General features: G+C 45.5%; 1 protein-coding gene across 5 annotated transcripts; it reads left to right on the forward strand.

Annotated features, from left to right (window-relative positions):
* The first annotated feature begins 12,849 nt into the window (after positions 1 to 12,849).
* Positions 12,850 to 51,651, forward strand: LOC137439017 (guanylate-binding protein 2). Of its 5 annotated transcripts, XR_013621236.1 has the most exons (13): positions 12,866 to 13,026; positions 13,187 to 13,262; positions 13,377 to 13,574; positions 22,962 to 23,089; positions 23,474 to 23,583; positions 28,147 to 28,402; positions 33,783 to 33,960; positions 37,647 to 37,927; positions 38,427 to 38,639; positions 45,051 to 45,153; positions 48,706 to 48,809; positions 49,834 to 50,471; positions 51,274 to 51,651. XR_013621236.1 is itself a non-coding variant. In XM_068134592.2 (12 exons), the coding sequence occupies exons 3-12, from the start codon at positions 13,400 to 13,402 to the stop codon at positions 50,002 to 50,004; spliced, it is 1,719 nt and encodes a 572-aa protein (XP_067990693.2). In that variant the 5' UTR covers positions 12,850 to 13,026; positions 13,187 to 13,262; positions 13,377 to 13,399; the 3' UTR covers positions 50,005 to 51,651. The 5 variants fall into 5 exon arrangements, 3 of the variants coding, with proteins under 3 accessions (XP_067990693.2, XP_067990694.2, XP_078623754.1); XM_068134592.2 differs by having other exon boundaries at positions 12,850 to 13,026; positions 49,834 to 51,651; XR_013621237.1 differs by lacking the exon at positions 13,187 to 13,262 and having other exon boundaries at positions 12,875 to 13,135.
* Positions 51,652 to 72,089: the final 20,438 nt, after the last annotated feature.

A 72,089-nucleotide genomic window follows, 5' to 3' on the forward strand; every position in this document is an offset into this window, starting at 1 on the left:
TGTTCGACCTGATGGTGGGACATCTCAGAGAGAAACGTTGTTGGTACCATCTAAGTATACCGGCAATGCTGTATCTGGACTGACGGATGAAGCAGACGAACAACTAACAATGCCTAGGTTCGGGCCTGAAGAGGACATCTTCCTGTCGCTGGTGCATGTTGCCCTAAAACTTCGAGGAGATTTGCTTGATAAGCCTGGCCACGTGGGATTTGAAGTGAGCATCGGAAACGCACTAAGTTGCGTACCAGAGACTGTCTACATGTTCCTCAAGCTCTTATATGGTGGTCCGTGTCAGCTTGAAATAGAACCATGCGTTGCCAAAGAAGATGATACGAAACTAGAACAACAAGTCCTCAGCAGTGCTCAGGACATGGTATATGGAGTGAGCGGAGGCAGTAAACTGACGCCGAAACATATAGGGCTCGGCAGCACCCTGCACCAAACTACACGATCTAAGGAGTTGGTGGAAATGTTCCATAAGGCAGGACACACCCTCAGTTACCATCAAGTGTTGCAGTTGGACACAACCTTAGCCAAGTCCACAATTAAGTCTATGAATCCAAACACCGGTGCCGTCATACCACCTAATCTAGTTCCTGACCGCTTTCTGTTCTACACTGCTGACAATAGTGCCTCAGCCTCAGCACTCATTGTATGACACCATCAAGAAGAACAATGCTCCAACATTCGACGATCTTTATAAGGTAGTACAACACAGTGCCGAAAAGAACAAACGCACTGTTCTGAAAGCTGATCAAAACTTCCTCCAACGTTTGGTAACGGCATATGCATCTGGCCGCACGATCAACTTGGACAACGTGTTAAACCACGAACTTCTTCGAGTACCAGTCTCGCTGGCAGAGCTCAATGGCAATTTAAGGACAGGAAACAAATCGTTGCTGGCTGATATGTTGACAGCAGATGTTCCATGTCCTGCTACGCTCGATCTGCACGGGAAATCAGCTTGTCTTGTTATAGATGGACAGGCTCAAGTCGTGGCCATTGGGAAACCGGTTGCTGCCAAGACATTTGGAGACTTGGCAGACGTTTTCACAAGATCAATCTTCCAGTCAGGAATGCAATATCTTCGCATAGACGTTGTATTTGACAGATACCGATATGAGTCGATCAAAGCAGGAACAAGAACCAAACGAACAAAGACAAGTCGTCCAATACGTCGTATTGTAGAAGGACGGGAGGTGCCACTGCCTAACTCCTGGATAAACTTCATTGCCCTTCCAGAAAACAAGGCAGCCCTTGCTCGCTTCCTCTCGGAAGAACTTCTGGCACATGCTCCTGGTGATACAGAGATTGTGGTTGCAGGGGGGTTTGACGATGAGCGTGAAATCAGGTCATCACGTGGCAATACTGACCTCACTCCACTAAAAGCAACACACGAAGAAGCGGACACACGCATAATTCTACATGTCATAGATAGTCGGCTGGACACTGTAGTTGTATGTGCGAGAGACACTGATGTCATGCTGTTGTTGGTGGCACATTTTCCGCGTGTCAGTTGCAGAAATCTATGGATGATGGCTGGTACTGCCCAGAAGAGAAAGTACATACCCATAGGTCCATTATATCACAACTTGCCATCAAATTCAGTCCAATCACTTCTGCCATTTCACGCTCTTACGGGATCGGACACGACATCGCACATCTGTGGACACACGAAACGTTCAGCATGGAAAGTCTTCCTTGAGTATCACCACCTTCTTGTGGGTTTGGGAGTAGGGAATTTGACCCCTGAAGTGTCAAAATCGACAGAAATATTTGTCTGCAAAATCTACGGGATGAACAATCTGGAGACAACAGATAGCGTTCGTCGGGTCATGTTTGAGAAGGCCTGCAAACCAGAAGCGATGCCACCCACGAGCGATGCTCTCAAATTCCACATCCAGCGTGTGCATTACCAATCTCTGATATGGAAGGAGGCACACTGCCCACTTCCGAACCTGCCGAATGTCACGGAGTTGGGATGGAAAAGGGTCGCTACCAATTTGCAACCAGTGCTGATGACACTCCATCCAATTCCTGAGTCGTGTCTTGAACTTGTTTCTTGCAGTTGCAGGTCACGGTGCCGTACCATGCGCTGTAGCTGCCGTAAAGCAAAACTTGGCGCACAGCTGCATGTGTATGTCGGCAAGAAACTGACCAGGACGGTTGCTTTAATGACAATGTGTAATGTGTTAACGACATTATTCAACTTACCGTCGAGCCTGCATATCGTAAAAGACGTCATGACTGTGCTACCTGTATATAGTTAAACGTTCATATGTGATTGTTCACTGCATGTAATCGTATTAATCAATGAAGATCAAAAGTAAAGTTGTATTGCCTTGTAATCGTGTTGTTTATTATATGAGCTGTGTGGCACAAGGGTCCATGTGTAAGTGTCTGTAGATATCATTTTAGCTGCAGTTAGCCGATATTTAGAGCTATTTTGTGAGCAACCACCTTGAATGTGTCCTGTTTCAGTATATAGCTTTGGTCCAACACTAATAATAGTGCGCTCATATGCTTCCTTGACCTCGATAACCTGGGGCTAGACATCAAAATAATGATTCTATGTTCACTAGAACTGGAGATATCGTCAATATAAGATTTGATGGCGGCCATCTTGGAAAATGGCCGAAACATCGATTTCTGCTAAAATAGTATATACAAATTTGATTGCCCGGAAATATTCATCTTGTTTCACGTAAAGTGTACTTGTTGAAATGTCTTCCTGTGTGATTCTGAGTTCAGCGGCTAAAAGTTAAATATTTTGGCGGCCATTTAGTTTTTTCCAGATTTGAGCATCAAATACCAAAAATTCAGCTTGGTATCCTATTTTTTCATGATCAGCACCCCCAAAATAGGTTAAAAACACTTGTTACCAACTTTTACTCAGAAATGCCCCTATAACTTGTATTAGATGCATTTCTGGAAATTTAGCCTAGTCTACGACGGCCGTTGATTTTTTGGGCCACCACATCACCAAGAACGGGGCCGTGCCACTGCCGTCTGCCAACCAAGGTCGAGGCCATCACCACGTTTCCGCGTCCCCGCTCCATAAAGGCCCTGCAGAAATTCCTGGGAATGGTGAATTTATATCACCGCTTCGTGCCCCGCACTGCTCAACTCATGCGGCCCCTCTACGAAGCCCTCCGGGGCAAGCCGGCCAAGCACGACGTCGTCTGGTCCGCAGCAATGGACGCGGCCTTTAAAAGCTCAAAGCGGGCCCTCGCCGACGCAACACTGCTCGCTCACCCGGTGCTCAACGCTCCCATCGCCCTCACCACGGATGCCTCCGACTACGCGGTGGGCGCCGTACATGAGCAATGGGTGAACGGGGTTTGGCAGCCACTCGCTTTTTTCAGCCGGCAACTCCGGCCGAACGAGCTCAAATATAGCACGTTTGACCGTGAGCTCCTCGGTCTACACCTGGCCGTTCGCCATTTCCGCCACCTCCTGGAGGGCCGACCCTTCACGGCGTTTGTCGACCACAATCCGTTGGTTTACGCAATGGCCAAGCTCATGGAGCCGTGGTCGGCCCGCCAACAGCGCCACCTCTCCGCCGTGTCGGAGTTTACCACGGACATCCGGCACGTCGCCGGCAAAGACAACGCCGTGGCCGACTGTCTTTCTCGGGCCAGCGCGAACGCGGTCCACCTCGGCGTGGACTTCGCGCTTATGGCGGCGGACCAAACCACCGACACCACGGTGCAAGCCCTCCGGGCGGCGGACATGGGCCTCCGCCTGGCCGACATCCCCTTCACGGACACTGTCCTGCTCTGCGACGTCTCCCAAGGCCAGCCTCGCCCCATCGTGCCCGTTACCTGGCAACGCCGCATCTTCGCCTCCCTCCACGGCCTTTCCCACCCGGGCCGGAAAGCTTCCCAGAAGCTGGTGTCGGCGCGATTCGTCTGGCACGGCCTTCGACGGGACGTCCGCGATTGGACCAGCACCTGCACAGCCTGCCAACAGGCCAAGGTCCACCGACACACCCACGCCCCGCTGGCACCTTTCACCGTGCCCGAACGACGTTTCGACCACGTCAACGTGGACCTGGTGGGCCCCCTCCCCCCATCATGGGGTTTCACACACCTGCTCATCATGGTGGACAGGACCACCAGGTGGCCGGAGGCCGTTCCCCTCGTCTCCACCACCACCGCCGACGTGGCGCAGGCTTTCATCGCCACCTGGGTCGCCCGCTTCGGCGCACCGGCGGACATCTCGTCGGACCGCGGACCGCAGTTCACCTCCGAGCTGTGGGGCGCGGTCGCCCGCAACCTGGGGTTCAAGCTCCACCGTACTACGGCCTACCACCCCCAAGCCAACGGGTTGTGCGAGCGATTCCACCGCTCCATGAAGGCCGCGCTCATGGCCGGCCTTCAGGACGGCGGTTGGGCCGACCGGCTGCCGTGGGTCCTTTTGGGCCTCCGCACGGCCCCCAAGGAGGACCTCCAGGCGTCCACCGCCGAACTTGTCTATGGCCAGGTGCTACGCGTCCCGGGCGAATTCATGCCCGACGCTACCAGTCCCTGGTCCGCAGCTCACCAGCGCTTGGACCTCCAGGAGACCGCCCGACGGTTTGCCCCTGTGCCAACGTCCCACCACGGTGACCCCCAGTCCTACGTATGAAACATTCCAATCCGGATTCCGCTCCAACCACAGTACTGAAACTGCTCTCCTCAAAATCACCAACGACCTACTCCTCTCCTCTGACGCTGGCAACCTCAACATTCTCATCCTCCTCGACCTCAGCGCCGCCTTTGACACCATCGATCACACCATCCTCCTCACCCGACTTGAAACCACCTTTAACATTACCGGCACTGCCCTCTCTTGGATTAAATCATACCTCTCTGACAGACGTCAGTTCATCTCCATCAATAACTGCAAATCCCCCACTGCTTCCCTCCCCCAAGGTGTCCCCCAATGTTCAGTTATTGGCCCCCTCCTCTTCATCCTTTACCTGTCCCCCCTCGGTCACTTAATCCGCCGTCATGGTCTCCAATTCCACTGCTTCGCCGATGACATCCAGCTTTTCATCTCCACGAAGTCCATCTCCACCGCCACCCACTCTATCCTGACAAACTGCATCACTGAAATAAAATCCTGGCTTCAAATCAACTTCCTCAAACTTAACTGTGATAAATCTGAAATAATCATCATTGGCCCAAAAACGCTCACCAAGTCCACCCATAACTTTGCCCTCAACATCGACGGTTTCCCAGTATCCACCTCCCCTCACATCCGGAATCTTGGCATCATCTTTGACCAAACCCTCTCCTTCGACAAATACACTAAACAGATCACAAAGACAGCCTTCTTTCACCTGAAAAACATCGCCCGTCTCCGTCCATCCCTCTCCTCCGTGGCTGCAGAAACCCTCATCCATGCCTTCATCACTTCCCGTCTGGACTACTGCAATAGCCTCCTTTATGGTTCACCCTCAACAATCACCAATAAACTCCAATACATTCAGAACTCCGCTGCCCGTCTACTCACCCATTCCCGGACCCGTGACCACATCACCCCCGTCCTTTACAAGCTTCACTGGCTCCCCATCTCCCAGAGAATCCAGTACAAAATCCTCCTCTTGACCTACAAAGCCCTCCATAACCTGGCCCCATCCTACCTGGCTGACCTCCTCTCCAGACACACTCCCACCCGCAACCTCCGCTCTGCTGGTACCAACCTCCTGACCCCCCCCCCCCCCCCATCCGGACCAAATTCAGATCCTGGGGGGACAGGGCCTTCTCCATCGCTGCTCCCACCCTCTGGAACTCACTACCTCACACCATCAGAGACTCCTCCTCACTCACCACATTCAAAACATCACTCAAGACCCACCTGTTCAACACTGCATTCAACATTTAACCCACAGCATCTAACCCCTGACTATCTCCTCTCCTTCTCCCTCCTTTGTGCTTTGAATATTTCCCTATTGATTCTTCTTTTTTTGCAATTGTTTTTATGTTTTGCTATGCATTATGTTTTGCACTCTGTCAAAGCGTCTTTGGGCTTCCTGAAAAGCGCTATATAAAATAAATGCATTATTATTATTATTATTACGTCCCCCCAGCGCTTCGCACAGCGGAGTACGTTTTTGTGCGTCATGACGCACATCGGGGGCCACTCCGGCCGCCGTACGACGGGCCCTTCCGGGTCCTGCGACGGGCGACAAGTCGTTCGTCATCGACATCGGCAGCAGGTCGGACCGGATTGCAGTGGACCGCCTCAAGCCGGCGCACTTGGACATCGAACAACCGCCACGGTTGGCCCTTCCGCCGTGGCGAGGCCGCCCCCCGTCTACGCTGCCCCCCACCACACCGCCCCCCCCCCCCCCACGACCCGCCAGGGGTCGCTTCGGCCGGGTCATCAGGACCCCCCTTAAATTGACCCTGCCGGTGCAAGTCGATTCTGGGGGGACGTGTGTAGCGGCTACCGCTGGGTATACACAATCACCTTGCACCTACCGAGGACGCGGAGCGATCACCATGCCGGGCTCGCCCAGGACGCCCGGGCACGCCCCCTCTCGCCTTTCCCGGGCAAACGCTCCGGGATAATGTGTATATATATTGCTGCCCGATAAACGGGCTTTTCAGAGTACCCGAGTTGATTTGACACAATAAAGAAACTCGGACGAATTCCAGCTTTTTGTCGCGTCCATTCTTCCGATTTACGTTGGAGCATAGCTCCTACAAGCTCAACTTTTTTTTTTGAAGTGACTGATGCCAATTTTGCTTCACAACCAGGATATGTTGCCCTCTTTTTCGACAAATCCAACCTCCTATGTTGCACTCGGGAGAGAACCCAAGAGTGCAACATAATTTAACTTTTTAAACTCCGTGATATTAAAGCGCGATGCTGCGCACGCTAATGCTTACGCAAAGAGCAAGCGGACAACGCGGTTCATAAAAGAGTCTTTATTCAAAGTACTCAAACTGCAGCACTAAGCTGCTCAGGGCTGCGCGCTCCGCGTATATCGTGAGGCCACGCCTCTCTCCCTGGCGTGGCCCATCCCCACTTGGTGTGCGGGGTGATGTCACCGCGTCAGTGCTTTCGTGTCCGCCACACGCGCCCCCCCAGAATCCCCGCGCACCTGAAGGGTCAGTTTGCGGGGCAAACGGATGACCCGGCCGAAGCGCCCCCTGGCGACTGGCGGCGTCTGGGATGCAGGGATGCCATCTAGGATGCCTCCGGCAGCAGGACCGGGGGGCGGCGGGGCTGGGCGGTGCCAGGGGTCCGCCCGCAGGGGGGCGGCCCCGACGCGGGGGTCGGGCCACTGGCGGTGAATGGTCCACGTCGAGGTGGGCCGGCTTGAGGCGGTCTACAGAAACGCGGTCAGGAGTACCGCCGATGTCCAGGGTGAAGTGCTTCGCCCCGGTCTCCAGCACGCGGAAAGGCCCGTCGTACGGGGGCCACATTGGTGTCCGGTGGGCATCGTGGCGGACAAAGACGTACTCCGCCGTGCGAAGCTCCGGGGCGACGTGCGTCGGTGGGTGCCCGTGGCATGCCGTTGGCACCGGGGCGAACCTCTGGGCGGTCCCTTGCAGAGCGGAGCGCTGCTGTGCCGCGGACCATGGTGCCGTGGAGTCGGGGAGGAACTCGCCCGGCACCTGCAATCGGTTGCCCGAAGACCAACTCCGCCGCGGATGCATGCAGGTCCTCCTTGGGCGCCGTCCAGAGGCCCAGCAGGACCCAGGGGAGCCTGTCGACACAGCCGCCGTCGCGGAGGGTGGCCCGGAGCGCGGCCTTCAATGAGCGGTGAAATCGCTCACACAGGCCGTTAGCCTGGGGGTGGTATGCCGTGGTTCGGTGCAGCCGGACCCCGAGCCCCTGCGCGACCGCCCCCCAGAGCTCCGAGGTGAACTGGGGGCCGTGGTCGGACGAGATGTCTGAGGGGGCGCCGAACCGGGCGCCCCAGGTGGCGATGAAAGCCTGCGCGACATCCGCCGCCGTCGTCGACGCCAAGGGCACGGCCTCCGGCCACCGGGTGGTGCGGTCCACCATGGTGAGGACATGGGTGAAACCCAGCGAGGGGGGCAGAGGTCCCACCAGGTCCACGTGGATGTGGTCAAACCGGCGTTCCGGCACCGTGAACGGGGCCAACGGGGCCTGGGTGTGCCGGTGCACCTTGGCGCGCTGGCACGCGAGGCACGTCCTGGCCCAGCCGCGGACGGCCTTCCGGAGGCCATGCCAGACGAACTTGGCGGCGATCAACCTTTGGGAGGCCCTCACGCCCGGGTGGGACAGGCCGTGGATGGCGTCAAACACCTGGCGCTGCCAGCCCGCGGGCACGATGGGGCGAGGACGCCCGAGGGAGACGTCGCACAAGAGGGCCGCGCCTGCGCCGTCAAACGGCACCTCGGTGACACGGAGGCCCGTGACGGCGGTCCGCAAGGCCTGGACGTCGGGGTCAGCGGCCTGGTCCGCTGCCATCCGGGCATAGTCGATGCCGAGGTGGACTGCGTGGGCGACGGCCCGGGAAAGGCAATCCGCCACCGGGTTGTCCTTCCCCGCGACGTGCCGGATGTCCGTCGTGTACTCGGACACGGCCGAGAGGTGACGCTGCTGCCGGGCCGACCACGGCTCGGTGACCTTGCCCATCGCGAAGATCAGTGGCTTGTGGTCGACGAAGGCCGTGAACGCACGGCCCTCGAGCAGATGGCGGAAGTGCCTGACCGCCAAGTGAAGCCCGAGCAACTCGCGGTCGAAGGTACTGTAACGGCGTTCGGGCGGGCGAAGCTGCCGGCTAAAGAACGCCAGCGGTTGCCAAGCTCCACGCACCCATTGCTCGTGCACCGCGCCCACCGCGTAGTCCGAGGCGTCGGTGGTGAGGGCGATCGGTGCATCGGGCGCCGGGTGCGCGAGCATGGTGGCGTTAGCCAAGGCGAGCTTCGCGCCCGTGAACGCCGTGTCCATCTGCTCGGTCCAGGTAACGTCGCCTTTGCCCGGCTTACCTCGGAGAGCTTCGTGCAGGGGGCGCAGGAGCTGGGCGATACGGGGCAGGAACCGATGGTAAAAGTTCACCATGCCCAGGAACTCCTGCAGCCCTCTGATCGTGCGGGGGCGCGGAAACCCCTTCACCGCCTCCACCTTGGCCGGCAGGGGGACGGCTCCGTGCCTGGTGACACGGTGCCCCAGAAAATCGATTATGGCGGCGCCGAACCGGCACTTTGCGGGGTTCACAATCAGGCCATGCTGGCCCAGGCGTTCGAAGAGCGTGCGGAGGTGGCGTAGGTGCTCTTCGCGGGACGCGCTGGCGACGAGGATATCGTCCAGGTAGATGTAGACAAAATCCAAGTCGCGCAGGACGCTGTCCATCAGTCGCTGGAACGCCTGAGCCGCATTCTTCAGACCGAAGGGCATCCGCAGGAACTCGAAGAGTCCGAATGGCGTGATGACCGCCGTCTTCGGGACGTCCTCCGGCCTGACGGGGACCTGATGGTAGCCGCGTATGAGGTCCACCTTCGAGAAGAAGGACATGCCCGCCAAACGGGCGGAAAAGTCCTGAATGTGGGGGACGGGGTAGCGGTCGGGGGTGGTGGCGTCATTGAGACGGCGATAGTCCCCGCACGGTCGCCATCCCCCGCCGGGCTTCGGCACGATGTGCAGCGGCGACGCCCAAGCGCTCTCTGAGCGCCGAACGATGCCGAGTCGCTCCAGGGTAGCGAACCCCGCTTTTGCCACCGCCAGCTTCGTCGGCTCGAGGCGGCGTGCCCGGGCGTAGACCGGTGGCCCGACGGTGGGGATGTGATGGGCCACCCCGTGCTTGACGGCCCCCGCCGAGAAGGTGGGCCGCGTGAGGGCCGGGAAGCCGGCGAGGAGGCGGGTGAATGCGTCCGCTGCCGGAAGCGTACAGACCAACGTGGCCGGAACCGAACCGTTCGGCAAACCGCTTGGCAAGCCGCTCGTTGAGCTGCTCGACGAGCTGGGCAGCGCACAAGCGAGCGAGCTGAACGTCTCGGCCTGGACAAGACGTCTGCGCTTTACGTCGAGCAGGAGCCCATTAGCGCACAGGAAGTCCGCGCCAAGCAGTGCCATGGGCATATCGGCGGTGACGAACGTCCATCGGAAAACCTGCCCTCCGAACCGCAGAGAGAGGCAGCGTTTTCCGTACGTACGGATGGGCGTCCCGTTCGCGGCAAGCAGCGCGGGGCCCCCGCCCGCGGCGTGCTTGTCTGACGTGCCGGCGGGAACGACACTCACCTGCGCTCCCGTGTCGCACAGGTAACGGCGCCCGGATAAGGTGTCCGTTATGAACAGCAGGCTGCTCGAACGGCCGGCGCTCATCGCCACTATTGAGCGCCGGCCCGGGCGTTTCCCGACCTGTTGAAGGAGCATGGCGGATGACATTGCCGAGCCTCGTGGCCAAACTTGGCGTGGAACCAGCACCAGGTGGTGGAGCTGGAGGAGCGCGGCTGGCTCCGCCAGGCCGGTGGAGTTGGCGGGTTTCCCCGCGGTGGCGGTTTTCGCCGCGGCGGTGGGCGGGGCGTGGCGGCGGTCACGAGGTGCGTATCAGCATGCTGCGTATGCTGTATAAGCTGATGCTGTGGAACAGCAGCATCAGCAGCATCAGCCACGAGGGCCGTGACGGCCACGCCGACTCTCGCCCGCGTGTCCAAAGCGGCGAAGTACTTGTCCGCCTCGGCCGCCAATGCTCGGGGTTCCGTTAGCCCGGTCCCGGCCAACGCGAGGCGAACCTGCGCTGGAAGTTTGCGACGGAAAAGCGCCCGGAATAGAGAACCGGGGGCTTCGTCGCCCAACAGTGACAGCATATGGTCCATTCTGACCGACGGGCGCGTGTCGCCGAGCTCGGGGAGATCCAGGAGGCGGTCGGCCCGTGCGTCGTCCGTGAGGCCGAACGTGGCTAGGAGTAGCCGCTTGAGTGCCTCGTACTTGTGGCCGTCCGGTGGGTGGCGAAGGACGGACACAACTCGAGCGGCCGTGCCGGGCCCGAGGGAGGCGACGACGTGGCAGTAGCGCATGTCGTCGTTGGTGAGGCGCCGAAGCTGAAATTGGGCTTCGGCTTGAACGAACCAGACTTCGGCCTGGGCCTCCCAAAATTCGGGAAGTTTAATCGCCATTGCCTTGTCGTTGGCCATTGCAATGGCGTCGTGTTCGGAAGGATCGCTACGGCAGATCCAACGTCGAGGTCACCATCTAAAGCGCGATGCTGCGCACGCTAATGCTTACGCAAAGAGCAAGCGGACAACGCGGTTCATAAAAGAGTCTTTATTCAAAGTACTCAAACTGCAGCACTAAGCTGCTCAGGGCTGCGCGCTCCGCGTATATCGTGAGGCCACGCCTCTCTCCCTGGCGTGGCCCATCCCCACTTGGTGTGCGGGGTGATATCACCGCGTCAGTGCTTTCGTGTCCGCCACAATATATTATATAAATTGATCGATTGATTTAAACCTATCCCGGCAATGGGAACGAATACTTTGGCTAGCTGTTCCCTTCACTTGGGATGGGTACTCTTCCTCGTGCTATATAAAAGAGGGAGTAATGAGCAGGAAGCTGAGAGTGCCCCATGAGTGCAGCAGAGGGATAGTGAGACCATGAACATGATAGCAGAGCTAGATAAGACTATGTTTAACCCTTTGAGTACGGGATTTTTTTTGATAAAAATATCCCCGTACGGGATTAATTTGGCATTACCGGAATGCAACCACGTACTCACGATCTATTTATAGGTATAGTCGATGACGTGTAGTAACGTCATCCGTACACAAAACTTTTTCACGGGTTGCGGCACTGGACGTCATCCGTACTCAAAGGGTTAAGGCACTGACGGTGGGGAGTTTGGTGTTCTGTTTTGCCTTCATTGGCCTCAAAACAGACTTGTTGATTCCCTGATATTACGTTGTTAAAGGTTATTAATGGTTGTGTCCTCTGTAACTATTATTTTTGTGCTACATCTTGCTGTTAAAATCAGACCTAGTGTTAGAAACCTCTTTTTCTGCCGATGCAACGAATTTGTGTACAAGAAACAACACGTGGGAAAATTTATTGTGCAATACCACCAGATAAAATGGCTCAGTGATCTCGGCCTTGGTCCTTGTCTACAGCGTTCCCAACCAGCATATCCAGCCTACTTCAACCCAACTTCATTATTGAGTTCCTATTATTCCTCTTTTGGAATAATTTTGTTATCTTGAAAAGGAAGAAATATATAATTTTATCTGCTCTTTGTGCACAGTGAGACAGCTCAACATTGACAAGTACGTGCTGCTCTGTCTCCATCTCGCAATTGCAGCTCAACATCAGCTCATACGTTAGAAAGGAGGAATGAAGGGTATCGACAAAACCTGGACGGGGCCATAGCCTGAGACTAAAGAAGAGAGTTAAGACGGCATGTCAGGCAAGGCAAGGGTCTTTCACTCAGAGAGTCAGGGGCGGATCCAGGGGGGGGGGGTGCAGGGGGTGCACACCTCTCCCCCCCCCCCCCCCCCCCACTTCGATCCAGGATGAGGGTGCAGGGAGTGCGAATCTGCTGAACTGTTGGACCAGGGAAGAACACAACGAACTGCAGAAACTTCCAAGAACGCACGAAATGCCGTTTCTGACGATCAATTTTTAAAAATTTCCTGGGGGGGGGGGGGGGAGGCCAGACCCCCTCTTCCCCCCCCCCCCCTCGTTTTTAAATGCCTGGATCCGAGTTAATGCATGGTATGGTCCCCCTGGAAAGTTAGTGGCAGCAGTTACAGTAGATAAGTTTAAATTGAAATTGGATTCTAGATGGTGTCCGTTTTCACAAGCGGTTTCATTAATCATTCATCCCAACATTCTGTTTCTCATCTGCGGCAATTTCCACTGTTATAATGCCAGCTTGTTGGTTGTTGGCTCGACAATAACCAACCATTGCATTGCAGGAAAGGCATTGCGCGACTCTGTAGGTTCGACCCGATCTGTAAACTTCCCAACCCGGATTTGTTCTACTGGCAAGTGTATACTCAATGGTGCAACATCTCACCTGCGAAGCACCAGCATGACGGTTTACAGCTGGGTTTGGAATCGAACTTAAAGGTGAATCTAATACCTTTAGGCTATCCTGTCGAGCAACCCATTCCAATAAATGTTTCAAATCATTGCCAACTGAAGCGGATTAGGGAATCAGCGAAACGTGGCATATCAAGTGAGTCTAATTGCAGTGTTTTATTTTATCTCTTATCCCATTCATGATCAGCACACTAACTATATTGTTTCCATATCCACCTGGACCTGATTATGTATTATCTGCGGAATTCCCCTGGAATGTTTCGGTGAGTTACATACGTATTATGAAAGCAATGTTGGTTTCACTTCCTCTTCTCTATTTATAAAAACCCTTCCTGTTCCCGAGCTCTCATTCTCTCTCTCTCCCTCCTTACAATCAGTTGTTCTGCTCCTCTCTCTCGCCATGGACTCGCCACTCATGCTCATCTCATCTGATACAAATGGTAAATTCGTGCTGAATGAGGACACTGCGGGGATACTGCGCGGCATCACCAAGCCCGTGGTGGTTGTGGCGATCGTGGGCAGGTACCGCACTGGGAAGTCGTACCTCATGAACCTCCTTGCTGGACACAAGACAGGTTAGTAAGCATAGGTGATTTACTGCAATTGGGAGAGGCAGTCTTAACTCCGAAAGATAAACCAAATCATAATAACTGATCATAACCCATACTGGTGAATTTAACCAAATAGGTGGCCATAACCTTAACAGGTAACCCCACATTAAACATTTAACAGCAACTTAAACAGGTAACACTAACCTAAAACAGGTAATCCTAAAACAAAAAGCGTCCATAACTACCGAGACTGGTAACCTTAAGTCATACACTTAACCCAAGAGGTAACTAAACCCAGGCAGCTAACCTCAGTTTTGCCGGAAAGACTAATCCAAGTGCCAAGGTTTTCTTATTTTGCATCATCAAAGTAAGAAGGTTTTTTTTTTTTTTTTTTCTTTGGCATGATGGCACATTGTATGAAACATTGCTACATATATCTCTATATATATATATATATATATATATATATATATATATACTAGCTTGGTGAGGCTCGCGAGCGTCGTTACAGAGGAACAGGCTTATTTTAGCTGTGGATAATGACTGTACCTGAGTTGCTGTGTTGTCATGATTTACACCAATCATAATACAAACAATTACTTTGCACAAATTTATTTGTAGTGTTTGTGATATTACATTTTTATAGGCAATTTAGGTTGAAGATTTAGGTTGAAAAAATATATAATATTCAAAAAAGAACTCCTCCGCACATACATACAGGAGGGGTGGGTGCAGACTGGAAGTTTGGGATGATTACACCTCACCACCACATAATTCAAAACATCTCACCACCACGTAATTCAAAACACCTCACCACAGCCTGGCGTTGGCTTAGCGGTTAGGGTGCCGGCTTGGGCTCCTAGGATCCTGGGTTCGAATCCCGGTCGATCGCTAAATTAACACCAGGGGGGTTGACTCAGCCTGTCATCCTTCGAGGTCGGCAAATTGAGTACCAGCTTGCTGGGATGAATGATCACGGTGTGTACCGCGGCTTAGAATAGGTACACCGTATCCCTGCGCATCGTAAGAGGCGACTAAGGGTTGGCGTCAGGGAGGGCATCTGGCCATAAAAACATTGCCTCAAACAGGGAATCATGATTGTCATGGGGCCCCCAAGGCTAACCCCCACTCTAGCGGGGAAAATGGCCTTAAAAACGATCATTCATTCATTCACCACACCTAATTTAAAACACATCACCACCACGTAATTCAAAACACCTCACCCCCACGTAATTCAAATACACCTCACCACCACATAATTAAAAACACCTCACCATCACGTAATTATAAATACCTCACCACCACGTAATTATATATACCTCACCACCACGTAATTCAAAACACCTCACCACCACGTAATTCAAAACACCTCACCACCATGTGATTTAAAAACACCTCACCACCACATAATTCAAAACACCTCACCACCACATCATTTAAAAACACATCACCACCACATAATTCAAAATACCTTACCACCACATGATTAAAAACCACCACCACGTTATTAAAAACACTTCACAACCACGGAAACAAAAGTTTGAGGGAGTCGTTAAGTGACAACAGACACTGCCCAGATGTGTAGATATCTATCTATAATTCCAGTAATCTCTGTGTGTATGTGTGTGTGTACGTGTGTATGTGTGTGTGTCTGTGACCGCTGTTTCTCGACAACCACGGGTCCGATATACTTGAAACTTGCCAGGTATATTGCTGGGGACCCGAGGATGTGCCTTTTCAAGGTTTCATATTAATCGGAGAAGTAGTTACCGAGCTATGGCGATTTATTTACCAAACTCCGCAAGCCGTTCGCTTTGGACCAAACCATTTCATGTAAATAGAGGGGGGGGATTGTCACCGTACTCGCAAGCCGTTCGCTTTGGCTTTGCGAATGGACCAAACCATTTCATGTAAATAGAGGGGGGGGATATAATTTTAGATATATATATAGTACGGGCATGCCCTAGTACATATAAATGACTGTACCATTTAATGATAAGATAATGATAAGTTGCTCTTTTGTCATGGTTTCAACCAAGCATAATTCAATTATTTAATTAAACCAAATGTTTTGCACAAATGTATTTGTAATATACGTGATATCACATTTTATAAACAATTGAAGTTGAAAACCTAAGTTGAAAAAAAAAAATTTCACAAAAAAAATCCAAAAGAAAATTTGAAAATTTTTCAAAAGAATAACCTTAGGACATACCGACGGGAGAGATATGTGCATGCCAGAAGTTTGGTACGATTTCACAAAAGTTTGAGGGAGTAGTTCAGTGACAACACAAGACAAGACAAGACAGAGGCTGCACATACATATATATATATATATATATATATATATATATATATATATATATATATATATATATATATATATATATATATATATATATATATATATATATAGATATATATAGATATATATATACGTATATATATCTCTCTCTTCTCTTCTCTCTTCCCTCTGCTCTTCTCTCTATATTATAAAAGAAAGTTTTTGTTTGTTTGTCTGCGCAAACTAATCTCCTGAATGGTGAAAGATAGGAGGAAACCTCTAAAACAAAAAATGTCGGTACGGGCCCCGGGAAGGTTTTAGGCTAGGTGGCGAGACCGGTCGAGGCCGCATCGGCCGGGCTGGGCCCATTTCGCAATTAAAAGCTTCGCTGAATTATAGTAGTCAATCTTTTACGGCCGTGGGTAAAAGCTGAATTATAGCAGTAAATTCATTCAAGAAGAACCATAAATGTCGGGACGGGCCCCGGGAAGATTCTAGGCTAGGTGGCGAGGCCGGTCGAGGCCGCATTGGCCGGGCTGGGCCCATTTCGCAATTAAAAGCTTCGCTGAATTATCGTAGTCAATCTTCTACGGCCGCGAGTAAAAGCTGAATTATAGTCGTAAATACATTCAAAAAGAACCGAAAATGTTGGGACGGGCCCCAGGAAGGTTATAGGCCAGGTGGCGAGGCCGCATCGGCCGGGTTGGGCCCATTTCGCAATTAAAAGCTGAGCTGAATTATAGCAGTCAATCTTCTACAGCCACGAGTAAAAGCTGAATTATAGTAGTAAATTCATTCAAAAATAACCCGGGCAACCCCGGGTGCTTTCAGCTGGTATATATATAAAATAAAGTTTTTGTTTGTTTGTTTGTTTGTTTGTCTGCGCAAGCTAACCTCCTGAACAGTGAAAGCTAAGAGGAAACCTCTGAAACAAAAAATGTTGGGACGGGCCCCGGGTAGGTTATAGGCTAGGTGGCACCTCACTTTTCGCAATAAATTTCGCAAAATCCTGGTCAAATTTCGCAATAAATCTTCTTGTTCTTTACATTTTTTCTTGAAGTACAACTTATGCACTTAATAGGAATATCTGACTGATTGCAACACAATCAACACATGCTTTCAAAATTCTCTCTCGTGGGGCCCGGCAAAAGAAAGAACAAGGAATCGTTGAGCACTAACTGATACTGGGCTCGCGTCAGACCTATGTACCAAAGATTCAATTCACTCAAAAATAACCCGGGCAACGCCGGGTGCATTCAGCTGGTATATACGTATATAACCGAAAAACACGGTCCGTCCATCAAGCCGTGAATCCATGTCACACCATATCTATTAATTACGTACTGTTTGAACATCGGTTTACTTGGAATTGGTTTTTTTTTTTTTGGGATGTAGATGGTGTCCATTTGTAGATGGATGTAGATGGTTACACTTTGACATCAAGCGCCGTGTATATTAATTACCTCCACCACCAAAGGTGAATGGAGGTTATGCTTTCACCCCTGTCTGTTTGTTTGTGAACAAGATATCTCAAAAGGTTGTGGACGGATTCGGACGAAACTTGCAGAAAGGTAGCGTATGTGACATCGAAGAAATGATTAGATTTTGGTGAGGATTCGGATTTGGATAGTCTAATTCTATGTGATTCTTCACCATTGGGAGATAGGGCCAAAAACGATACATAGCAGGATATCTTAAAAAGTTATGGATGGATTTGAACGAAATTTGGCAGAGAGGTAGCGTATGTGACAAGGCGAAATGATTAGATTTTGGTGAAGATCCGGATTCGGATCCGGCTACTAGAATTTTTAAAGTGATATTTCACCATTGGGTGATAGGGACAAAAACGATACATAGCAGGATATCTCAAAACTTTATTTACGTATTTGGACGAAACTTGGTGGGGAGGTTGGATATGTGAAAAGGAATAATCCTTTCGATTTTGGTGAAGATCTGAATATGGCTTCGGCGACAAGAATTATTTAATTTTTAAGTGATTCTTCACCATTGAGAGATCGGGTGAAAAGTGATATATAACATGATATTCAAAAACGTTATGGACGAGTTATGAATAAACTTGGTGGACAAGTTGGTTTGGTGACAAGAACAAGCCGATTAGATTTTGGTTCAGGTCCGAATCCAGATACGACCTATCAGTGGGATACAAAACATAAACTGTTCACCAGGTGGAGGTATGCTGTCTTCTGAGTGCCATTCTAGTTACGTACTGTTTGAATATTGGTTGCGCCGTTTCTATTAATTATGTACTGTTGGAATATACTTTTTGACCCTTTAAACTGCTGAGGCCACTTAGACTTTTGAAGACCCCGTAAGTCCCCAAGACCCATAAAGAACCTAAATTCCCTGAAGATCCAAAAGACCCTGAAGACGAAAAAGACCCCAAGGACCTCGAGGACCCAAAAGACCTTGAAGACATATTTTTCTTTTTTTATGTTTTTTTTTTGGTTTGTTTTTCGCCATTTGTAAAAAAAAATCATGTTTTCGCCTCTGTCTCTTTGTCTGTGAGCAGAATATCTCAAAAAATGATGGACGGATTCAGACGAAATTTGGTGGACAGGTTGGGTGTGTGGCAAGAACTAATTGATTCAATGTTTGTGAAGATCTGGATCTGAGATCTCAGTTCAAGTGATTCTTCACCACAAAGAGTTCGGCCCAAAACGATATATTCATGATGCATGATATTTCAAAAAGTTATCGAAGGATTATGACAAAACTTGGTGCATGAGTTGGGTATTTTCCAAAAACAAGCGGATTCGATTTTGGTTCAGGTCTGGGTCCAGATACGGCCTATCAGTGGATACAAGACATAACATGTTCAGCCTGGTGGAGGTATGTATTCTCTACCAAGTGCTGTTCTCGTTTCTGCTGTATTCTCTACCAAGTGCTGTTCTCGTTTCTGCTGTTCCGCAGGAATGCAGAACATCAAGTTTTGACACTGTGACATCAACTCCACATTCCCACGATATTAGTACACATTTTTATTTTGTGAAGCAATAAACAGTGTTTAAATATATGACCTTTCAAAGCAGGTTGTAGAAAATGGGATGTATCTTCTCTGAACAAACTTTAAGTGAAGACCCTTTTGTATACAAAGGTGAGGCTCGTGGAAGAGCGAGAGCATAGCACCCATCAGGATGTAACAGAACAAAAGGAGTAGTAGAAAGAGAGGTGGGAAACAACAACAGCAGGGTTGAGGGACAAAATAGAAGGAACACTTGGACAAATAAGGGATGTGGGGAAGAATGAGGGTTTTGGGAGGGTGCATGGGTGGATAAGATGGACAGAGAAGCAAACTCTCAGGAAAGAAAAACTGGGAATTTGGAAAGATGTGGGCTTGGGAGGGTTAATGGAGGTAGAAAAGATCATAGTTTGGGATGGGGGATGAGATGAGATAGTGGTGAACCATCAGGTGTGCCCAGAAAGGACTTTGCATGACAGAGGATGCCCATTCAGCAGCTGACTTTGGAGGCCAACTTTGAAATGTGATTTGCCCAAGAAAGATCATGGCTGATAGTGACACCCAGAAGCTTGAATGACTGAACAAATGTGAAAAAAGCAGGTGGGAGAGAATGCCATGCGGTTCTTTCAAAGAGACAATGACAGAGTATGAGATTTGTCTGGATCGAAAGACATTTACCAAGTGTTTGACCAACGTGTAAGCCTTGTGTTGGCTTAATAGTCAAAATGGCTGCCTTAAGATATTAGGGTCTTGAGTTTGAGCCGCTGTCGTGCTGTTACATAACACCGGGTGGATTGACCCAGCCTGTCATACCGAGGTCGGCCAAATGAGTACCAGCTTAATGGAAACCAGGGGCACCGCATCAGTGGCACAGCCGTGCTTCCAGCAATGGTGCAACCAGCAGCCAAAGGCAGCATACAAAATAATAACAAGAAAAAGAGCAATCAGAGATTGCAAACCCTCACCAGGATGTATTTTCAGTAGTTTTTAAGGCTTTTGTGTTAAAACAAAATTATTACAGTCACGCATTGACTCTTGGAGTAGAGGAAGTCAGCAAGCCGAGATTGGAGGTGACCTGTAATGCCATAAGTAGCGAGAATGGAGAGAAAGGCGGAGTGCCAGACTGTGTCGAATACTCGAGATATGTCTGGAGATATGCTCTGATCTCACGTCTAACATTGAGGCCCTTCATGTATTGTTGGGGGATAATTTTGGTTTGAAGGACATGCCAAATAACATGGCTTCTACAAGTTTGAAATGTCGTTTGGAAATATGATCGGCAAACTTTGGTAACTTTTGATGTGCAATATTCATGGAAATTGTGGAAAAGGTGTGGCAGTTTTATGTGAGTATGGCGTGTGTATGAAAAGGTGAATACAACGTCAGTGTAAATTCACTGGATTGTAATCCACTAAATAATCTTGGGAACCCTTGAGGATGACAGGCAAATGTCTTCCCTTCTGCCCTGATTAAAACTGCTCCTATCCGATCTGATCTCGCGTCTGACATTGAGGACGCCCGCCTCTGGAACATTACTCCCGCCTCTGGAACAAACTCCCTCACTCTCTTCCATCCATAGTTGGGAGGATATAAGCAGCATGTCCAAGGTAGAGTGGCCTGGTCTGAATCCGAATTGATAATCTCAGATGAGATTGTTGGAGAAAAGGAAGGATTTCATATTAGCTGCAACTATGGATTCCATGACCTTACTGACGATTGGAAGCAATCTGATTGGTTTGTAGTTAGGGGATCAGTTTTTGTACTTTGTTTCCTCCGTCACCGATAGTTCTTTCGGTTTCGTCACCTAAACGTCCTCTCTAGTCGTAGGCAACGTGTGGCCCTGAATGGGTTTCTCTCATCTCCCCTTCCTGTTCAGGCTGGAGTTCCCCAAGGCAGTGTTCTGGGCCCTGTGCTTTTTCTGGTCTTCATCAATGATCTCTCCGACTCTCTGGAAAATCCTCTCTATCTCTTTGCTGATGACTCCACTCTCTGCCTCTCCATACCTCATCCCTCAGATCGGCAGTCTGCCGCCTCCTCACTCTCTGCATACCTGGACAAAATCACAGACTGGTCAAACAAGTGGAACATGTCTTTCAATCCTGACAAATCTCACACTCTTACTATGTCTCTCCCAAAAGACCGTCTGGACAACCCTTCCATCTATTTTCTCAACAATCCTCTCCAAGAAGTTCTGTCACTCAAGCTTTTGGGTCTCACTATCTGCCATGATCTTTCCTGGGAAAACCACATTTCCAATCTGGCCTCCAAAGCCAGTCGCTGACTGGGCATCCTCCGTCGTGCGAAGTCCTTCCTTGGCACCCCTGAGCTCTTCAACACATACAAGGCTTTCATCCGCAGCTCAATGGAATACTGTTCTCCCCTCTGGGCTGGTGCTCCTGCCTCACACCTAGCTCGGCTTCACGCTGTTGAAACCCAAGCTTTTAGAATCATTGGAATCTCCCGCGATGAAGCGAATTCCGAGGGCCTTTCACTCACTCACCGCAGGCAGGTTGGTGGTCTTCCTGTCTTCTACCGACTCCTCTCCGGCCTTGCTCCCCCAGCTCTCTCTTGGCTCTGTTCCCCAAATATTCCTACATGTCGCACAAGATCTGCCAGTAACGCTCTTCTGGTGAAACTGCCAAAATCAAGACTCTCTGCTCACCTTCACTCCTTCATTCGTCTTTTCTCCCGCCTCTGGAACAAACTCCCCCACTCCCTTCAATCCCACTCCTCCCTCCAGGTCTTTAAAACAGCTGTTCACCACCATCTCTTATCTTCCCCCATCCAAAACCTTGATCTCTTCTACCCCCGTTAATTCACCCCAGATCCACTTCTTTTTTTTGGAAATCCCGACTTCTTTCTTTCCTGGAAGTTCCAGCAGTGTCCATGTGTTTTATACCTTTCCCAACCTCCTCCCCCGCCTTCCCCTGCCTCCTCCCCCCAAGCCCTCTCCCTCCCACAGATCTTCCGTTGTCCCTGTTCTCTGCTGTTGTACTTGTGTGCTTCCCTCTCTCTCCCCATGTTGTCTCCCGCTCTCTTTGTTGTATGTTTTGTGTGTCCGTTTGTCCTTTTTTGTGATTGATGTTAGTTCTTTCACGAGCCTCGATCTGGTCCATGAAAAAAAAAAAGTGGACGGAGGTTGTGTTTTTACTCCTGTTTGTCTGGTTACGAGAATTGTCTGGTTGGGAGCAGGATATCTCAAAAAGTTATAGATGGATTCAGACAAAACTTCGTCGACAGGTTGGTTGTGTGACGAGGACAAATTGATAAAGTTTTGGTGAAGATCTGGATCCGGATACGAGAATTTTTTTTATTACTTCTGCAACCGAAGGTGGATCGAGGTTGTGTTTTCACCCCTGTCTGTCTGTATGTTTGTTTGTCTGCCTGTGAACAGGATATCTCATAAAGTTGCGGACATATTCGGATGAAATTTGGTGGAGAGGATGGGTGTCTGACAAGGACAAAATGTTTAGATTTTGGTGAAGATCCGGATCCACATACTATCGTTTTTTTCAAGTGATTCGTCACCAATGAGGGACGGGGCCAAAATTATATACAGCATGATATCTCAAAAAGTTGTTAGCGAGTGATGACAAAACTCGGTGGATGAGTTCGATTGGTGACAAGAAAAGGGATTTTGGTTCAGGTTCAGGTATGGATACAAATTAGATTTTGGTTCAAGTATGGATACAGATTCGGCCTATCAGTGGGATACAAAATCTGTCCAAGTTTCGTCTGAATCCGTCCTTAACTTTTTGGGATATCCTGCTCCCAACCAGACAAGACAGACAACCAGGGTCGAAAACACAATGTCCGTCCACCTTTGGTGGTGGAGCCAATTAATTATTGTCGTTATAAGATTTGCATTTGAAGCTGGAAATGATTTACCCTCATGTCAGGGGAAAACGTTAACAACAACAATACATGGCTATATCAGAAAGCTACATACAATTTGTTTGAAATATTTATTTTACAATATAAAAGTTGTGAACATGTTTGACAAAACATGACCCTGAGTGACACCTTGACACTTTTCCTGCCACCTTCACACCACTTTTCTTGAGGTCCACCTGTACATTTTTGTCCATCTGTTTCCCTCAACCTCCCCACCCGTTACCTGTCCTCATGTGGATCTTTTTTTTTCCAGGTTTTGCTTTGGGACACACGGTGCAGTCTCATACAAAGGGAATCTGGGCCTGGGCCTTTCCACACCCCTCTGATCAACGCAAGTACCTTCTGCTGCTGGACACAGAAGGACTCGGAGATGTTGAGAAGGTTCTTGTGTTTTATATTTGATTATAAGTGAAAAGTGAAATATAATTTTAAAAATCTTATCTTACCAAATCCGTTTTTACCTGTACTCGAACATTTTGCTTGTAATCAAAAATTGTGTGCAGGTACAACTACAGACAGGCACTGTTGGCGTTGCTCTGTGTAGGCCTGACATTTAAGAACCATTTTCTCCACTATTACATTGAATAATTAAATGAATCGAAATTAAAATGTAGAACCTGCTTTCAAAAATCTCATTTACTAACCTGATGTTTCTGAACATTATTTATATTTGTTTTATAAAATCACTGAGATACATTGATTTGCCTTCTTCTTGTAAATATTTGGTTTCACTCTTACCTCCTTCCCCCTCTGTGTCTATGACAGGGCAGCTCCACGAACGACATGTCTCTCTTCGTCATGGCCTTACTGCTAAGCTCACAACTGGTCTTCAACACCACAAGTGTCCTAAGCAAAGATGGCTTGGACCAATTACAGTATCCTCTTATAGTATAAGCCCAGGCTTGCACATAAAGTAGATTGAATGAAAGACCAGCAAGTTATAATATAACAAGAATGACAGCACTGTGGTTACAACATGAGACAAAATCTGGTAACGAGCCGATTGGGAAACGCGCATTTGAAGCACTCTTAAAAGATGAACAGCACAATTGGGAAACACATTTAATGCGCTATTAAAAGATTAACGTGGCACCTCTTATCCATGTCCACTCCGCAGGGTTAGAGCAGAACGAACTGGTTCATCACGCGGTCACCGATTGCTTAACCCCAACACGTGGACATTCAAAAATTATGCAATGCTATTTTTTTTAAAGTAATTTTCGTAGTGTAAAGCCCAAATAATATGTAATGAACATTTTAATTAAGATTTAATTAATGTAATTATGTAACAAAATGTAATTCTCAAAATAAAGTATTCTGATATTGGTCAACGAGGAACATTTGTTTTCTGACTTTCCTCTGATGATTCAACAAAGGAAAACTATGACTTCACCTGGCATGCCACCTGTTCGTCTCAATGATGCTCTTCATTATCTTATTGCTTGAAATTAGTTGAATGTAAGTGAATAATTAAATAGTGCAGTAAAAAGAAAGCAGATATCTCTCAAAGGAATGAGCAGCAACTTTCCTCACAACAGAAATGAACAACTTTTCTCGACATTACATCCTCCATGTTTTTCTCATCTGCCCCATCTTCCCTCACTCGATTTACATCTTGTTTCATCACAACCAACTCTTTAAATTCAGTTTTGGATAAGATTTCCCAGTGGGGCAAATGCAATCAGGTAAAATTAAATGCTTCTAAAACTCAATTTCTTCCCATCTCTCTATCTAAAACTCCTCTCAACTCTCCAATCTCCTTTGAAAGCTCCACAATGTGTTTCAACCTACTAGGTATTACCCAAATATAAAATTTAACCTGGAATCCACACATTACTCAACTCGCTATATCTGCCTCGAAGAAACTAGGAGGTCTGTTCAGATGTCGAAGATTCTTCTCTTCTCAACAGTTGCTTCAACTATATAAAGGATTGATTCGTCCTTGTATAGAGCACTGCTCTCACATCTGCGGAGGTGCTAGCTCTGCATACTTACAGGACAGAATTGAATCCAAAGCAATCGGACTTATCAAATCTCCCAATCTGACCTCAAAACTCGATCCGCTCGAATTACGCCGCAAAGTTGGCCCGCTTTCTCTTTTCTACAGATATTACTTCGGTTTCTGTTCCCAAGAACTTGCTGCATGTGTACCTCCACCATTAGTGAGACCACGGAATACTCAACAAGCCACTATATATCATGATTATTGTGTGGTCATTGGTAACTCAAGGGTGGATCGTTATGATGTTTGTTTCTTTCCTACCACTGCCAACCTCTGGAACTCTTTACCTTCTCGTGTATTTCCAAACACTTACGACCTTCCCCTTTTCAAAAAGCAGATTTTTCACTTCCTCAAACACTCTTAGACTATTCTCTCTTTCTTCACTTTTCTATCAATGCCAATCTTTTATTTAATGTCTGGTCTCAATGAGGACTATAGTCCGTGACTGGAGCCTTCAACATAAAAACAAAACAAAAAATAAACATGGTAGGAAGGTTTTGTGCCAGAGTCAAATGGATACTTGTCTTCATGTCGAACCATTCTTACAACCGCAATATAACTGTATTTCCTTACAGGCATGCAAAAGGTAATGCAATATTCTGGTATATTTATCGTGCTAAAAACTCATGGTATTCTATAATATCTTTTCAAAGTCATCCAGTTTTCAACCACCACCCTCCATTCTTCCAGGAAATCCTGTTCATTTATAAGTCCAAAGAATAATGTCATCTCGCGATCGGATCTATTTCACACCTTGGTGAAAGGTCATTGGCCAGGTCCTGGAGCAGTTTCCAATCTTTTCCATGACATCTGAAGAGGATGCATCTGCAGTCTCGTTATTGTGAAAAACTGTTCATCATAAAGTATTTAATCAGAAACAAAAGATGTGTTCAAGGAATATATATATATATTTGACCCCACTATTCACGGGGGATAAGTTCCTGGAAAATATTTCCGTTCCAGGATTAGCAAAACCCGCAAATAGGGGGGCATTGTTTCAATGGAAAAAGGGGTGATAGGTTCCCAAGTCGCGAAAATGCACGAAAAGAGGGGTCCAAAATGTTTTCGACCACAAATGCACACGATTACAGTTTCCTAAAAAATGCTTACTAATTGTAAATAATGACAACACCAGGTACCATTTCTAATTTATTGAAGGAATGCGCTTACAGTTTATTAAAAGTGCTTAACCAGCCTAACCATACCGTACCGTGAAACAAAAAAAGCCGACAACAGCAGGTACCAGGTGCCATATCGAGCGTATCTGCTAATTTCAATAATAGATTTAATGAAGCATTTGCATTCTGTAATTCGCGGATGACTTGTTTTGTCGCTGATGGAACATCCCCCAAAGCGTTTTCATTGTGTTAGATCTCTGATGATGCTTTACCATAAATTGCAAACTGTAATCGGATTGATGAAGCGTTTGCATTGTATAATTCGCGGAGTTGACTTGTTTACACATCTGGTGGGATATCCCGCGAAGCTCGCTTATAGTGCGGCTAAAATTTGCGCCCGCGAAAGCCATAAAAACAGAAAGCACACAGCAGTGAATGTATGGTACTGTATTGTATAAGCAGGTCATGCTCACAGCTTGTGTAATTTTTTTTTGTGTACGTCCAGCTGCTTTATGCATGGCTGGTGAAAGATGGGTTTTATAAATGTGTCAAGCTAGCAGCTCGTGAAATTTGTTTTGCGCCCCTGAAAAACCACAAATTCGCAGAACATGGCCGTGAATAGAGGGGGACAAAAATCCCGCCATTTCGCAGAATATGACCGCAAATATAAAAAAATACCGCAAATTTGCGGGACATTTTTCCACGAAGAGAAATATGTCACATTTTATTAACCGTGAATAACGGGGTCCAACTGTATATATATATATATTTATATTTAGATGATTATTTGATTATTTATTATTTATTTGATGATGCCAGATGATGATTATTTATTTGGCATGGGGGCGGTGTACTTTGAATGTATCTGTACTTGTGATTTTATCTTCTTTTTATGAATAAAAAGGGACGCTTCTTTTTATCATATACTACTGTGTTCAAAAAGTATCCGACCTTTATTTTTCGTGCGTAAAAAAAAAGAAGCTAGGGAGGCGTTGATTGGTGCACGTATGTAGGCGATCCTAATGCGCACGCGTGAATTTTTTCCCACCTGCAGAAGCTGTCATTCGACGGCAGACCGCCGATGAGTGAGGACATGTAAGTGAGCGCCGTCGGATTTTCGTTTTTGACAAAATGACAGAAAAACTTGAACAACGCTACTGCATCAAATTTTGTGTAAAGCTTGGCGATTCCCAAGTGGAAACGATCCGCAAGATTCAACACCTTTCATTCCATTATGAAGGAGGATTTGGGCTTCAGGAGAATCTCAGCGAAGTTCGTACCAAAGCTGCTAACGATTGAGCAGAAGCAACTCCGTTTGGAGATCGCACAGGACATGCTGGAGACTGTGAACAGCGATCCCAGCTTCCTCAACACAGTGATCACTGGCGATGAGTCCTGGGTTTATGGGTACGACCCAGAAACCAAGTTGCAGTTTTGATGCAAGTTTGATGAAACACAAAATTTGATGCAGTAGCGTTGTTCAAGTTTTTCCGTTATTTTGTCAAAAACGAAAATCCGACGGCGCTCACTTACATGTCCTCACTCATCGGCGGTCTGCCGTCGAATGACAGCTTCTGCAGGTGGGAAAAAATTCACACGTGCGCATTAGGATCGCCTACATACGTGCACCAATCAATGCCTCCCTAGCTTCTTCTTTTTTTACGCACGAAAAATAAAGGTCGGATACTTTTTGAACACACTACGTACAGTATATGGCTATAGTTGTAATGAATTCCCCATAATCTGCGATTTCCATATGTACTGGATTATTGTTAGGCCCTTGGAAAAGACTGCCTTATTTTATATCCCGGTATTTTATGGAACGACAATTTACCTTCCTTTACTAAAACATGATCCCCTGACATATGATAACTTCTTCCAATGTGCAAATGAGTGAAATAAACGAGATATTCAGCATTGCAAATAAGTAATTTTGTTATGTCATTGCTGTGTATTCCTTTTCGCCATGTATTAGCCGCATCCCTGAATTTTCTTTTTTGGGGGATGAGTTAAAGTACGGCTTATACTCAGCAATTTGCGATAGTTATGTGTGACCCTGGGACTTCATTTTAAAATGCCGATTTTATTTCATTCTAGTTTTGAAAATGTTTTGGAAACTTACCCTCAGGTTCAACTGTCGGTACTCAGTTGTAAGCAAAATAAAGACTAATTACTGCACTGTAGTCCCAAAAAGGAAGCTGGATATAACAATACAAACGTGTGCGCACACAAACACACACACGCATACTAACACACACTAACTATTTTTCCAAGTGTGCACGCTGCATCCGACTTGTATGTCCTTAATTTTTTTCCAGGCTTGTTATAAACTTGGCCGATCACATGAAGACCAAGACGACACAGAGTGATGATGAGAGAGGTTCTGATTTTTATGAGTATTTGCCGGGCCTCGTGGTGTGTATTCGTGATTTCACTTTGCAGCTGGAAATAAATGGCAAACCCTGCACTGCTGATGGATACCTGAATCACTGCCTGGGCCTCCGCAAGAAGGGGAACACACGAGAGTGTCGCTCTTTCAATGAGCAGCGAGAACTGCTTGAGCAATACTTTCCGGTAATGATAGAGAGAGGAAAGAGAAAGACAGCTGTTTAATTTTGTTTTATACTCAATGTGTGTGTGTGTGTGTGTGTGTGTGTGTGTGTGTGTGTGTGTGTGTGTGTGTGTGTGTGTGTGTGTGTGTGTGTGTGTGTGTGTGTGTGTGTGTGTGTGTGTTGTGTATATGATGTGGATCCATGATCGAGGTTGTGGATCCACCGTTTGGAGAGGTCCTGGGCTGAAAGGATTGAAACCTCGAGGAAGAACGGTGCCCAGCTGATGATCCATGCAGTCGGGAAACTAGTCAGTTGCTTACGGGTTAACGTTCTTGCTTTAGGTGGAGGAACTATGTTTGAGGTTTAAAATTTAAATAAAGTTGAATATGGGATGTTGTAAAATTAACATCATTTACAACAATCCTTTAAATTATTTAAGTTTAGGATTCAACCGATACTGTACAATTAATTAAGTGTGTGTGTGTGTGTGTGTGTGTGTGTGTGTGTGTGTGTGTGTGTGTGTGTGTGTGTGTGTGTGTGTGTGTGTGTGTGAATTAAAGAGAGGGATAGAATTGTAAGGAACAGAAATGAAAAAACGAGGTGTGTGTGTGTGTGTTGTTATTGATTGGTATCTCCATAAATTGGGTTTTAGAAGGTGGAACAGAGAGTCCCCGCTTCGGTTAAGGATTGCGAACTTCATGCGCTAAGTTATGTTGTTCTTAGAGTTTTGTTCCGAGGGCTCTTTTCAAGATTGTCACTGAGCCCCGTACAGTCTACAACTGTAGTTTTGTTTGTGGCAATGTTCCCAGGGATGGTTTGTAGGATCTTTGTGAGGTTCTTGTTATCATTCCTGTTGCTCCTATAATCACTGGTACAATTTAGGAACTCTTCAACTTCCTGGACCTTTTCACTTCATTCTTGAGGTCGATATTTGGTCATTTTCTTGATTTCTGCGTTATTTAGACCCAAATCACTTGGTTCTGAAACCTCAATCAGCAACGCCTTATTTTCCTATTCATGTCTGAGTACTATGTCCGGCCACAATGCTTTGTTTTCTATGTTCACGCTGGATGGGATCATCAGGTCAACCTTGAGTGTTGTGTCCTTGTTTTCAATGATTGCTTTTGGTTCAGGTTTTCCTGAGTTTTGTCGAACTGGGATATTGGCATTTCCACAGATGTGCCAGTGGATTAATCGACATACCTTGCTGTGTCTTTGGGTGTACAGCTGCTCTGGCATGAGTTTTTTACATTCTGATAGGAGGTGACTCATGCTTTCTGTTTCTACCTTGCAGAACCTACAAAATTCTACCTTGTCTGATTGACTCAGTCCCACCATCTTCTTAAAGCCATTGGTGTAGTGTTCTTGGTCTTTGGCATTAATAATGATTCGTTCTCCATCCCAGTTGAGCTGACCTCTTCTTTTAGCCATTCCAGTGAGCCTTTTTTGTCTAGCCACAATCTGTCCAACTCTTTTTCATATATTTCCCTGCCCTTTTGTCTTTCTCCCAGTTGTTTTTAAAATCTCAGTCAGGTTCTTCCTTATCATTCCCAGCAAGATTGTGTGTGTGTGTGTGTGTGTGTGTGTGTGTGTGTGTGTGTGTGTGTGTGTGTGTGTGTGTGTGTGTTTGAACCCTCATCCCTATGGTACATCCCATACTTGGAATCCCTGGTCTTACAGCTCACTGATAAAGGTGGGTAGTGCTGTTAGGTTACCTGCTTGCAACTGATTGAGTTTGAGTCTAAAACCCACCAGGCTATCTGCAGTGAAAATGCTGCTTTCAATGGTGTCAACAATGCAGAGACGTTACTGTCCTTAGTGAGCAAAGGCAGTTCTCAGTGTGATCTCCATGAAACCTTTGTTGTTGCCTGATCAAATTACTTATGAGTGATTAAAAATGACACAAGGTGGAGTCTTGACATTTGTTTCATTCTGGTGACATTGCTCGATATTACAGTAACTTTTGATTCAATTAATCATAATTTCCTTAGGATTTTCTCTATAATTGGTAGGACCTCCACCTGTAAATTATCGAATTTATATAATTTCATCATTATGGACACCTGATCAGGTGAGTAGCACTTGGAGTATTGTGCCATGAATTCAAATCCGATAAAGCAAACATGGTTTGACTGAACCACTGACTGTATTCAGCTGATCCTACAGTTGTCGCTCTGTGCACGTCATTGAATAATTTTTTTATATAATTATACAGTATTTACATTTTTTCATTTGGCTTGAAGGAAACACTTTAAGTTTGTGTGTATAGAGTTTGACGCCTTTCGCTGAATGAAGTGGTGATTGTATCTTTCCATGAAGCTGTGCAGAATTTGGCATGCTCGGCTATGGCCTGGTGTTTTTTTCCTCCCCATCTTTGCATTATGAATCGTTTGCTGTTTCTGTTATTTACTTGCTTGCGCTCTTGGTTTCATCACCACCTAGAGATTGTTCTTCTTTCTTCTCTTCCCTTTTATATTGGATGAGGTCCAAAGTGCCAAGCTTTCCCCCGATACTCTTCCACTTCCCACTGTGTTCAGCCAACTCTCTCACCTCTCCAACGACCCTCACCTTATTGATATCCCTTTTCACATAATCCTCCCACCTCAGCCTCAGTCTAACTCTTTTCCTCTGACCTCACTCCCTCAACCTATCTTTGAGATGTTTCTTTGCCATTCTCTCTTCCCCTATCCACACCAAGTGTCCAGCCCATCTCAGACGACATTTCACCAACCTCCCCATCAAACTCATCTGAACACCAATATCCTCCTTCAGTTCATCCATTCTCCTTCTATCCACCCTCTTCACTCCTACAATCCTCCTGACCCAGTTGTTTTCACAGACCTGCAGCCTATGTTGTTATCTCTCTGTCAGCGCCACTGTTTTGAGACTGTTAAGGCAGGCCGGCATCACAGAAAATATCAAAACTTTCCCTTTCAATTTCCATGATATTTTCCTGTCTGCCATCAATCCCTCTACCCTCCTCCAGTATTCACACCCACCTGAACCTCCTTTGCACCTCTGCCTCCAACTTACCATCACCAGTGATTGATCCTCCCTGGTACTCAAATCTATTTCCTTGTCTTATCTCCTTCCCTGCCTGACCCACATCACCTCAGTCTTCTCTATACTCGTCCTCAGTCCATACTTCCCGAATGCGTCCTTCCACTCCCCTAGTACCTACTGCATCTCCCACGTACCGTCTGCCACAACAGCCATATCATTTGTATCCAACAATCTCCCCAGAATATCTTTCATATTTCCCCTTTTGTTTACCATCTCCATCACCATGATAAACATTTCTGGGCTGAGAGAGCTTCCCTGCCTCAAACTGATGTTCATACTCAACTCCTCCGACATCCCAGGACCAACCAAAATTCTTCCCTTTCTTCCCTTATACATCCCTCACACCAACCTAACTTCTAATTTTGGCACTCCCATCCATTTCGGTGTCACCATCACCAACTCTCTTTGGACAATGTCATAGGCCTTCTCCAAATCCCAGCCTCTTCTCCATGAGCTGTCTCAGCGTGAACATCCCATCCGTCGTCCCCCAACCTAAACAAAGAAATGTTGGGAGATGGAAATGGATAAATGTTGGGAGATGGAGAAATGTTGGGAGATGGAGAAATGTTGGGAGATGGAGAAATGTTGGGAGATGGAGAAATGTTGGGAGATGGAGAAATGTTGGGAGATGGAGAAATGTTGGGAGATGGAGAAATGTTGGGAGATGGAGAAATGTTGGGAGATGGAGAAATGTTGGGAGATGGAGAAATGTTGGGAGATGGAGAAATGTTGGGAGATGGAGAAATGTTGGGAGATGGAGAAATGTTGGGAGATGGAGAAATGTTGGGAGATAGAGAAATGTTGGGAGATGGAGATTGATAATTGTTGGGAGATTGAGAAATTGTGGGAGATGGAGAAATGTTGGGAGATGGAGAAATGTTGGGAGATGGAGAAATGTTGGGAGATGGAGATTGATAATTGTTGGGAGATTGAGAAATGGTGGGAGATGGAGAAACAGTGGGAAATGGAGATGGAGAAATGTTGGGAGATGGAGAAATGTTGGGAGATGGAGAATTGTTGGGAGATTGAGAAATGTTGGGAGATAGAGAAATGTTGGGAGATGGAGATTGATAATTGTTGGGAGATTGAGAAATTGTGGGAGATGGAGAAATGTTGGGAGATGGAGAAATGTTGGGAGATGGAGATTGATAATTGTTGGGAGATTGAGAAATGGTGGGAGATGGAGAAACAGTGGGAAATGGAGATGGAGAAATGTTGGGAGATGGAGAAATGTTGGGAGATGGAGAAATGTTGGGAGATGGAGATGATAATTGTTGGGAGATTGAGAAATGGTGGGAGATGGAGAAACAGTGGGAAATGGAGATGGAGAAATGTTGGGAGATGGAGAAATGTTGGGAGATGGAGATTGATAATTGTTGGGAGATTGAGAATTGTTGGGAGATGGAGAATTGTTGGGAGATGGAGAATTGTTGGGAGATTGAGAAATGGTGGGAGATGGAGAAATGTTGGGAGATGGAGATTGATAAGAATTGTTGGGAGATTGAGAATTATTGGGAGATTGAGAATTGTTGGGGGATTGAGAAATGGTGGGAGATGGAGAAACAGTGGGAGATGGAGATGGAGAAATGTTGGGAGACGGAGATATGTTGGGAGATGGAGATTGATAATTGTTGGGAGATTGAGAATTGTTGGGAGATTGAGAAATGTTGGGAGATTGAGAAATGTTGGGAGATGGAGATTGATAATTGTTGGGAGATTGAGAATTGTTGGGAGATTGAGAAATGTTGGGAGACGGAGATATGTTGGGAGATGGAGATTGATAATTGTTGGGAGATTGAGAATTGTTGGGAGATTGAGAAATGTTGGGAGATTGAGAAATGTTGGGAGATGGAGATTGATAATTGTTGGGAGATTGAGAATTTTTGGGAGATTGAGAAATGTTGGGAGATTGAGAAATGTTGGGAGATTGAGAAACAGTGGGAGATGGAGATTGGGAAATGTTGGGAGATGGAGATTGGGAAATCCTTGATAGGAAAAGGAATACTTGTAAAGGTATATTGGTTTTCTATTTGAATCTATTTTTGAAACATCGTGAAAATGTTTCGGACTGGCGTCGAATCCGTGACGGTACTTGTGACGTATTTGGAACTTTGCATCAATGCCACACATACATGACAGCGTCATTGATAGTGTTGCTGCTGTGAATGAAGAAATTTTGTTTTCATCTCGATGTCAATGCATCTCAGTCATGTGATCTCCATTACATGTGATGTTGAGAAATTATGAAATAATTGATAAACACCATTCCTCAGAATCTGGTTTTCCTTTCATTGTTCAAATGTTAATCGCATCTTTGATTTTTGTTTTTCTGGTTGCAGAACAGAAGATGCCTCGCATTCCCCCCTCCAGCATCTCCAGAACATATGCAGCATTTGGAGAACATTTCTGAGGACCAAATAAACCAGCAGTTTCTAAAAACAGCGGATGATTTTAAAAAGTTTGTTCTGTTGAAGACGCCAGTCAAAAATATTCAGGGAACGGTGATGAACGGGAAACGTAAGCCTGACGTCTTCATTCGGGGTGTTATCGGTTTCTTCTTTTATTTCAGAAATTGAATGACACTAAAGGTCAAAGAAATCCTCTCTGGTTTAAAAGTATCAATGTATATTTTTTAGCATGATGGCAATGTTTTATTTCCCTCTTTTGGATATACTGTACATTATTGCAATTATTTTATTTCCCTTGAAGGATTGCAGGAGGAGGTCTTTAGGCCAACCAAGCCTGCACATTTTGTTTTTATATAGATGGTCGAGGCTCGTGGAAGAGCTAGAGTAGAATTGAATGGAGTGAGATCAAGATGAGGGGGACAAGGACCCGTGGGGTTGAACAAGCTGCACTCAAGCTGAATTAAACACAGCAATAAGAGGAAGGGGAAAGGGAGATGAAACAGAAAAATAAAAATAAAAACAACCGACAACTAACAAATGAAAAGAGGTGAGGGAGAGGGTAAACAAAATCACAATAACCTGGAAAAGGGGAGTGCTTGGGTATGGGGTCATTTTGGGTAAAATAAATCATGAGTATGGTTGGGGGATCACCTGAGGTCATGGTGAATCGTTTTCTTGATGCCCTGGAGAGAAGAATATGACTGAACAAACTGGGAAAGTTGGTATAGTGAAAGCTGTTAAAATCACCACATATGAACATCTATCAGGGACGTCTTATCGCGGTGGTTATACCCACCAACGCAAGTCCGGGGCCAAATCTTCCCCATTCTACCCTGCTGCCTGGATTTGTCAGGGCAGCGTGGTCAGGGTCAGAGTGCTGATTGGTCTCCATGGACTGGCCCTTTTCCTCTTGTCTCTCTCTCTCACTCTCACTCTCACTCTCACTCTCACTCTCTCTAACTCTCCCTCCCTCTCTTACTCCAACTCGATCATGGCCCTGACTTTGTGACGGCAGAGGTACACCATCTTGGATGTGGGGGACTCTGGGTCATTCCTGGGAGATTGATCAGCGGTCTCCATGCTTGTTCTAGAGAACTGTATTGGGCTATACAACAACAACAACAGCAACCGCATATGAGGATGAGATGGTTGTGATGCATGGTCCAGTTACACTGATGGTTGTGATGCATGGTCCATGTTGGCAGAGATGGCCTGAAATGTACATTAAATGGAGTCTTCCCTGTTGGAAGGATGGTACAGCACAGAGACAAGCAGGAGGTGGTTGAAGAGGGGAAATCGCAGCCAAAGTTACTCCGAGGGGGATGCATGAGGGGGAAGGGTAATACATGGATAGTGAGTGTTATGACTCGGAAGCACATTCTCATGAGACAGGAGGAGTTTATTTCCACCAACATTCAATCAAGCCTTGAGTTGCAGTGCCACCATTACGCACACAGGCGTACCCCATCCCTCAAGTAGTTACACTGATGGATTACATCATTGTACAAATACCAACGCGATAAAACGTAGTCACCACAGTGGAAAATGCAGTTCTTGCCATAAATTGATACTCCGCCACCGGACCAGTGTTTAGGGGAGGAACAAATGGGGTGGAGGGGGTGAGGAGCGGCCATGAAGGCCTGTTGAACCGGAAAAGTCAAGACCCGGGGAGAGACGCAGGAACCTGGGATATTCTGTGGGAGGAACGATTCTGTTTGGCAAATAATGTCAGGTTTGCCAGTTGCAGTTTGGATTGAGAGATCTGTCAAAGTGGAGCGAAGACCTCAGATGTTGGATATCCATAGAGTTACTGATGGGGAGGAGGCGCTGTTGGCAGAGTGTGTGAAATAGGGAGGAGGTAGGGAAGCGAGAAGATGTGGAATGAGACATGGGTGAACTTGGAGGGAGTGGAACACTGAGGAATCAAAGAGGAGGTGAGACGCTGAGGAAGCAGAGAGAGTGTGGGATGCTGGGAAAACGGAGAGGGGGCAGGATGCTGAGGAATCTGAGAGGAGGCGGAATGGAGAGGGGGCAGGACACTGGAGAAGGAGAAAGGGGTTGGGATGCTGGGGAAGTAGAAAGGGGGCAGAACACCGGGAGAGTAGAGGGTGTGTGACGCTTTGTCTTCAAATACATTATTACAGATATTAAGAAGGCAGGTTTTACTTAATTGATATAATTTAAATTTGTTGAATGATTCGGTTTTGAAGGAGCCCTATAAAATGGATTGACAACAGCAAAGTATGACATATAGAGATTGTGCTTGATGTTGCTGTGAGGGTTCTATTCCTAGGAGCTTCACAAACACCGTATCTCTGGTGATAGAGACCCAAACCTCAGAAGGTGGTGGTGTGTTCATGCCCAGTCATGAACATCTCCCTGTCTAAGAGTGAGACTGCCACTTTTGGTGGGCCTTATGACCTTGCAGAATAAACTATTTATACCAGTAGGGTATCCCAGATATGTTGCCAAATCCATTACAGGGTGTGGAACTAACCACTGATCAACCATGGAATTGGAACTCACACCAGTGAGGACAACGCAATTAGGCTTTGCAAATTCCCCCACCAAACCACTCACCATCAGTGTGGTATCAAATATATAGTCAGTCGGGTTTCTTTGAAACAATTCAAATTGAATGGCCTGAAGCAAACCTTCTAAAACTTGCCATTCCCAACATCGCTTCGCCCTCCATCCAGAATTGAGGCCAACCAGGACCTTGGCATTGCACACCGAGAACAACCAAGGAAGTTACACAGATGTTACACACATCTTAATGATTATTTATTTATTTTCAAAACAGAACAAATGTTTGCATGGAAGAGAGCCTCTAGGTAGCAAAGTTGTCGAAATGGGTAGTAACTATGATTCTCTTCATTTGGTGAAGCGAAAGATGGTGCTTCAAATTGGTGCAATGTCAGGAATGCGTAATTATACTCCATGTTTTTCTTTTAAATCGGTGTTTTGTAAAAACATTATCAATGCCCAAAAGTGTCATGGTAACAATGGTTGAAATACAATATATTTAAGAATGATTCAAGCTTAATTACCTCTGCCACCATAGGTGGGCGGCAGTTGTTTTTACCCTTGTTTATCTGTTTGGTTGGTTGTTCGTTTGTTTGTTTGTGAGCAGGATATCTCAAAGTTATGGACGGATTCTTACGAAACATGGTGGGCAGGTTGCACATGTGACAAGGCCGAATTGATTAGATTTTGGTGATCCAGATCTGGATGCTCGAATTTTTAAAGTGATTCTTCACCATTGAGGGATAGTGCCAAAAACGATATCTTGTACGATATCTCAAAACGTTGTTGACAGATTATGACAAAACGAGGTGGATGATTTGGGTAGTTGACAAGAACAAGCTGATTAAATGTTGTGTCATGTCCAGATGCAGATGAGGCCTATTGGTGTGATACAAAATATACACTGTTCATCCTTGCGGAGGTATTCCCTCTACCAAGTGCCGTCCTCGTTTAATTTGAGTTTCCCAACAACAAACTTCCACACACTGCACTATGGGTGCCAACCTATGGTTGATTGTTGATTGCTCTATCCTTTTTAAATGCTGAGTGTCAAGCAAAGAGACAGCATGTACCACTAAAAATTTGTGTGACTTGGCTGGGGTCAGCTTCAAACCACCAACTGCCCAGCCTCAGAGCGACCCCTATTCCAACCTTCTTCCCTTTTCCCTTTCCCCATCTTCTCTTCCAGAAGAATACCTTGGCAGCAATTCCTGTTTTGACTGGTGATTAGGTAACAACTTTGGATATTTGGTTTTGCATGCACTGCAGGTTTCGTGGCTTTAGCATCACAATATGTGGAGGCGCAGCGTAAGGGTGCCATACCGTGCATCGAGGATGCGACGACCAGCATCACCTCCGCTGCCAACAAAGAGGCCCTGGAGGAAAGCACAGAACTGTACAAGCAGTGTATGGAGGCCATCAAAACCAGCCTCCCATTGAGCACCCATGACCTCGGCGCAGAGCATGGCCGAGCTGCAGAGAGGGCTGTGATCCTCTTCAAAGAGAATTCCGTGTTGGACAGGGAGCACAAGTACGAGGAGGAATTGAATGTAAGGATAACCTTTGACATATCAGGGACCGTCTTTGTGACAAAAATATTTCCACTGTCTAAATAAGGGGGACTGAAGCGAATTGGGTATGCATTTGGACTTTCCTTTGAGCAGCTATTCTTGGTGATCATATTGAGTGCCAATGTATTGTTAATGATATCAATTACAGACACATTAGAACTTACAACAAACTGTTTTTATTTTGTCTTTGCATATTAAAAAGGACAGATAAGTTGGGACTGCAAGATTGGACAGGTTGACAAAAACACAGGAATTGATGCTCATTAACATGGGATGTACCTTGTGTCAATCAAGCTCAAAGCTGTGACTTTCAGAGAAGTACAATATAAAATATTATTAGTATTACTACCTTATTATCCATCATGCTCCACATGTCTAAATTACCATATAACTTCTCGTTGTGAATTATTTATCTATTTGCATTCAGTCTGTACTTGCATTTCAATGTTTTAATGACGTCTCTCTGCCTGTTTTTCAGAAAACCCTGATGAAAGAGTACGAAACATGGCTCCAGCTAAACGACCAGACTTCAACAAATCTGAGTGAGAAGCGCCTTACAGAACTTTACCAGACCCTGAAAGAACGGCAGGAAGGTGGGGAGTTTGAATGCGGAGGTGGTTACAAGAGATACAAGGAGGAGCTGGACGCCATTACCGAAGCATTCCGTAGCACTCAGGGTCTTGGGCAACAGGTCTGTTCTTCATTTCAAACATCTGTGTATACAGTCACGTGAAAAAGTAAGTACACCCCATGTAAAGTTTTGACTTTTTCAACATATTTCAACATACAGCTATTCGATCTTCATTTCAACAATATTGATGGATAAAGGTGATATAATATAACAAATATCATGAAACATTTACATTTTGTAGTCCATTGTATAATTTAAATAAACATAAATGCAAATTTCGCATGTGGAAAAAGTAAGTACACCCCTACATTTATCACTACTTCAAATACCTAAAATGAGAATCAGGTGCACCAGCTCAGGTGCAAATGATTAGAACATCGTTAGAGAGGATCTTGGAGGAACCTGTCTTATTTTAACCTCAGACATTTAGTTTGGTTTGCTCTTTGTTGTTAAAGTGTGTGGCGTCACCATGCCTCGATCAAAAGAGCTCTCTGAGGCCTTCAGAAAGAAGGATATAGATGCCTACGAGTCTGGGAAGGGATTTAAAAAGATCTCCAAACAATTTGAAATCAATCATTCGACTGTCCAGAAGATCATCTACAAGTGGAGCAGATTCCAAACAACTGCCAACTTGTTCAGGCCAGGCCGCCCCAGCAAGTTCAGCCCGAGAGCAGACCGCAAGATGCTGAAAGATGTCTCGAAGAACCCCAGAATGTCATCACAGGACCTACAGGTAGCTCTTGCCACTCTTGATGTCAAAGTGCACGAGTCTACCATTAGAAAGAGGCTGCACAAATTTGATCTACATGGGAGGTGTGCCAGGAGGAAACCTTTGCTGTCCGGAAAGAACATCAGGGCAAAACTAAAGTTTGCCAATGAACACCGAGGCAAAGACCAGCACTTCTGGAACAATGTGCTCTGGACAGATGAGTCAAAGGTAGAGCTATTTGGCCACAGTACCAGAATACATGTTTGGCGAAAACCAAAGACAGCATTTGACCACAAGAACCTGATACCAACTGTAAAGCATGGTGGTGGAAATATGATGGTTACGGGCAGCTTTGCTGCATCAGGGCCTGGGCAGCTCACCATCATAGAATCCACTATGAATTCTTCATTGTACCAGAGGGTGCTTGAGAGATAATGTGAGACCATCTGTTGGAAAGTTGAAGCTCAACCGAAGGTGGACCTTGCAACATGACAATGACCCTAAACATACCAGTAAATCCACCAAGGAATGGCTGAAAATAAAGAAATGGAGGGTTCTGGAATGGCCATGTCAAAGCCCGGATCCAAATCCCATCGAGATGTTGTGGGGGGGATTTGAAACGAGCTGTGCATGCAAGAAACCCCTCAAACATTGCACAGCTGAAAGAATTCTGCATGGAGGAGTGGGCAAAAATTTCTTCCAGTCGATGTCAGAGATTGGTAGACAGTTATAAGAAACGCCTACTTGAGGTTGTTTCTGCCAAAGTTGGGCAATACCACCTATTAGAGCCAAGGGTGTACTTACTTTTTCCACATGCGAAATTTGCATTTATGTTCATTTAAATTACTAGGGCATGCCCGTACTATATATATATCTAAAATTATATCCCCCCCCCCCTCTATTTACATGAAATGGTTTGGTCCATTCGCAAAGCCAAAGCGAACGGCTTGCGAGTACGGTGACAATCCCCCCCCCCCCCCCCCCTCTATTTACATGAAATGGTTTGGTCCAAAGCGAACGGCTTGCGAGTACGGTGACAATCCCCCCCCCCCCCCTCTATTTACATGAAATGGTTTGGTCCAAAGCGAACGGCTTGCGGAGTTTGGTAAAGAAATCGCCATAGCGTGCACAAACGCGCAGGAAAGCGAAAGAATCGCAAATTAGTTTTAAAACATAGTTTAACGCCAACATAGCGGCAACATAGTTTGCCAACGTGAAATAAATGAATACGCTCTCAAATGTGCCGTCCGAGGCAGAGTCTGTTCGCCACGTTCGGCACACGTGATAACTCGCTGCTCTCTGATTGGTTGAATCGTTTTTTGGACATAGCTCGGTAACTACTTGTCCGATTAATATGAAACCTTGAAAAGGCACATCCTCGGGTCCCCAGCAATATACCTGGCAAGTTTCAAGTATATCGGACCCGTGGTTGTCGAGAAACAGCGGTCACAGACATACAGACATACGGAGATTACTGGAATTATAGATAGATACAATGGACTACAAAATGTAAATGTTTCATGATATTTGTTATATTATATCACCTTTTTCTATCAATATTGTTGAAATGAAGATCAAATAGCTGTATGTTGAAATATGTTGAAAAAGTCAAAACTTTACATGGGGTGTACTTACTTTTTCACGTGACTGTATATGTAGGAAATCATTTTTTAAACTTATTTCAAGGCAACACTTTTTGCCAAGTTGTAATAGTAATAAAATTTCCTTTACAAACATTTACAAAAAAGGAAAGCAACTCCACTACGAGCCTTATAACATGTAAAAAAGAAAAAAAAATCCACTCCTTTCCACTGCTGTATTCCTTCTCTTCGTTTTTGGATATCACTCCGCATTGTGTCATACAGTATCCAATCCCACTAACAGGTAATTAGCATTTGCATCACTCTGCAGAACTGGAAGAGTCGGTGCTCTTCCAACAGATGAAACTTTTTTTTAATTATCCTGGCGAGTTCCACAGTTTCATCCATTCACTCTGAAATGGTCATCAAACAAACCTACCGATTTATTTAAATGGTCAGCTGCTGAAAGGGTTTCTTGAACTGTAGGCCCACCATCAGCCATGACCTCACCTGGGCTGACTATATAGCAAAGCTGGCTTCCAAAGCCAGCGGTAGACTTGGTATTATCTATTGTTCAAAATAATTTCTTCAACAATCAGAACTACTCACAGCCTATAGGGGCTTTGGCCCGGTTGCATAAAGCATCCTTAAGGAAAAAGTTAAGGATTTCCTTAACTTTTTCCTTAAGGACATCCTTAAGTTGAGGATGGTTGCATATTCAAATATTCTTAAGGTTTCCCTTAAATCCTCCCTTAAAGTTAAAGGAGCTGTAATCCTGTAATCGGTTTTTCTCCACTAATTAGAAGCAACCTTTAATAAGTCACCGGGGTATTATACATTATAAGAAAGCTATCTAACTATAATGTATAATACCGGGGTATTGTACATTGTAAGAAGGAAAGCTATAGAAAGAAAGAATCATGATTCGTTGTTTCTTTGGTGCCACTTCAAACTCATTTGCACACCCGTATCGAGCACGATCGTGGCTCCATGTGCTTTATGGGTTAAGGAAATATTTCGCTGAAGGTTTCCCTTAGCTAAGGATTTCCTTAAGTGCTGTTGCATAAACATCCCTTAGGAAATGCTCAGCTAAGGATTTCTTTTAGGTCAAGGAAATCCTTAGGAGCCGTTGCTATGCCAGGCAACCAATCAGATTAGAGATAGGACGCTCGTCCGAAAGCAAGAACATGTAATGAACAAGTGTTTTTAAATGATGCTTGGTATATTGGTGTACACGCTCGTTATATTGCAATGTACATAGTTTTTATAATGATACATACACGCTTATTATATTGCTACATGCACGCTTGTTATATTGCTGCATGTGGACACATGATTTTAAATGATGCTTGTTATATTGCTGCATGGGAACAAGTGCTTGTGGATGAAGGAGGAATAAAATGATTCTAGTGTAAAATTCATTTGATTCTCATTCACCATTTTATTTTGAATGTGTAATATGTGCAGTAAATGTTTGGAAACTTTACTGGAGTGGTGAAAGCATGGAATTATAAAAGTGAAATACGATTGCGAAATTACAAGCAAAATATTCTGGATGTCGTGAAAGAGTGAAAATTGTGGAAGTATTGTTATATCAATCTGACGTCACGCTGCGATAATCGTCTTCCTCGTGACCAATTTCCATGAAGAGCGCCATTTGGAAACTCAAAGATTCATGGTTAAGGATGGGGGGGTGCTCCCTTAATGTTATGGAAGGATTTAAGGAAAGAGTTAAGGATTATTCGTATATGCAACTGTCCTCAACTTTAGGAGCCTGGTGTTGGCTTAGCGGTTAGGGTGCCGGCTTGGAATCCTAGGATCCTGGGTTTGAATCCCGGTCGATCGCTAAATTAACACCAGGGGAGGGGGTTGACTCAGCCGGTCATCCTTCCGAGTTCGACAAATTGAGTAGCAGTTCACTGGTAATTCCCTGTGTGTCGCAAGAGGCGACTAACAGGGTTGGCGGCACGAAGGGCATCCGGCCAAAAACATTGCTTCAAAGAGGGGACCACGGTGCCCAAAAAAGGCCAACCCCTGCTCTGTGCTCTGTGATGATTTATGCAAATGGACCCGTATAAGCTCCACCCACCTTTGGTGGCAGAAGTAATAAAATTCTCAATGAGAATCTAATGAAGTTTACAGAATAATCATTTTATTCCTCCTTCATCTGCAAGTACATGCTCTCCATGCAATATATAACAAGTGTCATTTAAAATTACATGTTCATTATGTGTTCGGACATTGCATTACTTTTGTACGTCTATTCCTATGTCTAATCTTATTGGTTGCCTGGCATAGCAACGGCTCTTAAGGATTTCCTTAACTTAAAGAGAATCCTTATCCTTAAGGATTATTTATGCAACAGCACTGAAGGAAATCCTTCGCTAAGCATTTACAGCATACCTGAAGGAAAATTTTCCTTAAGGTTAAGGGAGTTTTATGCAAACGGGCCTTTGTCCTTAGCTCAGTGGAGTGCTGCTCTCTCTACGGATTGACTCCCCAGGATCTCATCTGTCTCACCTGGAGAATCTGAAGCTCTCAACAATAACAGCATCTCCTGCAATAAGGATGAAGCCCAATTTGTCTGTTGCTCTCACATCATTATCCCAACTCTCTGATCCTTTCCAGATGGTATGTGTTATTCCAACAACCCTCTCCTTGTTAAACACCCACAATCAAGACTTGGTGGAGTAATGGTTGTGTGTCTGCTCTGAGTCTGGGAGATGGGCGGTTCAAACCCCCGACTGAGTCATACAAAAGACTTTAAAATGGCGCATGCTACTTCCTTCCGTGACACTCAGCATTTAAGGATGATAGAGCGTGGAGCACAACTCTGTCTTTGTCTATTTGGGTTCCTCCTAATAGTCCAATGCTGTATTTGGTCAGTCCCTTGAATAAGTTGGCAATCATAGCGTTGGCTTTGATGGACCTTATGGTGCCTTCCTGCATTGAAGTTCTTACATTATTATAACTAGGGCATGCCCGTACGTGGGTGCCCGTTCCTTGCCAAAAAAAAAAAAAAAAATGTCTTCGCCCATGCATGCATGGGCGTGCCCATGGGCCCATGGGCGTGCCCGTAAGTGCGTGATGTGACCGTACAATGAATGTATCGTCCCGACGCCGCAGCTCGGATGGCGCTGCAGTTAATCGGGCCTGTATCGGCAGAGTTATTATAAACGTGTACTACAATCGATCGTACCTTACAGCGTCTGCTCGCCACGTTCAGCATCAGTACGTCGTCACTATGACTATCCGTAAGTCCGGAAGTGACGTCCTCATTTGACTGTCCGGAAGGTCGCATATCGCAGTTACGATGAATCGCAAATTAGTTTTAATTAGTTTTAAAACATAGTTTAACGCCAACATAGTTTGCCAACGTGAAATAAATGAATACGCTCTCAAATGTGCCGTCCGAGGCAGAGTCTGTTCGGCACGTTCGGCACACGTGATAGCTCGCTGCTCTCTGATTGGTTGAATCGTTTTTTGGACATAGCTCGGTAACTACTTCTCCGATTAATATGAAACCTTGAAAAGGCACATCCTCAGGTCCCCAGCAATATACCTGGCAAGTTTAAAGTATATCGGACCCGTGGTTGTCGAGAAACAGCGGTCACAGACACACAGACATACACACAGACAAACACACACACAGAGATTACTGGAATTATAGATAGATGCAGACTCGATCAAGCACACCTCAACTCTTTTCTATTTAAACCTCCTGCCCTCCTCTTTCCTCTCGTGTGTGGAACCCCCTCCCAGAAACTGTTCAATCACACCCTTCCCTCAAGTGTACTGCATGTCATGTCATCCCCATCCCTACCCATGATCTTTTACACTCCCATTAATTCAACCCTCTTGTGTTTCCTCTGTTCCTCTCTTTCCACTTTTCCTGTTTTTTTCCTTTTCCTTGCTTGATGTGACCGACTGTGGTTCCCCACTGCCCCATTGTCAGTTGTTGCCTTTTACCCTTTGTCACTTCGCTCTTCCATGAGCCTTGACCTTGAATACGAATAAAAGTTATTTCCTTTGCTTTGTAAAACTCACCTTACCGCCAGGTCATTGATCTATAATGCATTGTATTATATAGGCCCTATAAGTGGATTGTACTTCGTAAATTGTGTGAAGAATGTGCTAATTATTTGTTTTTATTTTCACTAATTTATTGTTCTTATTTATCAGGCAAGTCCGGCACTGATGAATTTTTTGATGGAGAGAAACAAGGATTCTAACTACATCATGTCCATAGACAAAATGATGGACAAGCAGGAGAAACTTCAGCAAGGTGATGCACTAATATTTCCATAAAAGGGAATTATTCATGATTACTTGTACACATGATTACATATTGCTACGTTCATGGGGGAGGATAGAGATCACCTTCGAAGAGATAGAGCTGTGTAGGAATAGGATGGACCACGTGCGAGTAGAAAGCCAATCTTGATGTAAAGAAAGTGGGGATTTGTTAGCTTAAGGATTGTGTTTAAATGTGTATGATATGAGGGTCGTACTTGTGATAAGATAGAGAGGGATTCAAGTTAAGGAAACGTGTGTAAAACCTCATGTGAACTTCCACTGGGCATACCGGGTGACATTCTGCTCGGAAGAAGGAGCGAGGGGGCGGAGCTATAATCATTCCCTGGATGGGGGTGGAGCTCAATGCCTGGAGGATGGGCAAGCGTTGTCAAGGCAGACGAGGGAGGAGCAAAGAGCTGGGAGTTCTGTGAAGAGAAGTGGGCGGGAACAGAAGACAGTAAAGCTCGCTGTTCTGTGGAGAGGCAGAGGAGAAGGAGGAGGAGCCAGGACGAGCAGGAACGGGCAGAGGAGCTGTGACGAGAGGCTGAGGAGAACAAGAGAGGGTGTGCTGTGGAGATTTCAGGAGAGTGAGGAGAATAAAGAGTGTTTGGGTGAGGAGAATTGAGAGTGGACAGAGAAGCGCGTTTTGTGAAGAGAACTGAAGGAGGAAAAGGATTAAGAAGGTCGTCCTGCCTACCTGCTTTGCCCTTTGTGCTGTCTTTGGCATCCCCGATTGCGTGTGATTGTCCTTCCCGAATCCTCATCACCTGTTTGTCGTCGAGATGTCATTTCACCTTGCCCATCGTCCTGCCCATCTCAACACCAGCTCCGTGCCCATCTTCTCGCACCCCCGCTGCCACGCCAGAGATAAGTCGCCCGGTTTTGTGTCCCTCACCCCGTCTGTGAGATTGTGACTGGAGGAGAGGTGCCTTAGATTTTATAGGATTTATTTACCTCATCATTTTACCTCATTGTACAGAGTGGTAATTTATTTTACTTTCCCTTTTTTGAACAGGAATACACCCGTTTGGTTTTATAAAAGTTTTAAGGTTCTCGTGTTCCTCCTCAGTCGTGCGTGTGCGTGTGAGCTTATATCGCGATAATTCGGAACGCCTCGGAGTTAAAGCCTGTTTCGGCCCATCCGTTCACGGGTCTCAGTGTTAACCGGCTATGAACACAACAATATTAATACCTGCTTTACTTTCAATCTAAACTGGCCGATGACCTGTTCAGCTGTGTGCACACTGAGTGTCTTTAAATCGGCATGTGGTAGGTGGGTGGCGGCAACATAGTGAAATGCTTCGACACCAGATCATGGAGTTAGGCCTTTGGTTTGTATCACCGAGAAGATACAGAGTCAAATTGTCTTGGTTGAATAAAGCAAAAGGACCTGTGGTATTCACCGTCATGGAGTGAAAACAGAGTGCTGAGTCATGGGCAGCAGGATGACTGGGCCTATAAGCAAGTACCTCTAAAATATATAATCTGATGAGAGACCGTTTCAAATGCTCCATACGATTACATGGAAGGGGGAAGGAGGAGGATCCATAGTTAGGATGTGTTAAGAATAGATAGTTCCATGTGCTCAACTAGGTTAGATTTACACCGGGATTTAGGACACTCACAGAGTTGTCATTTGTAGCATGTGCACTGAGGTGACAGTGACTGTCCATCATAGAACAATGTAGGGTAAGGGCATGACATCTAAAGAGTTGTCTGCAGGTGAGGTCAAGTGAAGGGCTTGTAACGGAAAGGCACATGGGATGGAAATAACATGGGCTGTTTGGCCAAGGACTGATGGCCACAGTAGTATGGTAAGCTGCAGAGGCATGAATCAACATTCCAATTCCAGCAGAAGCCCAAAGTTCGGAACCTGGAGGTTCTATTTGACGCCTCCTTGAACTCATCGACTCAATGTGATGCAGTTGTGAAAATGGCCCGGCGGATGTTATTTATCATGAAACGTGTCTTCACTCGTCTTACTTCATGGATGTTTATCCCTGCTTATTCGGCCTTCGTCCGACCTCTATTTGACATCTGTGTCCAAGCATGGTCCCCTAGCCTCCAACACGACATCGTCACAATCGAACGTGTCCAACGGCTCGCGACCCCGATGATTATCATACTCCATGCCGTCCCATACCATGTCAGGCTTTCCCGCTTAAACCTCTTCTCCATGCAGCACCGTCGTCACCGAGGGGATCTTATCGATGACTTTAAAGTTGTGTGGAGTTATGAAGACCTTGACCAAAATCAGTTTTTCATCTTTCATCAAGACAACGCACCGGTGTGGCCACCCTTTAAAAATTTTCAAGCAGCGAACGCAAAGGAATTTCTGCTCCTCGGCCTTTTCCCATTGAATTGTGAACCTATGGAATGCCCTCTCTTGTGATGTGTTTTTAGTACTATCAGTCATTGCATATAAAGCCAGAATGGATGCTGTGTGGGCCCAGCTAGTCCCAGATATTATTTAGCCCTTTTGTCAATAAAGATAAATTTTATTAACTTTTTTAAAATAAACTTTGTAATTTTTTTGGCAAGCAAAATCCATATATCAAGGTGCCCCGAGTAGATTTTAAAATTCACACAAATACATAAATATACCATGAGAAATTCACAACTGAAATGATCATCATAGGGCCAATGGCCCTACAAAGATCATTATTAATGGTGATGATGATGAAGACAAAATGTTTTTGCGGGGGGCTCTGCCCTTCACAGCCTGGCGGCCAGTGGTGGTGCCATTTGCGTGCTTTGGGCACAGTATTTAATGTATAGGAGCCACATCTCCATGGTGCTGCTTCTTCCTGACGATGAGACATCAGACATTTCATCTGTCTCTGATTCGCCGCTCTTCTTGTGTGCACTGTTGAGATCTAAGAGGCCATCTCTTCCTCATCGCCATCGCACCCCTATTCCATTGCTCCTCTTATCTCCAGTCCTGTGCTTCATCAGCCTGGATGGTGCCATCATGGTACAGCCCAAGACCAGCTCGTGTCTACTCAAATCCTTGCCTGTTTTGTTCCCCTTTGCTCTGGAGCGAGTGCGGTATTTATGGTGCTATACCTGCCTTGGGGTTTATTTCTTTCATTTGTACGATAATATTTTGTTTTCCCTTCTTCCCTATTCATTTGTATTTCAAGAAGCAAGTCTGTTTCATTTATTTATTATTGGCCTATCTTCCTCATACCCAGTATTGGTTAATACATCATCTAATCATAAGTATCGTCTTCCCGCCTTGTGCTCAGACCAACCGCCAGTTTCGAGAAGTGTTTGACAGGCCCTTCGGGTAACATAACATTATAACAGTGTCCCACTATTAGAGCGTGGTCAGTTGCACAAATGCTGTTTGCTCACAGTGTCATGTATAAAGACTGTTTGACCATCCACAAGGGTCAAAGACCCTCGGCACAACGGTTGACGTTCATGGACCCGTCAACAAGATAGATGATGGTTGACTTAGTGTGAAATAGCTATCTGTTCCTTCTTGCCCTTTCTTCCCCAAACTAATGCACTTTCATCATCCTGTTTTAATTTTTAGAACAAGAAGCACGAGATCGATTGCTTGAACAGCAAAAAAGGGTAAAAGAAGAACAGGATAAACATCATGCGGAAATAATCAGAGTATTGGAGGAGCAGAATAATGTAAGTTTTTTGTTTGATATGCATTCAGGTACTTGTAGAACAGTATACCATAATCTTCATGTTCAAAAAAGAGAAGACTTGTGATGTTTTGGGAGGGTATTGAAAAGGAACACATTTCGAGTTTGAACTTCACACAGAAAATGATCAGGGAACGCGTGTGCTTGCACAATGCTGCTGCAGTGATAATTCTGCAGTTAATCTCTCATAATCCCATTCTTTCTCCAATTCTTACATTAAATTATTTTACACAACAAAAATACACTTTTACACAACAGGCCAATTCTATAATAATAAACTAGAACGGTGCTCAGTAGAGCGCATACCTCCGCCAGGCCGAACACTTTATGCCACCCATAGGCCGATCTGGATTCGGACCTGAACCAAAATCTAATCGGCTTGTTCTTGTCACCGAACCAACTTGTCCACCAAGATTATTCATAACTCGTCCATAACATTTTAAAATATCATGTTATATGTCGCTTTTCGCCTGATCTCTCAATGGTGAAGAATCACTTAAAAATTAAATAATTCTCGTATCCGAATCCATATTCAGATATTTACCAAAATCGAATCGATTCGGTCTTGTCACACACACAACCTGTCCACCTAGTTTCGTCGAAATCCGTCAATCACGTTTTGAGATATTCTGCGATATATGTTTTTTCGCGCTATCTCTCAATAGTGAAGAATCATTTTTTAAAATTATACTATCCGAATCCGGATCTTCACCAAAATCTAATCATTTCGTCCTTGTCACATACACTACTTCCTTGCCAAATTTCGTCTGAATCCGTCCACAGCTTTTTGAGATATCTTGTTCACAGACAGACAAACAAACAAACAGAAAGACAGGGGTGAAAACATAACCTCCATCCATCTTCGGTGGCGGAGGTAAAAACATTATATCTTGATTATGTCAGACTTATTCAAACCAGAAAGTTCATTTTCTTATTGTGTCATTGTATTATACAGAATACAGAACGACGTGGATATGAAAGCTGCATTGTACATTGATCTTTTTCAGATGGTGAAGGAAGAATTGAATAAGAAGATCAAGGAGATTGAAGAAATTACACAGAAACAAGTGAACAAAGATGATGCGGGTTCTATGGTTTTGAAAACGATCAAGACTATCGTAAAGGAATGTGCTCGTGTTATTCCAACGATCGCTTTGGTCTTCAGACGACGCATGTAGCATGCAGTTTCAATTTGTTTCTTGTCTGTTTCATGCAAATCAATTGACATTCGTTTGATGAAACCATTTACAGAGACTTCGGTGCAAAAGCACAAAAAAGGAACCATTATAATCAGCACTTTTTCTCTTATTGTCAAAGGACTACTTGCCCAATTGTACCTTTCTGAACCCCTCATGGTTTTGAAATGGATCAGAGTGAGGAAGTCATTACTTCTCAACACTTGCTACTCGTATATAATTATGGTGTCATGGGTTGTTGCTCATATTCATCGCTTCACCCAAGACTGAAGTGAGAAGGAGCAAACAACAAGGAGAGCTTCACGATACAATTGGAGTTTAAGGTGAAAACAACATTGCAACCCAGGTGTGTGACTCTCCTGTGGCCCAGCATTTCCACCCAATCAAATTCCAAGTCATTGTGAGTGAAGAAAAGGGCATTGTGTACACCAAGCCTTTTATTTTATGTTGTTTTGCTTTATCCTTACCTTTATCTAACTTTACATAGAATTGCTTTATTACTCCGTCCGTGTGTGTGTGTGTTCGTGTGTTTGTTAACAAGATATCTGGAAAAGTTCTGAACGGATTTGGATGAAAGTTGGTGGGATGATTGCCCTTGGGATAAGGAAGAATTGATTAGTTTTTGGTGAAGCTCAGGATATTATTCCAGATCCAGGAATTTATTTTGGAAAAAAAATTGGGAAAGATTTTTTCTGTTCTACTGCATTAAAGCTTTTATTCTTATTCTTAAATGATGTTTTTCTCCTCTAATTCCGAGATATATCAAAATTAATTCTCTGACAGTTTGGGCCTACTTTCTTTTTCATTTATTGTTTTGGGGAGAGGGGATGTTAAACAAAACGTATTATTCCAACTAAACCCACGGCGGGAGTATGCGCTCTACTGAATGGCGTTCTAGTTGCTTGTTTGTGGTGATTTATGTTAAAAAGGAAAAATAAAGCTAGTATCCAGAGGTAGGGTTACAGTACATGGTGACAAACATAGTCTGTGCTGCCAAATTTACCATAACCTCTACCATTAGCTCTCGACCATGTTGACTTGCAGGTTTCCCTCCCAATCGTTTCAATTAGGCAAACCAGTAACACAACAGCTTTCGATAGGAATGGTTGAACTTTAACGAAGAGATTTGATAATTAGATGATGTTTGTAAAAGTTAATCTTCTCTCAAGGTTGATTACTCACTATCACCTTCAGAGAATTGTTTATTAGATCTTCGCTATTCACATAAATCCTTGTTTGGAAAGTTTTCAGGAAAATAACAGAAAATCCATGATCACATTGAATATACTGAAATTCCATGCTTTTTCCAAATATAAACATAAAATATGATTCTTTTGAGCATTATTTCATCCTGAAAGATAAGCAATGGATCCAAATTGGCCCTTATTATCACCTACTTCCTGCCACGTGACATATCACTAACAGGTATCTATTATGTATAATTATCAGATAAAATGGTGTATCGAAGTCTTAGAGGACTGTCGAGCAATCTGGGACTTATTAATTTAAATATTGTGTTTTTTGTTTCTTTGGGCAGTCTCATCAAAATCACTTTCTATGTGGGAATGATGTTGGGAGCAACAAATTATTCATCTGCACGTTATTTTTTATAATAAACAATCATCTATATCATGCTGTGTATTGATTACTGATGATAAAATGATCATTCAAATTGAGCACATCTCGCAATTACGAACTGCAATTATGGCATCTCAGCCAAAGTTATGTTGTTTGTAAATGCTGTTTAATCTTTACTTGCTTACTCAACCACTTTACACTTTTACACTAATATACTGTTGCGGTCATGTTCGGATAACTCCTGCCTGAATCTGTGAGTCACGTTAATGTGACTGAAAGTGCCAGTCAACCTCTTGTCTCCTGAACATAGCATTCGTGAACATCTGAACGTGAACGTGAACATTCTCCTGAACATCTCCTGAACACAACAACATAACATAACAACATAGTATGTGCCATGCTGCCACCCGGCCCGGTGAAGCTGTAAGTTCAAGCCTGGCCACAGCTGAGTCACCACGTGACCAAAATTTGATTCAGGACACCGGGTTTACCATGTCACGTGATAACCTCTGATCTGTTTATCTTCTGTGATAATAAAGGAGAATGGGTGTCAGTGTGTCAGTCAGTGTGTGGGTCTCCTCCATATCTCCAACACCATGAAACCTTGTGGTCCCAAACTTTGCATGCGTACCAAAGGAACTCCAAGGGAGTGCATGAATGAAAACTGGGTGGTTGGGTAAATGTAAACACCCCTTTTGAAGATATAATTAACAGCCTTATGAAATTAAAAGAAAAACAAGCTTCATCCTTGGTCCGCCCACACTGCCGTGCAGGGGGTCTTAATCCGCCATTTTTTTTTTGGCCAACTGAAAAATTATTGCCGATTTTCCACGATAACCTCCCAGTCCTCCCATGGACTAAATTAAATATATAATCGAAATATGATTTCGGATTTGAGGATCGGATCTCATGGACTAAATAACTTGACATATGGAGTGAAATCTGGAAATGTTAAGTAAATAGCAATGTTTTTTTTTTGTAGGTGTGTCCCATTACCAATCAGCTTGCTATCGCTTGCTCAGCCAGCCGTTCATTACCACCGCCACCAAAGGTAGATGGGGGTTCTGTTTTCACCCCTGTTTGTCTGTCTGTTTGTTTGTTTGTGAACAAAATATCTCAAAAAGTTGTGGACAGATTCAGACGAAATTTGGCAGAGGTGTAGCGTATGTCACAAGGACGAAATTATTAGATTTTGGTGAAGATCCGGATTCGGATCCGGCTACTAGAATTTTTAAAGTGATTCTTCACCATTGGGAGACAGCGCCCAAACACGATACATAGCAGGATATCTCAAAAAGTTATGGACGGATTTGGACGAAATTTGGTGGACCGGTTGGGTGTCTGACATGGAGAAATAGATTCGATTTTGGTGAAAATCTGAATAGGGATTAGGATATGGGAGTTTTTTTTTTTTTTTTAGTGATTCTTCACCATTGAGAGATCGGGTGAAAAGCAATATACAGTCATGTGAAAAAGTAAGTACACCCCATGTAAAGTTTTGACTTTTTGAACATATTTCAACATACAGCTATTTGATCTTCATTTCAACGATATTTGAGAGATAAAGGTGATATTAAAGCGCGGCGTTACGCGCGCTGCTTGCGAGCAAGGAGGAAGCGGACAAGCGGTAACTTATAAGCGTCTTTATTTCAGGAGCTCACTGTAACACTAAGCTGCTCAGGGCTGCGCGCCCCGTGTATATCGTGAGGCCACGCCTCTCTCCCTGGCGTGGCCCATCCCCACTTGGTGTGCGGGGTGATGTAACCACGTAAGTGCTTTCGTGTCCGCCACACGCGCCCCCCCAGAATCCCCGCGAACCTGAAGGGTCAGTTTGCGCGGCAAACGGATGACCCGGCCGAAGCGCCCCCTGGCGACTGGCGGCGTCTGGGATGCAGGGATGCCATCTGGGATGCCTCCGGCTGCAGGACCGGGGGGCGGCGTGGCGGCGGGACTGGGTGGTGCCGGGGGTCCGGACACGGGGGTCGGGCCACTGGCGGTGGATGGTCCACGTCGAGGTGGGCCGGCTTGAGGCGGTCTACAGAAACGCAGTCAGGAGTACCGCCGATGTCCAGGGTGAAGTGCTTCGCCCTGGTCTCCAGCACGTGGAAAGGCCCGTCGTACGGGGCCGCAGTGGTGTCCGGTGGGCATCGAGGCGGACGAAGACGTACTCCGCCGTGCGAAGCTCCGGGGCGACGTGCGTCGGTGGGTGCCCGTGGCATGCCGTTGGCACCGGGCGAACCTCTGGGCGGTCTCTTGCAGAGCGGAGCGCTGCTGTGCCGCGGACCATGGTGCCGTGGAGTCGGGGAGGAACTCTCCCGGCACCCGCAGCGGTTGCCCGAAGACCAACTCTGCCGCGGATGCGCGCAGGTCCTCCTTGGGTGCCGTCCGGAGGCCCAGCAGGACCCAGGGGAGCCTGTCGACCCAGCCGCCGTCGCGGAGAGTGGCCCGGAGCGCGGCCTTCAATGAGCGGTGAAATCGCTCACACAGGCCATTAGCCTGGGGGTGGTAGGCCGTGGTTCGGTGCAGCCGGAACCCGAGCCCCTGCGCGACCGCCCCCCAGAGCTCCGAGGTGAACTGGGGGCCGCGGTCGGACGAGATGTCTGAGGGGGCGCCGAACGGGCGACCCAGGTGGTGATGAAAGCCTGCGCGACATCGGCCGCCATCGTCGACGCCAAGGGCACGGCCTCCGGCCACCGGGTGGTGTGGTCCACCATGGTGAGGACGTGGGTGAAACCTCGCGAGGGGGGCAGAGGTCCCACCAGGTCCATGTGGACGTGGTCAAACCGGCGTTCCGGCACTGTGAACGGGGCCAACGGGGCCTGGATGTGACGGTGCACCTTGGCGCGCTGGCACGCGAGGCACGTCCTGGCCCAGCCCGGACGGCCTTCCGGAGGCCATGCCAGACGAACTTGTCGGCGATCAACCTTTGGGAGGCCCTCGCGCCCGGGTGGGACAGGCCGTGGATGGCGTCAAACACCTGGCGCTGCCATCCCGTGGGCACGATGGGGCGAGGACGCCCGAGGGAGACGTCGCACAAGAGGGCCGCGCCCGCGCCGTCGAACGGCACCTCGGTGACGCGGAGGCCCGTGACGGCGGTCCGCAAGGCCTGGACGTCGGGGTCAGTGGCCTGGTCCGCTGCGATCCGGGCATAGTTGATGCCGAGGTGGACTGCGTGGGCGACTGCCCGGGAAAGGCAATCTGCCACCGGGTTGTCCTTCCCCGCGACGTGCCGGATGTCCGTCGTGTACACGGACACGGCCGAGAGGTGACGCTGCTGCCGGGCCGACCACGGCTCGGTGACCTTGCCCATCGCGAAGATCAGCGGCTTGTGGTCGACGAAGGCCGTGAACGCACGGCCCTCGAGCAGATGGCGGAAGTGCCTGACCGCCAAGTGAAGCCCAAGCAACTCGTGGTCGAAGGTACTGTAACGGTGTTCGGGCGGGCGAAGCTGCCGGCTAAAGAACGCCAGCGGTTGCCAAGCTCCACGCACCCATTGCTCGTGCACCGAGCCCACCGCGTAGTCCGAGGCGTCGGTGGTGAGGACGATCGGTGCATCGGGCGCCGGGTGCACGAGCATGGTGGCATTAGCCAAGGCAAGCTTCGCGCCCGTGAACGCCGTGTCCATCTGCTCGGTCCAGGTAACGTCACCTTTGCCCGGCTTACCTCGGAGAGCTTCGTGCAGGGGGCGCAGGAGCTGGGCGATACGGGGCAGGAACCGATGGTAAAAGTTCACCATGCCCAGGAACTCCTGCAGCCCTCTGATCATGTGGGGGCGCGGAAACCCCTTCACCGCCTCCACCTTGGCCGGCAGGGGGACGGCTCCATGCCTGGTGACACGGTGCCCCAGAAAATCGATTATGGCGGCGCCGAACCGGCACTTTGCGGGGTTCACAATCAGGCCATGCTGGCCCAGGCGTTCGAAGAGCGTGCGGAGGTGGCGTAGGTGCTCTTCACGGGATGCGCTGGCGACGAGGATATCGTCCAGGTAGACATAGACAAAATCCAAGTCGCGCAGGACGCTGTCATTCAGTCGCTGGAACGCCTGAGCTGCATTCTTCAGACCGAAGGGCATCCGCAGGAACTCAAAGAGTCCGAATGGCGTGATGACCGCCGTCTTCGGGACATCCTCCGGCCTGACGGGGACCTGATGGTAGCCGCGTTTGAGGTCCACCTTCGAGAAGAAGGACATACCCGCCAAACGGGCGGAAAAGTCCTGAATGTGGGGGACGGGGTAGCGGTCGGGAGTCGTGGCGTCATTGAGACGGCGATAGTCCCCGCACGGTCGCCATCCCCCACCGGGTTTCGGCACGATGTGCAGCGGCGACGCCCAAGCGCTCTCTGAGCGCCGAACGATGCCGAGTCGCTCCAGGGTAGCGAACCCCGCTTTTGCCACCGCCAGCTTCGTCGGCTCGAGGCGGCGTGCCCGGGCGTAGACCGGTGGCCCGACGGTGGGGATGTGATGGGCCACTCCATGCTTGACGGCCCCCGCCGAGAAGGTGGGCCGCGTGAGGGCCGGGAAGCCGGCGAGGAGGCGGGTGAATGCGTCCGCTGCCGGAAGCGTACAGACCAACGTGGCGGGAACCGAACCGTTCGGCAAGCTGCTTGGCAAGCCGCTCGTTGAGCTGCTCGACGAGCTGGGCAGCGCACAAGCGAGCGAGCTGAACGTCTCGGCCTGGACAAGACGTCTGCGCTTTATGTCGACCAGGAGCCCATTAGCGCACAGGAAGTCCGCGCCAAGCAGTGCCATGGGCACGTCGGCGGTGACGAACGTCCATCGGAAAACCTGCCCTCCGAACCGCAGAGAGAGGCAGCATTTTCCGTACGTACGGATGGGCGTCCCGTTCGCGGCAAGCAGCACGGGGCCCCCGCCCGCGGCGTGCTTGTCAGACATACCGGCGGGAATGACACTCACCTGCGCTCCCGTGTCGCACAGGTAACGGCGCCCGGATAAGGTGTCCGTTATGAACAGCAGGCTGCTCGAACGGCCGGCGCTCATCGCCACTATTGAGCGCCGGCCCGGGCGTTTCCCGACCTGTTGAAGGAGCATGGCGGATGACACTGCCGAGCCTCGTGGCCGAACTTGGCGTGGAACCAGCACCAGGTGGTGGAGCTGGAGGAGCGCGGCTGGCTCTGCCAGGCCGGTGGAGTTGGCGGGTTTCCCCGCGGTGGTGGTTTTCGCCGCGGCGGTGGGCGGGGCGTGGCGGCGGTCGCGAGGTGCGTATCAGCATGCTGCGTATGCTGTTTAAGCTGATGCTGTGGATCAGCATCATCAGCAGCATCAGCCTCGAGGTCCGTGACGGCCGCAAAGTACCTGTCCGCCTCGGCTGCCAATGCTCGGGGTTCCGTTAGCGCGGTCCCGGCCAACGCGAGGCGAACCTGCGCTGGAAGTTGGCGACGGAAAAGCGCCCGGAATAGAGAACCGGGGGCTTCGTCGCCCAACAGTGACAGCATATGGTCCATTCGGACCGACGGGCACGTGTCGCCGAGCTCGGGGAGATCCAGGAGGCGGTCGGCCCGTGCGTCGTCCGTGAGGCCGAATGTGGCTAGGAGTAGCCGCTTGAGTGCCTCGTACTTGTGGCCGTCCGGTGGGTGGCGAAGGACGGACACAACTTGAGCGGCCGTGCCGTGCCCGAGGGAGGCGACGACGTGGCAGTAGCGCGTGTCGTCGCCGGTGAGGCGCCGAAGCTGAAATTGGGCTTCGGCTTGGACGAACCAGACTTCGGCCTGGGCCTCCCAAAATTCGGGAAGTTTGATGAAGTTGGCCATGGCAATGGCGTCGTGTGTGGAAGGATCGCTCCAGCAGATCCAACGTCGAGGGTCACCAGTAAAGCGCGGCGTTACGCGCGCTGCTTGCGAGCAAGGAGGAAGCGGACAAGCGGTAACTTATAAGCGTCTTTATTTCAGGAGCTCACTGTAACACTAAGCTGCTCAGGGCGGCGCGCCCCGTGTATATCGTGAGGCCACGCCTCTCTCCCTGGCGTGGCCCATCCCCACTTGGTGTGCGGGGTGATGTCACCACGTCAGTGCTTTCGTGTCCGCCACAATATAATATAACAAATATCATGAAACATTTACATTTTGTAGTCCATTGTATAATTTAAATAAACATAAATGCAAATTTCGCATGTGGAAAGAGTAAGTACTTTATATGTTTATATGCACTCCAGCAAAAGGGTTGAAGAATACTTTATTTACTTAATGTCTATTTGAAATTTCATTTCCGACAACCGCTGTGAAAAGAAAGGTCAATTACACCGCTGTCGACAAACATCGGAGTTTGTAGAGCGATCGCCAAGTGGCTTAAGCACTCAAGCAAGCTCTCCAACGAAACATTTGATAACTAGAACGTCACTCACGAAAGAGCATACCTCCGCCTGGTTGGCCATATCACTCAATGGTGAAGAATCACTCACAAATTAAATAATTCTCATATCCGAATCCATATTCAGATCTTCACCAACATCGAATCGAATCGTCCTCGTCAGACACCCAACCTTTCCACCAAGTTTCGTCCAAATCCATCCATAACTTTTTGAGATATCCCGCTATGTATCGTTTTTGGCCCGATCTCCCAATTTCTAGTAAAAAATTTGAGTAGCCGGATCCGGACCTTCACCAAAATCTAATCATTTCGTCCTTGTCGCACATGCGACAAAATTTCGTCCGAATCCGTCCACAACCTTTTGAGATATGTTGTTCACAAACAGACAGACAGGGGTGAAAACACAACCTCCATCCACGTTTGGTGGTGGAGGTAACTGTTTGTTTCTAATCTGCAAGGAACAACCTGTGAAGGGATGTATGCAGCACTTGCATCCACACAACCCTCACATTCTCACTCAGGGTATAATATAAGTGTAAGAGATTCCACACACTCCATAAACCCCACACAACGTCTCACTCCACCCATGACCTATCACTCTGTGCTCTTCACTTCACTTTACACGTCACTTACAATGAATCTGGATCCACAGGAGGAAAGCCACGTGACCTGTCAAGCCTGCCATAACTCAGCACCAGATTCATTCAATCTCAGTGCATCGACTAAATCGAAAACATTCAAACTCCCCTCCCAAACACGCACAGTGGTAGGGTGCATAGATAAGCTTGGTAGGGGGTTCCTCCTTCTGACTCCTCATTTATTTATCTTTATTTCTCTCTTCCTCGTACTCTCTGTAGCCGCTTCGAACTAAATTAATTAGTTTGGGGAAAGAGTTGTCACAAGAGGATCGAGTAAAACCTGAAAACCCGATCAGCATTTGCTCTCGTTCCGAGTTAGTATGGTTTCCATGGAGACCGCCATGTTGTTAAGCGGTGCCGAGCAATACATTCCGTTGGAGTGCTTGCTTGATCGTTTTTAATCAAATGAGCCGCTTGGCAAGCGATATCAAGCCGCTTGATAACGGAACACACCCTCTGCACTCTCACGACCGTTCTTCATATTTCTATTTCCTGCTTGTGAAGCCACGGAATTACTGATCAACATTCGCACGAGTGAAACTATAGATTTCCTTGCAGATTCAAAGAGAAAAAAAGTTTCAACAAGTGAAAGAATCAATTTTAAAACCTTCGGATAACAAAGGATGAATCTTCAAAGTGACCGTTTATTTTACTACAGGTAATGTTCATAATTTAAACCGTAACTTAATAAGTTTACTAACTTACTTTATAAATATTTAACATACTTTGAATTTTCTTTCGATTCACATTGTTTGCTACTTTAATGCATTATGTGTACATGTTGCCATGGCTACGTCCACGAGTCTTACGTCACAAATAATAATCGGATTGACATTTGGTGTAACTTGGTGGAGTGGAGAAAGCGCATCTTCTGGTCCTGATTAATCGATATTCTTTTATCGATACACGATGGGAAATTACCAACCACACCCGAGTGTTTACATCATCAAGAGACGCCTCGTGAGGAGACGGAAGATGGCGATCAGGATGTCGAGTCAACTGATGAAGCACCCAACGTAAGAAACCTCTTTGGTTGTTTGTACAGTTATCCCTCATTGGTTTTTATCAGGCACAGGGGAACCTGTATCATGCACAGGGGAACCTGCATCACGTACAGGGGAACCTGCATCACGTACAGGGGAACCTGCATCACGTACAGGGGAACCTGCATCACGTACAGGGGAACATGCATCACGTTCAGGGGAACCTGCATCACGTTCAGGGGAACCTGCATCACGTACAGGGGAACATGCATCACGGACAGGGGAACATGCATCACGTTCAGGGGAACCTGCATCACGTTCAGGGGAACCTGCATCACGTACAGGGGAACATGCATCACGTACAGAGGAAATTGCATCACGTACAGGGAAACCTGCATCACGTACAGAGGAACATGCAACACGTACAGGGGAACCTGTATCACGTACAGGGGAACCTGCATCATGTTCAGGGGAACCTGCAACATGTTCAGGGGAACCTGCAACATGTTCAGGGTGTCAGGGAATTTACTGGGGGACTCACAGGACTCCAATGACCGGAAACAGGTTTACAAAAGATCAAGACTTTATTAACTACTAGTTCACTTGTTTCAATATAATAAGGAACTACAATACCATAACGAATTTAGTAATTCAAGTCGTTGGTTCTTCCTCATTGGCCGGTGCTCTCCTGGCGCTGCTTTCCCGTTGCATACTCGTTCGTCCGTCCGGCAGATGTTCTCGTGGCAAGTCCTCCTGAATCAAAGTCTGTTCTGGTTTATATCGGCACGCTTGAGTTAATCCTCTGTCCGCTGAAATCGTAATCCCTTCTCCGCTGCTTCTAATCCGTTACTCGATCGCCTTACTGGAGCCGGTTCGCCCCCCCCCTGCTGGGAGTTGCATTTGCCTCACAATAGGAGGGTGTTCTAGCCTGGGGCTGTGACCAGGTGAACAAGAGATTACCACGTTCGTGCAAATTCCTGACATTCATTTACGAAATCGTCTATCTGCTTCGGTTTCCAATTCCAACGATCACTATGATGTCAAGATCTCTACTTCCATATTGGTTTTGATTAATGCCATACAGTACATTTAATACCATGCCATACAGTGCATTAATGCAGTACAGTACTTCCACAATTCCCTCATTTTTTTGTTTTTGTTTATATTAACCATTAATCTAAACATCAATATAAGTAAACAATCAATCACTACAAGTAAACATCAATATAAGTATACGTAAATAATCAATCACTGCAAGTAAACATCATTACAAGTATAAGTAAATAATCATAACTTTGGTAATCAAATTCCCTTGGGCATACACCGTCATCCTGCAAGAATCAAAAAACATTTCGTTGGTCATTGACTCCTTCCATATTGTTCAATCTATTGCATTTGCATCACAAATATATTTTCAAAACAACACTTCACCATCACCAAGATACAACAATTTCACTTCATTTTCAAGTTTTGTAAAGCATCTGCACCATCTGGCAAAAAACGTTTGCCTCCACACAAATGTTGACTTTGTTTGAAAGGAAGGGCTGATCACTTGTGTTTGAATCCTGGTATGAAACATTTTCTCCTAATGTCTTCATAGCTCCTGCACTACTTCGTGTAGGATTTCGCTGTTGTGGTAACATTTCGGAGTCATAGACTGACCCTGCTCTCCTTGTAGCATTCTTGCCACTTTTTGCTGTAAACCATAGTAATTCCTGAACAAGGCCTTCACCCAGTTGTAGTCGACTTGCCTCCTCCCTTATTGTGAGTGGGCAGCAAGTATTGGTGTGACATTGATTGGCCAGCAAGATGTGGAACAGGGATGCCGGATGCATCCACAATGATGTTGGGACCATGGTGTTCAGGTCATTCATGGTCCTTACCAGGAGCAATCCAGCAGAATCGTGCACAGCTGTTGTGACAAGGGCACAGCCGTTTTTTGCAGCTCCATGCTGGTTCCCCGGACGTTGGTGAAGTAATAACATATGTCCCCGCATTTCACCGAGGTTGCAGGTAAAATGTCGTTGTCCTGCAACTTCTGATGTGGTGAATGTTCGAAGTCTTCGAACAAGAGTAAGTGATCGCCTTTCTTTCATATGTTGCAGTGTGATCCAGGCAAATGGTCACATAAATTTCCTTGGTGAAGGTAAGCATTCATCTCCAAGTTACACGGGAGAATGTCTTCATCATTCTTTGAGAAAGAGGGTGTATGCCACGATTAACTTCATTTTTTAGCCACAAATTTTCTTTCTTTCTTCTTCCCAATTCCGTTAGCAATCCCTCCAAAATGTGATCTCGTCTTATCCTTATGCTCAGTCATATCTGAATCTGCTTTCCGCACACACTGAATCAGATAGGGTACATCTTACCATGAAATCAGCATAATCATGTATATCTTCCGACAGTTTCACATTCAACAATTTGTTGTTTTTCCTTAACACAAAAAGTTATATTCATTTATATGCGTCACACAAATAATATTCAATCAGGTATGTATTTTATTACTAAACTAAGAATAGCATTGTATATGATTACAATCACAAACGGGAATACCTAATTCCCAACAACAATTTTCCCAAACCAACAAATTAAGCATAATGTATTATTACCATAATTCCTCTCCACTTTTTCTTTTCCCTCTTTTTCCTAACAGTGTGTCACTCGTGGTGATATGAGTTCATTGATATTGTAATTGACACAACTCATAACATTGTCGTTATGCCATTATCTTAATTCTACTGTTTATGTCGCCATAAAAGTCTTCCTTTTCTGGTTCCACATTTCTTTCCTCATTTGTCACTTCATGTGTTATCATCGTGTTGTTGGTTACCTTATTCAAACACACCGTCACTAAGGCTTTCAAGCAAGCCACCACTAAAACAATTGCCAATATAACTACTAAACCAACAAACAAGTCTGCTACTCCTTGTATATATTCATATCTATGACATAGTTATATGTCGATGACATTTAACATTATATACCAAACTAACAAGCTTCCTAAAAGGTAAATAAAGAAAATCCCTTAATATGTAACATAATCAGATTATTTGTCTTACCCTGATCCCCCTATCTCGCGGGGTTGAACTCAATCCCCTGATCATGAGTGTAGTTGTGATACATTTTTTTCACTCATGTTGTATTAATATCAGCAGGTAATTGTATGTCATGTAGGCAAATAAATGTCACTATTCCAAGTAGGAATATCACATGTTGAAAATGTAATGTTTATCAATGCAAGGGGTGTTAAAATGTAATTCAAATGACTGTAAATCACGACTATCATTTTTCTACCACTGAATGTTCTGCTGGGCTGCTAGGTGCAGCCTCATTTTCTGTGGGATCGTCCACCTTAGCCCCATGTGCTTGCTTGCAATGAGAGGCATGAATCCAACTTTCTATTTTGGGTCCATATTTGTTTCTATTCTTATCAATCTCCTATGGTTTATCAATTCGTTCCAAGATACCGCAACCAAAGGTTTTAACCAAAGCTCTACCAAACTATTTCCAATTTGAACAAAAATGCCAGTGAAACAATGATTCGAAGGATTAACTTCAAGGGGTCAATAAATTTATTCTATAGCCAGATCTAATTTTCCCATCCAATAGTTTGCCTTGCCACATGTCATATTATAACACCTTAATAAACCTTCGAAAAAATGTTTCCCATCTCAACAAATTTCCTTTTTTACAAATAGCCATGTGTAACTTACGTATTTAACTACAATTTCCTCTCAATTTGTTTGGCCTAACTGGCCGCAAAAGTGGCTGCCAGCATGCAGTACCGTTTTTATCTACCAAGGAAGTGTTCCACACAAGACCTCTACCAAAATGTTGTTTGTAAAAACAAATCTGGGATTTCTGATTACATGGATGCACACTCTCAGGACATTTTCAGGCTGCTGTTAACAATCCACTACGATGACTTAATTCCTTTACCCACAATCAAATAATTAGTACAAATTGAGGATATTATCCCTATCACATTCTTTTATAGATTCATTATGTTGGATCTAATTTTTTCCAATAATTTTCCACTGCTGTAAGGCGGAACAATAGCTCTCATAAGTCTTAGTAATATCGTACTTAATTTGCCCAGCAGAGAATAATTTATTTACTATCCTTTCTCATCTGTTAACCAGTGACTTTGTTTGAACTCCAGAACTGAAAAACCCACAATAGTTCAAACCAGCAAAATTTTCTTTACTATTTTCCCATATCATCTATGCCTAAAACACATCCATACATACAGCACAATTTATATGCTGATAAAATTCAAGTTTATATATATAAAATCCATGAGCAGAGTATTCTGGGAAGTCAGTGTAAGACCTCTCCCAAATTTGGATGATTTTGTACTTCCTCATTTCCTTTTATGAAGCTCATGTATTTCAATTTCATAAAATTTGTCAATCAAATTCAAAATGCTTATAGACAAATAAACCAAAAGTCCATTCTTAGAAAACCCTTATGATGTCAAATTGAAATTACCCTTTCTGCCTTCACAATAATCTATCCAAATTTTGACTACACACCCATTTGCATGTCAGTCGACCATTGACCTATCAATCGTGCGGAACAATAGTCCGAAATTCCCACCTGATCATCATGTGACTCTTGTTACTTGGTTTGCCAAAAATTGCAACGCAATTGTTCCAAACTTTGTAAATTTAAAATTGCTGTGCCCAAAATAGAAGATCCAATTTTGGCATTTGATCAATTAATTATTAATTTGTTAACAAGCAAAAAGAAAAAATGAATCATTCTTGCTCTGAAAACTTTTCAGACACAAGAATCATCGACAGTTATTCATGTTTGTCCAGTAATCGAATCTGTTGAGGCCAATCATCATTTGGGATTTGCAGCAATGAAGGCCTAATCATTGTCTGAGGTACCGGTAAGCACTGGTACCCTTGATCTTGGTTTGCCCCATGACCTTGTCTTCCTGTTGACATACGGACATCTTCTTCTCCAATGTCCCATCTTTCCACACTCGAAACACCGGTTTCTGTCGTTGTCTGATCTGTGCGCCTGTGCACTTGTATTGCTGGGCTGCATCTCTACATCCCTGAGTTGCCACTGCAATCTCTCGTTATCTCCTGAAACACGAAAAAATTCTCTGTACCGTCCTTTTGGGGGAGACAACTGGAAATCAGATGGGACAACTGTGACTTTCATTCCTAATTTCGAGGGCAGTTGTGCATTTGTCTCCTCCACTGTATCCTGTATCCTTTTTATTTTAAGTTCTAGTTCCGTTATCCGTTCTTGCTGTTCCCGTTGTCTGGATTCACCATCCCAAAGATGGAATGCAAGCCAGTCTACCGTTAGATTCTGTCTCTTCCTGGCTTTCAATCTTTGTTCCAATCTTTCCAATCGACTTCGCTCAAATGTACCATCTCTTGGAAACTCCTCATCATGTCCCTTTGTCCACAAATACCAATTCTCGACCTGCCTTATAGCTTCGGCACCATAACGGTCGTACATATGATGTGTACAAGTACCTTTTTGTGGAATCTCTGGTTGTCCTTGTGTGTTCTTGCAGGCTCCATTTCCCATTCTGCCTTTTATCAAAGTAGCGTTGGATGTGTTGTAGCTTGTTCCAGGTTCCTCTAAAGCTTCACTCGTACCTCCAGGAAGGATCTCTCCACCTGTTCGCACGGTGATTTCCAGAGAATCTCCCTCAGCTGTGGCTTTTGCACAATCCAATCTCACAGATCAGTATTTGCAGATGAGCCGGAGGGTCAGTATGAAGTGGGTGAATCCTCAGGTGTCCGCTCTGTTTGACGGGGAAATCACACAATGGTAACCGCACATATATATCTGTATATAAACTCACCACCTTGCTCAATTTTCCCAGGTTGTCTCCACATTGATAATATCTCGCAAAGATATCAAAGCTTCTTTCTTGAGACCGCATTTTCATCAATCAAACAATCAATATATTCAATTCAATTTATTCAGTTCAATTTATGCAATTAAATTCAATCAATTAGATTCAATCAATTAACAATTCAATCAATTATTCAATTTCAATTAATTCATCAATATTCATCAATAAATCAAATTAATCATTTTGAATGACTCCTTGCATAAGCCCTTTCCCCAATGATGTCAGGACAGGTCCATCCATTGACTGAGATCGAATTTCATCGGTCGTCACCTCGGATTCGTACCTCATGTCAATTGATGAATCGCCGTCCTGTCCTAGGGTCATATCTGACATATTTTCCCATTTTGCCTGGTCTCCACAAATTTTTCTTTGCAACCACTAAAGGCAACTCATCCTTCATTCGTGAGACAGCCAAAATGGATGCCAGATATTAAAGTTCTTTGGGAAAAATATCTCATCATTTTCCTTTTAATAGTACCCAAAATCTCTTGGCAATATAAATTTCGTAAAACTCCTGAAATGGGACTGTAAAATTCCTTTAATCATGCTAAATTTTGAAACTCCATCGCTTGTACCACCCAATTTATCCCATAGGGCTTGAAAGTTCTTTCCCAAGTTCATGCAATCATTCTGCATTTGAACCCTATGATATCATTCATAATAATCATCATGATTTTATCGTCATGGTCCTATCATAATCATCTATTTAAAACGAACATTTCCTTTATCACCACAGCTATGTGGTATAATCAACAATAGAATAAAACTGTACATAGCAACAGGCTACCTCATGGCCACTTAGTATACCTATTTACAAAAAGTCATAACAATATCGAATAATCATTGAACAATTCAAAAATCGCTTCCACTGCTCTAGCCGCAGCATCCGTGATATTTGTTTGCTCATTCCCTATTCCTGATTCGTCATCAAGGATCTCCATCATCACACAGCGTACTTAATTCCGCATTTTAATGAGAATTCAACAGGAATTTACGACTCAAAGGAAAAAGAACGAGCAGACCTTTTGCAGGATGATCGTTACAAAATCGTTACATATATTAAAGTATTTCTAATGTCGACAAATCATATCTTAATTCTTGCAAGATTTGGTTCTTTGAATAAATCACAGCACCGGGAGAACCAGCTCCAAAAATGGATCTTTGTGTTTATTCAGCACCCTAGTAATTGGTTCTTTGTGTACTAATTACACAGCACCCAGGCCCCGCTCATATGGATCTTTGTGCAGCGCTACACAGCACCTGAGCAAAAGGGGTTTCATCTACATTTTCCCTATCTGGTGTACCATCCGTGATATTTGTCTGCTCATTCACTATTCCTGATTCGTCATCAAGGATCTCCATCATCACACAGCGTACTTAATTCCGCTTTTTAATGAGAGTTCAACAGGAATTTACGACTCAAAGGAAAAGAACGAGCAGACCTTTTGCAGGACGATAACTGGAATTAGTCGTGAAAATATATCCAAATACACAAAAATACACACCCACACAAATAAACAACATTTATTCCGTTTAACAGAACAAACATTTCCTCTATCATGACATGCATGTCTTCAAAATTATATGCCCAAGAGAAAAAGTAAAATTAATTAAAACTGCGGGCAGTGATGATCCGGGGACCATACCGCTCCATCCTGATTGGACGAGTGCGTGCTAGAGTCGTTAACAACGACAGTCCAGATCCGATTGTTCAAAATTTCAACTCAATCGATCGAAAAATGAACGCAGGGATGCATTTTAAAGGTGCAGTGGCACTAACTGAGTTGCCACGAATATGGCCATGAAATTGCCAATATGGCCATCACAAAATATTTTCCTTAATCAATTGGCTCATAGCATAACCAATCTGCAAGTATTTCATCCGAAGATGTGTCTCTGAGGACTTTTAATTAAATAAGTCATTTATAAATCAACGAGTTAATTTATTAAATGATTAATCAATAAATCAAAATTTTCCTTGACAGCCATATCACTCGGTCAGTGTCATGTCCATATATCAGCTTCCTTACTCAAAAGGTGCCTGAGTTAATGTAATGTAATTACTGTAATAAGATTACTGCAATTACTGTAATGATTACTGTAATTACTGTAATTACCGGAACTGTAATTACTGTAATGTAATTACTGTAATTTAATAAGCAATGTAATTAATTAAATAAGTACTTCATTAATCGCTAATAATGAAATAATTCCTGAATTCTTATCCGATTCACTTAACATTTTGAGTGTCCCCAAAACGTTGGAGCAAAACGTTGCAACAACGAAAGTGAAACGTTGTAGCGACGTTGTGGAAACGTCAGCAAAACCCAACAAACAAGAACAGTACACATTTCCTGTAATTATCTCCCATAATCACAACAAGAACAGTACACATTTCCTGTAATTATCTCTCATAATCACAACAAGAACAGTACACATTTCCTGTAATTATCTCTCATACTCACCAAACAGTACACATTTCCTGTAATTATCTCTCATACTCACAACAAGAACAGTACACATTTCCTGTAATTATCTCTCATACTCACAACAAGAACAGTACACATTTCCTGTAATTATCTCTCATAACCACAACAAGAACAGTACACATTTCCTGTAATTATCTCTCATACTCACAACAAGAACAGTACACATTTCCTGTAATTATCTCTCATAATCACAACAAGAACAGTACACATTTCCTGTAATTATCTCTCATAATCACAACAAGAACAGTACACATTTCCTGTAATTATCTCTCATACTCACAACAAGAACAGTACACATTTCCTGTAATTATCTCTCATAACCACAACAAGAACAGTACACATTTCCTGTAATTATCTCTCATACTCACAACAAGAATAGTACACATTTCCTGTAATTATCTCTCATAATCACAACAAGAACAGTACACATTTCCTGTAATTATCTCTCATAACCACAACAAGAACAGTACACATTTCCTGTAATTATCTCTCATACTCACAACAAGAACAGTACACATTTCCTGTAATTATCTCTCATAACCACAACAAGAACAGTACACATTTCCTGTAATTATCTCTCATACTCACAACAAGAACAGTACACATTTCCTGTAATTATCTCTCATAATCACAACAAGAACAGTACACATTTCCTGTAATTATCTCTCATAACCACAACAAGAACAGTACACATTTCCTGTAATTATCTCTCATACTCACAACAAGAACAGTACACATTTCCTGTAATTATCTCTCATAACCACAACAAGAACAGTACACATTTCCTGTAATTATCTCTCATAACCACAACAAGAACAGTACACATTTCCTGTAATTATCTCTCATACTCACAACAAGAACAGTACACATTTCCTGTAATTATCTCTCATAACCACAACAAGAACAGTACACATTTCCTGTAATTATCTCTCATACTCACAACAAGAACAGTACACATTTCCTGTAATTATCTCTCATAATCACAACAAGAACAGTACACATTTCCTGTAATTATCTCTCATAACCACAACAAGAACAGTACACATTTCCTGTAATTATCTCTCATAATCACAACAAGAACAGTACACATTTCCTGTAATTATCTCTCATAACCACAACAAGAACAGTACACATTTCCTGTAATTATCTCTCATACTCACAACAAGAACAGTACACATTTCCTGTAATTATCTCTCATAACCACAACAAGAACAGTACACATTTCCTGTAATTATCTCTCATACTCACAACAAGAACAGTACACATTTCCTGTAATTATCTCTCATAATCACAACAAGAACAGTACACATTTCCTGTAATTATCTCTCATAACCACAACAAGAACAGTACACATTTCCTGTAATTATCTCTCATACTCACAACAAGAACAGTACACATTTCCTGTAATTATCTCTCATAACCACAACAAGAACAGTACACATTTCCTGTAATTATCTCTCATAATTACAACAAGAACAGTACACATTTCCTGTAATTATCTCTCATAATCACAACAAGAACAGTACACATTTCCTGTAATTATCTCTCATAACCACAACAAGAACAGTACACATTTCCTGTAATTATCTCTCATAACCACAACAAGAACAGTACACATTTCCTGTAATTATCTCTCATACTCACAACAAGAACAGTACACATTTCCTGTAATTATCTCTCATAATCACAACAAGAACAGTACACATTTCCTGTAATTATCTCTCATAATTACAACAAGAACAGTACACATTTCCTGTAATTATCTCTCATACTCACAACAAGAACAGTACACATTTCCTGTAATTATCTCTCATAACCACAACAAGAACAGTACACATTTCCTGTAATTATCTCTCATAATCACAACATTTCTTTGGTCCATTCGCAAAGCCAAAACGAACGACCACAGAACCCTCGCCATTAATATCTATTGTAAGTGTGCCAAATCAATAAGTATCAATTTTTTCTATGAGCCTCGACCAGAGGGTGGTTGTTACTCACAAACACCCGTCGCTAGCTGTTCCATTGTCTGCCGATTCCCATTCTGCTGTTTTTGTCTCATAATCAAGATAAATTTGGACCAGCCCTTAAACTAACACCAAGCAGATCAATTTTTATATTTAACTATAAAATCATTTTCTCATTAATTCATAATCATAAAATCATTTAATCCGTGTCACCCATGCTATTTATCTAGCAAATTTCGTCAAAAAAAACAAACAAAAAAAAAACACAACAGGTTTTAGTTATGGCGGGAAAACTGTATTTAAAACGGGTGTACACGATTGTACACGTGTACGGACCTTATCGACCCGGCAAACAAATCGCTTCATGCACATCAGTGGTGCGTTTCTTCGTGGTGCGTGTCAGAAGAATTACACAGCGCAGGAAAAATACGTATTTACAGAAATCGTTAAAAAAAACTCGGATAATCGCTAAAATCGTTGTGGCCGGTGTACCATATTGGAAATATATATATATATAAATATAATTCCGTTTCCCGAGCAAGTCAAGTGCTTCGAACAAGTGCAAAAAAAAAAGTAGTACTTTATCCGTGTGCGGGTGTGTAAACGAGTGTACCGGCCTTACACGTCCTGGAAGCAGATCGTCCCATGGTGCACTCATGGCACGATCTTGCTCCCAGTTCATGGTAAGGCTTCTAATAACCAGCGTCGAACTGGCGCATCTATTTACACAGCGCCAAAATACGTATTTACAGAAATCATTTAGAAAAAAACGAATAAAGCTACAGTCGTTTATCGAAATCCCATTCGTGATGGCTCACGCCACCTATATCGCGGCATCGGTGCGCAAAGGAGCCCCAGATCACCTGCTCCCCCATGTATGTACCCATAACTTCCAAGTTCGTAAATCATATTGGGCAAGACAAGACACACTCACCTTTTAAAGAAGACTTGCTTGTACAATTGATCGCAGCGGTGCCTCCAAGATTGTCAGGGAATTTACTGGGGGACTCACAGGACTCCAATGACCGGAAACAGGTTTACAAAAGATCAAGACTTTATTAACTACTAGTTCACTTGTTTCAATATAATAAGGAACTACAATACCATAACGAATTTAGTAATTCAAGTCGTTGGTTCTTCCTCATTGGCCGGTGCTCTCCTGGCGCTGCTTTCCCGTTGCATACTCGTTCGTCCGTCCGGCAGATGTTCTCGTGGCAAGTCCTCCTGAATCAAAGTCTGTTCTGGTTTATATCGGCACGCTTGAGTTAATCCTCTGTCCGCTGAAATCGTAATCCCTTCTCCGCTGCTTCTAATCCGTTACTCGATCGCCTTACTGGAGCCGGTTCGCCCCCCCCCTGCTGGGAGTTGCATTTGCCTCACAATAGGAGGGTGTTCTAGCCTGGGGCTGTGACCAGGTGAACAAGAGATTACCACGTTCGTGCAAATTCCTGACATTCATTTACGAAATCGTCTATCTGCTTCGGTTTCCAATTCCAACGATCACTATGATGTCAAGATCTCTACTTCCATATTGGTTTTGATTAATGCCATACAGTACATTTAATACCATGCCATACAGTGCATTAATGCAGTACAGTACTTCCACAAGGGGAACCTGCATCACGTACAGGGGACATGCAACACGTACAGGGGAACATGCATCATGTACAGAGGAACCTGTATCACGTACAGGAGAACCTGTATCATGCACAGGGGAACCTGCATCACGTACAGGGGAACATGCATCATGTACAGGGGAACCTGCATCACGTACAGGGGAAACTATCATGCACAGGGGAACCTGCATCAAGTACAGGGGAACATGCAACATGTTCAGGGGAACCTGCATCACGTAGAGGGGAACCTGCATGACGTACAAGGGAACATGCAACACGTACAGGGGAACCTGCATCACGTACAGGGGAACCTGCATCACGTACAAGGGAACATGCAACACGTACAGGGGAACCTGCATCACGTACAGAGGAACCTGCATCACGTACAGGGGAACCTGCATCACGTACAGGGGAACCTGCATGACGTACAAGGGAACCTGCATCACGTACAGGGGAACCTGCATCACGTACAAGGGAACATGCAACACGTACAGGGGAACATGCATCACGTACAGGGGAACCTGCATCACGTACAAATGTCGGACACAGATCTTTATGCTTTAATCACTCATTGTTATTGTTCA

Source organism: Myxine glutinosa, chromosome 13 (assembly GCF_964187855.1).
Source record: "Myxine glutinosa chromosome 13, kmMyxGlut1.1, whole genome shotgun sequence".
NCBI classification, from domain to species: domain Eukaryota; kingdom Metazoa; phylum Chordata; class Myxini; order Myxiniformes; family Myxinidae; genus Myxine; species Myxine glutinosa.

What these genes read in the sequence shown, in the direction of transcription:
- LOC137439017 (XM_068134592.2), top strand. Translation starts at nt 13,400, where the DNA reads ATGGACTCGCCACTCATGCTCATCTCATCTGATACAAATGGTAAATTC. An exon ending in GATGGCTTGGACCAATTACA is followed by an intron (nt 23,584 to 28,146) that starts GTATCCTCTTAT and finishes ATTTTTTTCCAG; the next exon opens with GCTTGTTATAAACTTGGCCG. An exon ending in AACGGTGATGAACGGGAAAC is followed by an intron (nt 33,961 to 37,646) that starts GTAAGCCTGACG and finishes CATGCACTGCAG; the next exon opens with GTTTCGTGGCTTTAGCATCA.